The 72089-nt window shown below is 32.2% G+C and overlaps 3 protein-coding genes across 7 annotated transcripts; 1 reads left to right on the forward strand and 2 right to left on the reverse strand.

The window, feature by feature from the left end:
• The first annotated feature begins 617 nt into the window (after window positions 1-617).
• LOC126780239 (sodium/potassium/calcium exchanger 4) lies at window positions 618-22155 on the forward strand. Of its 3 annotated transcripts, none has more exons than XM_050504534.1 (10): window positions 618-820; window positions 17858-18040; window positions 18437-18624; window positions 19155-19341; window positions 19418-19492; window positions 19608-19885; window positions 20559-20721; window positions 20797-20898; window positions 20980-21101; window positions 21416-22155. In XM_050504534.1, the coding sequence occupies exons 1-10, from the start codon at window positions 802-804 to the stop codon at window positions 21641-21643; spliced, it is 1545 nt and encodes a 514-aa protein (XP_050360491.1). In that variant the 5' UTR covers window positions 618-801; the 3' UTR covers window positions 21644-22155. The 3 variants fall into 3 exon arrangements, with proteins under 3 accessions (XP_050360491.1, XP_050360492.1, XP_050360493.1); XM_050504535.1 differs by lacking the exon at window positions 618-820 and adding an exon at window positions 970-1099; XM_050504536.1 differs by lacking the exon at window positions 618-820 and adding an exon at window positions 11794-11861.
• A 2573-nt stretch (window positions 22156-24728) lies between these two features.
• LOC126780233 (sodium-coupled monocarboxylate transporter 1-like) lies at window positions 24729-42773 on the reverse strand. Its single transcript, XM_050504524.1, has 13 exons — window positions 42569-42773; window positions 39446-39605; window positions 37010-37127; window positions 35925-35992; window positions 34243-34397; window positions 33548-33688; window positions 32336-32554; window positions 31592-31719; window positions 30274-30416; window positions 29268-29449; window positions 26158-26278; window positions 25418-25561; window positions 24729-24806 (listed from the first exon to the last, which is right to left on the reverse strand). The coding sequence occupies exons 1-13, from the start codon at window positions 42748-42750 to the stop codon at window positions 24747-24749; spliced, it is 1821 nt and encodes a 606-aa protein (XP_050360481.1). The 5' UTR covers window positions 42751-42773; the 3' UTR covers window positions 24729-24746.
• A 3005-nt stretch (window positions 42774-45778) lies between these two features.
• On the reverse strand, window positions 45779-69901 carry LOC126780230 (voltage-gated potassium channel subunit beta-2). 3 transcript variants are annotated; one of them, XM_050504519.1, is made up of 21 exons: window positions 69818-69901; window positions 69181-69275; window positions 68824-68925; window positions 68585-68716; window positions 67861-67972; window positions 62491-62629; window positions 54231-54389; window positions 52144-52217; window positions 51357-51590; window positions 51187-51280; window positions 50838-50918; window positions 50203-50330; window positions 50039-50118; window positions 49049-49181; window positions 48470-48630; window positions 48152-48248; window positions 47867-47982; window positions 47475-47611; window positions 47159-47321; window positions 47026-47092; window positions 45779-46955 (listed from the first exon to the last, which is right to left on the reverse strand). In XM_050504519.1, the coding sequence occupies exons 2-19, from the start codon at window positions 69187-69189 to the stop codon at window positions 47210-47212; spliced, it is 2100 nt and encodes a 699-aa protein (XP_050360476.1). In that variant the 5' UTR covers window positions 69190-69275; window positions 69818-69901; the 3' UTR covers window positions 45779-46955; window positions 47026-47092; window positions 47159-47209. The 3 variants fall into 3 exon arrangements, with proteins under 3 accessions (XP_050360476.1, XP_050360478.1, XP_050360477.1); XM_050504521.1 differs by lacking the exons at window positions 50838-50918; window positions 54231-54389 and having other exon boundaries at window positions 48470-48609; window positions 50203-50348; XM_050504520.1 differs by lacking the exons at window positions 50838-50918; window positions 54231-54389 and having other exon boundaries at window positions 50203-50348.
• Between the last annotated feature and the right edge of the window lie 2188 nt (window positions 69902-72089).

Here is a 72089-nt window from a genome sequence, read left to right on the forward strand (position 1 = left end):
ACCGTGATACGTTACTACTCAATCTGATGTAATTAAATCTAATTGTGTTGTCGCGTGCCGGTGCAGGGTGGGTGCAAGTGGGGGGAGGTGGACGAACTCTTAACCTGGTAGATTAGTGAAATCGCAGTTGGTGTCCGTTACATATATCATGTTTCTGACGCATGGACCTTATACGCTGTTTTTGTGATTTCGAATAATTTGTTGTCATACACTTCAAAAGTTTGGAACTTAGTATAACTTGCCCAAAGTAACTGCTACGATGAGGTCTGAAAAAACATCCCAAAATTATATATACATATAAAATAATATACCTTTTTATAAACACAAAAATTCAAAATGTCCTTTTTTACTGTGTTTATCAATTGCTTCATAGGGATTTTTGCTCATCTCTTTCAAAAATGAACAACCTTCATTCATTAATTATAATATGTGTTCCTAAATCCCTAAAATTGATTAATTATTAATAGGTGTGCTAAAATAAAAGTTAGCTTATGACAATATATATAACTCATGACATTTAATACTACAAAACGATCTTAATTAATCATGAAATTAAAAAATCGTTGCCAACTTATATACAATATGTGGTAAGGCAGAAGCTGAGTTCGGAGTCACTTCATCACTGCGCCCGTGCGCCGCCCGACGTACGTGTATTGTATAAGAATATATAATTGGATCCCGTATTCTTCTTTTGACGAGCTCTCCGCCCGGTCCATTATGTACCGCCGAGCGCTGGCCGCGGCATTTGGACGCCACTGACGACGCTCTCGGTCGTCTCCGCGCGATCCCTCCGCCACCACGATGAATGCCTCCGAACGAGGTACGTTACATTAAACGAGTAGCCGTCCCCAGCCGGGACTGTGAAGTGCACACCGCGTACCGGCAAGGTTATACATCGAAACAGGTCGGAAGTGCGTCCTATTCTCTGTGAATGGCTAGGTCACACTATTGCGAAGCTAATGGGCAGGGGAGAAGATTATATCAGAGGCCCGAGTGCCTGTTATTCCAAGTGAATGTAGTGACTTGTGGCATCCTAGACGCCAGCTGGGGTCCGTAAGTATGGAAGAGTGAAGACGCGTCATGGCTTTCAATGCGACAGGTATGTGCTGTTGCGATCACGTCCGACATTCCTGCGATTCCAAGAACGCGTTTTAATTTGAAGAATTTCGCAAGCAAAGAAAAAATAGCGTATTTAATTGACCCGAAAATCGTAGTCAGCACATGTAAGTCACAAATTACGGGTGTGGCTATCAGCCTGGACAATGACTATTCGTAAACGTATTAGAACCGATTATGGCGCAACGGTCTAATACAAACATTTTATCGCGTTTTATTATTATGTCCTCATGATTATTTAAGGTTACTTAACATATCAACAAATACACATATACACATAGTATAAAATAAAAAAGTATATAAATATGATATATCTCTCACGCTAATACTTCTTTGATAAAATCGTGGAAAACATTATCTCTAAATTTGAGTATCTAGGTATTTAATAATTGGCTTGATATTCAAATGGTGTTTTTAGCCGGCACACGAATTGTTGCTAGTAAATAAGTATGACATATACAATTTGTCACCTGACTCATTCTTTATATAAACATCTTCATCGGCATATCCTTTCGCATTACTATATTAACTTATACTTTGGCGTTGTATATTTAATAAGTTGATAATTAATTGATAAGTTTAATTTCACTTGGAACCGTATTTTCTATTATATGACTATTAGTAATAAATTGACCGCATATTATGTAATTGTGTTATATTGTAAGTTTATGTATATATTTGTAATAATTATATTACAGATAAAATCAAAACATTCGTCAGGATATTTTTAATTGTCATTTAAGCTAAAACAAACATTTTTTATTATATCAGACATGTGTTGATACATTTTTTGCAGCAACTCATGCATGTATGTTAGTCGAAATTCCATCAAAATATGTAGATCCAGTAGTATATAAATGAAATAACAATAATGTTATAAGTCTTATTTCCTTAGATTCCATTTATTTTATCACATTACGCTTAAAAGCCATTTTATATAACAACAAATAATTTTACAATATTTTTATGAATAATTATATATAATAACATTAAAGGCGAACATTTTAACAAGTCAAATGTTGTTATGAGTCTTTGGTTACAAAGCAATTATCTAGTAATTAATACTACTTGAAAGCTTTCTACTATTGACAATTAAAACAATTTACTTAATTCATGAGTGTGTTTTTTCAAAGCGTTAATATTTTTACAATGTGGCTACATTATATTTTTTACTGAAAAAATTATTTTTTCTATATTAAATATCTATCTATCTAAGCTATCAATTTGGTAACGATTGGTCGAAATTCCCCCTATAATTTTGAATGAATTTTAACTTCTACAAATATATTATAAGTTGAAATAAAATAAAATATTTATCACGACAAAAAGCTTATATAATAATTATTATCTTGTATAATATTGAAAATTTGATTTACTTTTAAGCCTAACGTTTGCTGTGCGCTAAGTATCTTTTAATATGTCTATCTAATGGCGTAAAAAACTTGTAATGATTGTAATATTAAGAAACATTTTATATAATTTAAAATATAAGTAAAAGAAATATATTGAGATGCTACTGTAATTAACTGTCTACAGTCTTGATCGAAAGAGTTCGAAAGGTACATAGCAAAAACTTATGTTTGAAAATAATATTAAAATTGTTTAATTTCATCATGTTACATTTAATAATTTTTAAAGTGTAGCAATTTTCTTGTCCGCGGCTAATTTTACGGTCGTTTGCGTCGGTAAGCGTTCCTAAAGTTAGAAGTAGGGGAGGCACAGGATTAGCGCCTCATCCGGTTAACAATTGACAAATTGTCAGGGCTGGCGATGGTGGAATCATCATTCATCTTTATCTGCCTAAATTTCTATTGTTTCCACCTTTAAAACTCCCTTATCAATCGTAACTTAGTAAAGAGTGAAGATATATAGACTTAAATTAAAGTTGGGCTTCCGTTTTCCTTGAGGTGTTTTTTTAAACAATCTCTTAGTTAAATAATTTTTGCTTGTGACTTATTTTGTACTGTTTCAATTAAATCAACAGAGGCCAGTCCAAATAGGCTTAAAGTTTGCTTTAAATTGCTTTACCTTTGGACTTTTCCAAATCTTATTCATTTTCATGCCTCTCCAAACAGTCGCCATTTTGTATGACAAAACATCAACAAAAAATGTCTTTTACTTCTTAATGTTTCTGCCAAAAAAGTATTATTAAATTAAATTTTAAAGATATTTTTGTACGAATAATATTTTCATATACACAGACAATAAAGACCTTTAGTCGTAGCTAATCAAATCACGGGACTTATCACATCTAGTAGTTGTAATAAATAAACTACCATTAGCTTTGATGTCATGAATTTTTCTGAATCGAATGATTGATAGGATAAGTTCTAGAGAAATTTATCAGTAGATATTTTTAGTATGTTTTAAAGTATAAAAAATGGGAGCAATCAACAATATGATCTTATGTAATGACGTGTAAGCTAATAAATAAGGTGGTAAGACAATTTTTAAGACAATTGAATATCATAGAAATAAATAAACTATGTACCCTCTGTTTACGTAATTGTTCCCTTTTTGCTCCGACGCTATCTATCACATATTGAATAATATAACACCAGCTTTCGACTTTTCTTCGCAATATATTTTTCATAGTGTTTTATTACTAATTTTTTATGTAATTGATGTACCTAAAACGAGATGCATCTGCTCTGACGCCTCATAAATCAGTGCGGGCAAGATGTTGTTCTGAACATACCTTTGATATTTTTTTTCACAAGCACACGACACACGGGATGTGAACAGGGCATATTTATCGGTAACACAATGGAGCTCGGTCCACGACGTGTTTCATTTTTTAATTTTGTATGATCCGATATAAGTATTTTTTTTTAGTCTAAGAATCTCATAAAATTTCATTATACGAAGGCAGTTAATATGTAACTCTTAATAATGAGATCTTGATTTCAGTTTAAAACGTTTGAGTAAAAGTCAGAAATCTTCATCATAAAACACTTGCTGTAACTTTTATATTTTGTAATGCTTCTTCGAGTTTTTCAATCAGACTTAATGACGAAAAATAAAATAAAGTTTCACAACATTCACGTGGACACGCTCCACGTGACTTTTTGTGACCCTTTCTAGAAACGTGCCACACAAAATTAAATGCCAAGTTACTTTTATTTTATTTTTTTATTTAACGAGCCGGTTGGCGTGGTTGGTGGACAATCGCCTTTCACGCCGAAGGTTGTGTGTTCGATTCCCACCCAGGACAGATATTTCTGTGCATGAACATGTCTGTTTGTTCTGAGTCTGGGTGTTATCTATATTAGTATGTATTTACAAAAGAAAAGTAGTATATGTAGTATATCAGTTGTCTGGTTTCCATAGTACAAGCTCTGTACAAGCTTAATTTGGAATCAGATGAATAAAATATAAATAAATAGGAAATAATATTAAAAAAATGTATTAACGAAACGCGTCCTGAGATTTATCTAATTGTTTTACAATTGCTACTTATTGAATTTTTGCTCTGATTATTTATTGAATCACTCTATTATATAATTGTGAAGTAAATTACATTTAATTTACGCGTGAATAAACTGGTAATATATATAATTATATACTTATAATAAAATTGTAACAGGCCGATGTCTGTACATTATAGATATTGAAAAAATAATAATATTAGAGCTATAGAAGCAAAAATAACAGTTTCTCAAAATTTTGTCTGTTTGTCTGTATGTTTGCACCCGCATCACGCACAAACTACTGTATGAAATTGAATGTATATAGACTTAAATTAAAGTTGGGCTAGACTTAAATTAAATTAAATTCACCGATATATTGCTAAAGATCTAACTTAAAATATAGGCTACTTGTTACCGGAAGAAAATATCTCATTCTGATCGTTTTAAATTTAGAATGGTCCAGATCTCGCGTTATTTAATGAATTAAATGCAAAATTAACGGATTTTTAACGAAATTAACGACACGCAGACATGAACAGACAAGTAAGTCGTTCTGTAAAGGTCTTGTTGTTTAAAAATATCAACCAATTAAAAACCATCGAAAGCAGAAGTCGAAAAAAATGTAGCAATAGAAAAGAAGGACAGAACTTAGTTAAACATAAATTATAATTAATAAGAATACAGTACAAAAAGGCGAATTTTTTGTATTAATAACTTAACACAGACATATTGCTTATTATATTTCAGGTTATAATACTAATAGTTGCATTTTTATTTTATATTTCAGTAAAATAGCAAAAAAAATATAATTCGGTTTTACTGTAAGACTGTTTGTTAGTGATGATGTTGCTTCGATGGTATATAATTCCGAAGATTTGCGGTGGATAAAAAAGAATAAAAATGATTTTATTATGTCCTAATAATAAAATATACCGATTATCATCATTTTAGCTCGATGAACGAAATATGGCGTGCATTTCCGTGCTTTGAAGTGGCATTGCGAACCCAAATAAAAAATGTTTTCCTCTGGAAAAGTTCATTAAGAGGGAACACAAGAACTACCAGGACCTTTAATAGAATGCACAAAAATAAACACTGTATACCTATCCATTCCCAGCCCATTTTATTGGTGTTTAATTCTCAATTGTCTCAGCAAAAATCAAAATATAGATCTATATTTCACGCGTACGACGTCGCGGGCAAAAGCTGGTCTTATGTTAAAATCACTTTCATTAATGAGACACATATTATTAGATTTATATAATATATAAATTTTATTGGTTTTAAGTAAAGCCTATATATTAAGCCTATGTAAAATGTGGATACGAATAAATACTGAGTCCGCTCTGCTTCGTAATATTTACATTTTGAAACGTTGCTTGTCATTTATGTCGATTGAAAAGTATTTCTACGAGAACAGCTTGCCAAATTAAATAAAATATATGTAAGGAATTCTGGGAGAAATTCAGGGATATTTTTGCAAATTACTTTATATCACAGATTATACAATTATAATTAATATTAACTTTTAAATCTATACAGTGGTTATTATTGATCAACAATTTAAATTTACGTAATGAATAATTCCATCCCGAGCAAGCCATTGATATACCGCACGCAATCAACTCTCTTCACGTCTCCTCTGCCCGCCTCACACTTCACACCGCAACACTAGCTCCTTTCCTAAACCTGCTCGTCACTTCACTTTACTCGTTACATATATTTTGAATTTAATTCTGAAATATGAATATTTACTAACTACTACTTTTACTAACTTATCGGAGATACGCTGTTAAAAAAGATCCCCTGAATAGTCTGTCGCAAAGAGTGATACAATTATATTTGAGTAAATACTTACAAATTTATCCCATATTTATAGTTTATGAGATAAGTAGGATCAAATGAAAGTCAAAACTGCAAGATAGCGTCAGTGAGCCGGGCATATTTGCCAAGATTCGTTTATATTAAATAAATATTTTGTATTTGATATTTATGGTTGATAGCTATATAACCGTCAAAATGACTAAAACTAGCTTTTTTACAAATTAGATATTTTGTTTGGATTTATGCCTGTTTGTGAAATAATATTCCTAACAAGAGAGCAGAACCTTTTATAATTATTATTTTTATATATCTAACTTTAATAGCGGAGCCTTTACTTATTTCCATTAAAAAAATTATTAACTATATAAGTTTTTATATTTTCAGTCAGTTTTGAAATCGTGATGGCAAAACAATATTTAGCAAGAGTTGTTGATACGAATAAGAATAATAATTATTTCGTTACATAATTTTCTCATATATAACAAAGTTAGCGATTTTCTTTTCTATAGAAAAAACAACATGCGGTTAAGTCATTTGCTCATATTTGTCTTTGATGTTGATTTTTTGATGCTCCAAAAAATGATAAAAATTAAAAGGCGGATAATATTTAGGGCGGTGGATAATCACGCTATGTTTTTAAAACTTTAGTAAAATATACTAAGTATTTTTTATGGTTCATGCTTTATAACATGTTAAATAAAAATAGATTCTTCGAAATTTATTCGTAGCCAGCTTATAAATCGATTAACAAACTTTAATATTATTTACCCAGGGCTAGAATTCAAAAAACGCCATTTTATGCTGGTTTATTCTGTTAAGAAATTCTCAATAGCAGCTAGTACAGTGTTCGCGTTCCCATGGATCAAAAAAATCGTTACCACTCTCATCCTGCACCACTCTCTAGTTGCTTAAGATTAGAGCGTGCCATATTTTAATATCTTTTGCTTAATCTGGTAGACTCTACTAGAATTAAATAAGCTATTATCATGTACAAGCTCTAAACTAATCCAATGGCGATTCAAGTATAGCAAGAGACACGAAATATATCTAAGATAGTTTTTATTGAATTTGAAACTGCTAAATTGGCCAAATGTCGGATTGGGCCAACAAAAAATTATTGGGGTTCTTGGTCGAAAATTCGCAGTAGCATCCCCGGGTCTTTGGAATTGTTTAAATTACTATGTCTCTTCGGTCAGGTCGAAATTTGAGAGTGAGGAAATAGAGAATTCACTTTTGTTTGCTTACACATTTGTGCACCATATGTCCTGTGCAGTCTCCTTAGCTCCATTTGGAATGGCCGCAGTCACCGAAATCGATTAGAGAACGCCATCAACATATTTAACTTCAGAAAAATAATATTTTTTTGTCTTAATCTATTTTAGTTTAATCAAATGTCAAATCCTTATTCTACATTTATACAATGTCCTAAGTGACTGACTGTTAACGCCATTAACTTTAACAATTTTAACTCCTTTTTGAGGTTTATTAGTCTCTAACGTTCTCATAGTATTCAACTTCATCCAATTGACCCTTTCAAATGGTACTATTTTTGGGACTAATAAATATCACCAATTGCTACGTTATTTTACATTACTATATCGCGCTGAAAACGTACTAAAACAATTCTTTAACTTCCCGTAGCGAAGCTCCTACGTGTGTTTATTCGTAGTAGCTGATACAATTGCCGTCTTGACAACAATATTAATTTATACTATTATGTATGTGTTGCGTAACCATTACAATTAATTTATAAAATAACATATATTGATTTTATGAAGGTACTTCACTAACTGTAATTTGCAAGTAAAAATAATTAAAAAACCTTGCCTTGTATATTATACAGCACATATTGAAATAGCCGAGATGGCCCAGTGGTAAGAACGCGTGAATCTTAACCGATGATCGTGGGTTCAAGCCCGGGCAAGCACCACTGACTTTTCATGTGCTTAATTTGTAATTATAATTCATCTCGTGCTTTACGGTGAAGGAAAACATCGTGAGGAAACCTGCATGTGCCTAATTTCATTGAAATTCTGCCACATGTGTATTCCACCAACCCGCACTGGAGCAGCGTGGTGGAATAAGCTCCAAACCTTCTCCTCAAAAAAAAAAAAAAAAGGGAGAGGAGGCCTTAGCCCAGCAGTGGGACATTTACAGGCTGTTACTGTACTGTACTGTACATATTGAAAGTACATCATTACATAGATCACAGTCCTTTCATTCATCTTTTGATACTGTCTTAGTTGTTTGTCGCTTACACATACATACACATACGACAAACAATTTCAAACATAACATATGATTGTATTGAAATCATTATTATACATGTATACTACATTAATATTAATCTATATTAAACCAACCCAGATGAGCACCTGAATTTTCATGTGCTTAATTTGTTTTTATAATTAATCTTGTGCTCGGTGGTGAAGGAAAACAAACATCTTGATAAAATCTGCATATGTCTAATTTCAGAGAAATTTTGCCGTATCCACCAGACCGCGTTGAAGCAGCGTGGTGGAATAAGCTCCAAATCTTCTCCTCAAAAGGAGAGGGGCCTTAGACTAGCAGCGAGACCTTAATAGGCTGTTACTTTTCCTTTTTTTTTATTTTTATGTCTATAATTGCACTAGCTTACTTACGTTTAAAATAGTACAAACACACACACACAGTAACACAAAATATGTATGTCCACCAAATCGCAAAAAAGTGATTTTTGTGTATTAAGATATTAAATTTAATTCAATTTGGCTACGTTCTGTAAATTTGCGAGTCTAAGTCGCAATTTTATGAAAGATTAAGTTGTGCGTCAAGAATTCGATGATAATATCGTTGATTATTGAACGCAATTGTCATTGCAGTAGTTGTTTAGATTAATTTACTTTGATGTCAACCGCCCGTAAGCCGTGACGGCAAACGGTATGACGTTCTCATATACTTTCATGCCAGCCGCCGCTGCTCTACTCACTTTGTGTGCGTCGGCCGATTATTGACTTTTTTGCGATACTTTATTGTAATAGAAAGTTATATTATTTTATTTTATTAACGCAATTCATTCATTATTTTTTACTCCATATATATTTATTAAGCCGAGATGGCCTAGTGGTTAGAACGCGTGAATCTTAACCGATGATCGTGGGTTCAAACCCGGGTAAGCACCACTGAATTTTCATGTGCTTAATTTGTGATTATAATTCATCTCGTGCTTGACGGTGAAGGAAAACATCGTGAGGAAACCTGCATGTGTCTAATTTCATTGAAATTATGTCACATGTGTATTCTACCAACCCGCATTAGAGCAGCGTGGTGGAATAAGTTCTAAACCTTCTCCTCAAAAAGGGAGAGGAGGCCTTAGCCCAGCAGTGGGACATTAACAGGCTGTTACTGATATATATTTATTGGTTTTATCTAACTATAAATAATCATAGTTTCAATAATCATAAATTTCGACATTACATCTACCGGTTTTCTCGTGACGTCCAAATGTTATATTTTCCTTACCTTGTTTTCTTTTTATATAAATAAATAAGTAATATAACTATCCGTAGCTGTTGATTATAAATATTACTAAAACGGTTTCAAACATTCATTGAACTATAGCTATTTTACATTTGTAGTTAACTAGCGGTTTATCGAAAGAAGCTAATATCAAAGAGGTCTTAATGCGGACTTCCTGCCTTCATTCATATGTCAATTTCCTTCGTAATGCATTCGATGATATCTCAACGAGTGGAGGCACGCACTATACCTCAAACGTAGTAAGTCACGTTAAAGCTATTAGGTCTAGTTTACGTCAACAGCAACAGCAACAACAGCATCAACAGCTTAATGTTATTACGCCGTAGCATTGTAACATGGGATAAGTGGTATACGTTCTTGGATGTTTAACGAAACTACCGGTTCACATGTTTAACTTTTACATGAGTATCTCTTTTGCTGTCGATGGTGTGTTTCGTTTTATAATTTTAAAACATTTAATCTTCGCTTAGACAGTAGTGTATTTCTAAAAGGATTAGCTATTTATAGTAGAATTTGTTTAGATGCTAATGAGTTTTATTTACGAGTAAAGTGGATTTTGATTCATTTTATGTGATTATAATATAATCGTTTATAATCTCTTTATGTTGTTAAATTATATTTTAAGTTTATTTTCTTATTGATTTCTCTCATTCTGTCATTATTATGTTGACATTTGAAGGAATGGGCAATATGTTTTACTTATTACTCGTTAAACAACGTTTATAACAAAGGCAGTAATTTTTTATCTTTTTTTTAAAATCGTGTATAAATCATTGACATTTGATTAATGTCATTTTTTGTCTATTAAATTACTTAAATTGAATAGAATATAATACAAGCAATAACGACCCCATACTTATGATATGAATATATACCCAAATAATAGCATACTTTCAAGTTACCGGACTCCTGTTGAACTTATCGGTTTAAAAACCATCATCCCTTACATTGCAAATATGCCACCAATCTCGGTAACTAAGACGTTGTGTTCCTTGTGCTTGAAATTGCATTGGCTCGCTCGTCCTTCCAACCGGGATACTATAATACTACATACTGCCGTTTGGTGGTAGATTACGTGAAGATTAGGTGGTACCTACCCAGTCAGGACGGTGGAGCACGAACCGTATTAAATATATTAACAAAAAAAAGAGTGCATTGCGACGTATGAACCGACCTTTGAACATGCGTAGAGGAATCCGCCCGGAGACGCTGTCGAGGCTACTTGGGCCGATAGAAGCAAGTCAATTCGAATATATATACATATATATATATATATATATATATATATATAATTATATATATATATATATATATATATATATATATATATAATTATTATTTTCCATTTTATGTTTATTATTATGAATAATCAGTAAAATATGCGGACGCAAAGTTCTTTAAGCATTTAGGGGATTTATAAATTGGCCCGAGGTTTATATACATTGCTTTTCTTCGACGATGTTGATATTAATAGTTGTTAATCGTAGTATACATAAAACATTTTTTTATGAATTTAATTTTTAAAACAAAGAAACTACATGAGGAAAAGCTTTCGATAAAGGCTTTGCTGGCCTACTTGAGCATCAAGAATAAAAAAAAAGATATTTAGTTTCTGAAGAATCAATTTAAAGGTGAGTTTCAAGATTAGTGATAAGTAATAACATTAAACATATAAAATAAAGTTGTTTTTCTAAATAGAAAGAGGTGATATTTGATTTCTAGAAGGATCAAATTACTACTTTTCGTTTTTAAAAAAACGGAAAAGGAGCTAGTGGTGTAACAAACTCTGAATGTTCTTCTTTTTATTGGACTCACGTTTTGTATGTATTAAGAAGAGGTTGACGTTATTTAGTAAAATCGGTTAATCCGGTTAGTCAAGTTGACGCAGCGGCCATTTGAGCTAATTTGCCTGTTGACTTTGCTACTTGTCGGACCGTTTTTAGTGAGGAAGTCACTTTGTTTGTTTGCCTTCAGCGATGCGTTCGCTCATACGTACGTACAAAATTCGCTTTTTTTTAAATGAAGTTCAAACTTTCAAACTTTCGTTTATCTGTCTAAATTTGTGTGTGTGAATAAATTTATATTAAGTGATATTTTATTTTAGCGGCAATATATTTTTTTAATATTCCAAATAAACATATATAAATCAGAGCCTTATGCAAAAATAAAATGAATTCATTGCAATATTGTTTTATTGTTTTAAAAGAAAAAAAAACTCGCATTGATGAGAGCTTTTAAGCCGTTTGCATAGAAATTTTGGTGGAATCATACTTTTTTTTTTAAACTGTTGGATCTTTTATTATGCTAAAAACCAAGGTCGTTAATTTTCTGTTTCGTGACATCTTTATTCTTTATGTGACTTTGTTTAGTGTATTCTGTTTTAAAATAATGATTGTAAAAATATTATAATATGTCATATTGGTGAGTATGTATAAATATCACAAGTATTTTGTTGAATGGAATTGAAAGAGGGTTAAATTCCTCTTGAATGTCTCCTCCGACAAAGAAAGAAATCAAAATAATTTAGGATATCAGAAAATATAATAATAAATATTAAACTATGCAATATAAAAAAACTATAAAAAGATAAGTACTGTGCAAAAAAACCAAAACATTCTAAATTTAAATCATTTTAAGATCATCTCGTTTTTAAAAGTTCTAAGTGTCCGCGAAGTGTTCTAAAAGTGTAGAGCCATGTTAATGTGCCAAAACAAAATTGCTGCTGTGTCTTATGTCATAAGCTCTTGATATTACTTGTAATAACGGTGTCGGAAAATAATATATCTCTATGAGTATTATACTCTGTATGAATTTCAAATAAAAATAAGCCACAGTATTACGATTTAAGTAACCAACATACTTATGTGTACAATGGACTTTGTATAAAGAAGGAAAACAAAAAAACGAAGAAAGGTTTTTTATTAAGAACCGTTTTTATAGTAATTTTAACAAATGAACATACGGCACTATGTTATAATTATATTTAAAAAAGCGCTTGCCTTCACATTGACAGAAGTGATTAATTTTAAAATTGATCTCTTTCTATTTGTGATACACATCATATTCAAAGGAGACAAGTTATTATTTCATAGTTATTGATACTATTTCAGAATACAAAGTATCCTTTGATAAAAACTACTCGAACGCATAAGATTTACTTTGTATAATACAATCACAAGGTCTAAGATTTTGCCAATTATATACAGTTTTATCAGTATAATGGTACTCGATTTAATTACTCGCATATAATCAACGATTTTAATCAAATATATTTTTAAAATTATATTTTATATAATATTTAATAATCTCAACGTAATATTATAATGTAATATGAATTTTTACAAGGATTAAAGATTTTACACTTTTCTTGAAATTAATTCCAATAAATAGTTCGTGTTTATATTTGTAACGTTTTTTAAACTAATTTTATGTAGAGGTGAGTTTTTCTTTTATATTTTGATTGCTATGTTTACAGAAAAAACTATGACATTTAGCTTGAACGTTTGATATTATGATAGTTTACAGTTTTTTGATATAAAAATTTGTATAAAATTATTAATTTTTGATGTACATATTTTATAGACAAGGCTTAATCATTTCAATTCCGAGTTTAAACTTTCAAAAATAGGAATGTTTAAAATGTCTTATTTAAGAAAAACGTTAAAATAACGCAACAGAAAATGTGTGTAAAAAGTGAAATGTATATTATTATGGATTATAGTTACTCTATAATAATAGTGCGATCGGAAATCGGCTTGCGGAAATCTTTAAATAAAAAAAGGCTTAGAACAATGGCTCTATATTTGATTATTCTTTGCTTGTGCTGCTTGTGTGAACTATATATTTGTATGAGAGATTTATCTTAATAGTCTTGTGACTTAAGAACTATTTCTTGATTTGGATTACCTATTTAAGGCTATTAAATAATTTTAGAAACAATCAAGCCTTTCTATAAGAAAACGCCTTTGACCAGCAGTGGAACACATATATGTGTTTACCACATGCAAATGTTTGTTTTAGTAATGTATTATGACATCGTTACATTTATGATTGAATTATTCAATTTCATTCAGGCAAGTCCAAGGACAATATCTAGTATTCTAATAAATGTTAACAATAAGAGTCGTTTAAATGATTATTACAGGAGGCAGGTTGCTGAACTATTCTGACCCACAAAAAAGTCAATTGGTGTGCCCTTACTAATATATAATTAAATTTAGCTACGTTCTGTTCTTGAGACTAATTCTCAATTCGATGATATATTAAGGGGTACATCAAAAACTTTATAGTTTATTACTGGTGGTAGGGCTTTGTGCAAGCTCGTCTGGGTAGGTACCACCCACTCATCAGATATTTTACCGCAAAACAGCAATACTTGATATTGTTGTGTTCCGGTTTGAAGGGTGAGTGAGCCAGTGTAATTACAGGCACAAGGGACATAAAATCTTAGTTCCCAAGGTTGGTGGCGCATTGGCTATAAGCGATGGTTGACATTTCTTACAATGCCAATGTCTAAGGGCGTTTGGTGACCACTTACCATCAGGTGGCCGATATGCTCGTCCACCTTCCTATTCTATAAAAAAAAAACCATCAAATTTCTTCGTTTATTTATCGCGAGTGTCGTGGTTTAGTTTAATTTATATTGATGAAAATCAATTCAATTTTGATTAACTTCAATCATATAAATAAACATGAATATACTAATTCGCTTTATTTTAATATTTATTAATTGGTATAAAATACATAGATGTCAAATTTGTTTTTATAGTTCTAAAACACAGGTAAATAGCTCATAAGCGAACGTTGTTAAAGCTCAGGGTCTAGCAGTGCTACTCTGCTATCATTTACGGTTGTACAATACACAGTTTTCAATTTTCTGACAATACAAGTCGTGTTCTGCGTAGAAGAATGAGGCGATGACGAACTATAAAGTTTGATTTTGCAGAATAGTTCGATACCAACTGCTAGTATTACAATTTTGAATGCTATGTTAGAACCGCTAGTAACTTATAAATCAAAATGTTTTCGCAAAGACAAATTATCATAAAATTATCGTATAATCAATTTGCATATAAAGTAAAATAGATTTAAAATAGCGTAAAATACGATAAATTAAAATCATAATTCTTTCTCTTTTAAATATAGTTTTAGCACGTGACAAATTGCGTGATTAAATGAGTTTACGTGACAATGTTTAAGAAACTCACATAGTCGTATTTAAATTTACGACATACATTGTGGTTATTAATTGATTTCTTATTTTATTTCGATCATTCATAGATTTGTAATTGTTTATATCTTATTTTTAATAATCATTCACATAAATCATTATCATCCTCTATTTGCACTATCCGTATTATATGAGATACATTTCTATTTGGCCGTATTTTATTATTAGACCTGCCTGATGCCAATCAACATTGATGGATGCGCTGAGTAAAAATTGGTTCATTTTTTGTATAATATAAAGAGGTGCACGGCAGAGACATATCTGCGCCTGATGATAAGTGGTACTACGGCCCACAGACTTTGGCACCGGCAAAAATAACCATTCTTTACATCACCTATGCGACACCAACCTTGGGAACTAAGATGTCCCTTGTGCCTGTAGTTTCACTGGCTCTCTAACCCTTGCAACCACAATACAACAATACTACGTATTGGGTTCTAGCAATACCCAGGGTTTTAAAAGTGGTGTGGTGGTTCTATTCTCTTCTTCGGGAACCACTCGGCTATTAGAATTTACATACGTCAGAACTTTTTAAACACATATAGTTATTTTCAGGACATTTTCCTCTGTATGCAAAAATAATAATTCATTAAAAATATTCGAATTAAATATTTAAGTTAAATTCGATCATAAATAAAAATTATCAACATATCCTGCACACTAGACTAAAAAATATATTAATAGTATTAAAATCCTTATCAGGTAACTTTCACTTAATACAAAAACAAATAAAAAACGTAACAAAAAACATACTTCGTGTTCACTCGATATCAGATTACTTTGTTGTAAACGAAAGTGTTCTACTCGACATCCACGCGAAAATAATAAATGTAAACTAAAGTTACAACTAATTCGATAATAATAAAGCATATTCACTTGTAAATGAAATGTATTGCGTGCTCTAAGTTAATGAGTTTCGCATTTTCAGTTCCTAGTTTAGATTCTCACTTTTTATGAATATAAAGCAGATATGATAATTGTTAAGACGTAATAGTATGAATACACGCACGATGCCGTGAATATATAGGTGTGACTTGCAATCTTGTGTTTTATATAATTGCTTATTATGTATATGATTTTCTTAAATGGATGATTATCATTATCATAAAAATCCTTTTAAATTCAAAAATGATGTTGTTTATTTATTATTTTATATAAAATTTTAATCACAGCTTTTTTACGTTAGTAGCTAAAATTTAAAACCTTTGAAGACAATTAATAAGAATTTTTTTAGTTTGAAAAAAAAATGGAACCTAATTTCAATGGAACCTACTTAAAATAAACCTTCTCTGACTTTTTTATATTCCTAAATAAAAAAAAATGTAAATCTTATATTTTCGAACTTTCTTTTTTAATCATATTGTATTATAATCTTATTTTATGTATTAAGATATTTTATGTAAATTATTACTAATAGACAGCTTTTTTATTTTGTACAAATTTATATTTTGTACAACGAAAATTTTACTAACACTGATATCTTCGATTATTTACTTATTTAAATAATGAGAGACTATAGTATATATTTCTAAATTAATTTTTGTCAGTCACGTTATGCTCACATGGCATTCACTTTGTTTTGAAACTTCGTCGAGGTGCTATTGACACGTGGGTATAGTGTAACGCGCGCGTAGGTATAACCGAATAATTGCTTATGTAAAACTCAAACAGACATTGCGACTATTAACATATTAAAAAAATCACTTTAACTTTGCTCGCTTTTGTATATGACAATTTGAGGTTGTTTAGGTAGAAAATGTAATAACCCTTTTATATATATATATAAAACAAGGTACTTCATCAAAATGGAATTTTTGTCTTAATGTTACAAATAATGCTTTAAAAAAAGTGCCCGGTCTGACAATTAACTCTGACTACGGGATATTAGGAGGGGGAGGATTATATATTATATAGGCTATGTATCTCTCTAACCAAAAACAAATAGAATATAATAGTTTCTTATAAACCGTATTAGTAAAGTTCAGAAAAAAAAAACAATAAATATAAAAAAATATAAATATCTAACATTTTTATGGTATATTTATATTACATGCAAAAGAAATAATGATCGGATGTGAACCTTAAACCAATTAATAATATTGCTACAAATGTTCAAATAAATAACAATTAATTGGACAATTTTATGAATTGTTGCTTATTAATAAGTAATTTTATTCTGTTGATATGATTTATTTGATTAAAAAAGGCAAAGGAAATGTAATATAATGAAATATAATGTTATCGTTTCATGTTTCACGATATTAAAGTTTTTTTTTCCTATCCTCCAGGGAGTGAATCATTTACCAATTTTTGTATTTATTGAATTTAGTATTGTACAACACAAATATATATATTTTACAAGAGGCACACCAAATTTTGAAATAATTGTAAACCGACCATTTGCACGAAAGGACGTTTGTAGGCGTGCATAAGAAAAATAATTTAAGAGAAAAAATACTTCTACTCACACATACAAAATACAATAGAAAATAGATTATATGTTATATGTATATTATAATAAGCTTATACTTATGGGTGACTTAGTTACAATAATCAATTTCTTACAGTCCCTATGTCTAGTGGTTTTTGTAGCGGTCGGTGATTGAGAATTTATGTCATCGTTTGGATTCCTGATCTAAATAGAAAAGAGCGATTATGGGCGTATTAATAATAGTAGATATTTAAGTGTATTAGTTTTAAATTAAAAAATACTTAAAAACATTGTAATTTATTATATTATCTTTTTTTAAACATATAGACGGGTATCTTCGCAACTGCACGCCGCCGGCCATCGACGATTTTCCGGCGGGTTTCTTCACGGAGATACAGAGGCAGCATGGTGCGATCGTGCTACATGCATTTATCTCCATCTATCTTTTCCTCGCCCTCGCTGTCGTATGCGATAAATTTTTTGTACCAGCCGTTGATAGAATATGCACGGGTAAGTGAACGTTATCACTTTTTTGTTTTAAGTATCTTAGACAGCGGTGCTATTCTGTAAGAATTCATTTTGTATCTCACTCGTATAAGATTGAAAACTGATTTACGTTGGTAGATATTGTCAGTTTAATCCACGAAGATGCGCCACACTATTACTGTGTCATTTGAATTGTAGCGATTAGAAAAAAAGAGTGTGTGTCAATATGGACTGAAGTTTACGCTAAATTGATGCATGTAGCCTTTAAATGTTATAATTGTTATAGACAATGTGACATCTCACTTTCTGATATTTGACGATCGTGGTCTACGCTGGATTTTAAATTTTGTACCACATAGCTCTATCATTATTGATATTTTAAAACTTACTTTTTTTCCAATATTTTACATATTCTTTCAGCTTTAAATATGACAAATGATGTGGCTGGTGCCACTTTTATGGCAGCAGCTACGTCAGCACCGGAGTTGTTTGTGAACGTCATCGGGACTTTTATAACTGAGGGTGATATTGGTGTGGGTACTATTGTTGGCTCAGCCGTCTTCAATATTCTAGCTGTAGCCGCCTGTTGTGGCATCGGCGCAGGAATGGTATGAATAATAGTTATATAGATTTTAGATGAAATAATTTTGTAGTTTGAAAAGCGCTTATCTAATAATTCTAGATTTAGAGTTTAACTTTTTAGGTATTTTTGTCATCATTGATTTGATATTAGAAAGGAGAAAATACAGAATGCTGTAACGATTCATCTCCTGAAGAATATTAATAGATAAAATAAAATCATGAATTAATATACGATAATATACGTTAGGACCATCGTTTATTCAAATGAATTGAGTTTCGAATTCTTCGGACTTCTTTCGGACTTGAGTGAAAGAGGCCTGGTTGATTCAGATATCCCCCTCTCTTATTCGAATATTTTGTTTTACACAAATCGTAACATATAAAAAACAAAGACTTAAGCTTTTTTCCTCACCTTTTAATAGACAATGGTCTATATTTTTGTGCTTTTAATATTAAAGAATTTCGTTATTTATTTTTAGTAAAGTAGTTTTATTAAAAATACGAAACTATCAGGTTTATGGCTTTTTTACGTTTGATATTTATCATTTAATTTTAGGTGGTACCTCTCGATTGGTGGCCGTTAACAAGGGATTGTCTAGCATATGGCATTACAGTCTCCATACTTATTTGTATCATGCATGACGAATACGTGCAATGGTACGAAGCCTTTCTTCTAGTATTGTTGTATGGAGTTTATATTTGCATCATGTATTACGACAAATCTATTCAAAATTTTGCTAAAGGTAATTTTGTGATTTTTTAAAAATTGATTATTATATTATTTGGTAGTAATATATACATATATATATTTTACAACAGGAAGTTGGATATGTGTTTCGAATTTTTTGAAGAAAGATAACGAAAAGCCAGACTCCGTTTTATCAGTCGATAATGGTTTGTACATTATAATATATTTATTAATATAACTCAGAAAATGTTATGTTATTAATTATTTAATGTAATTCTATTTCAAATATAAATTAAATATACTAAAATCCATCTCTACTAGATCATCACCAGCACAATGGGAATGTCAAGAGTGTATCCCTATTTACGGATACAAACGAAAAGAAGCTGTCCGCGGACTCTTCTCTTCAAGTCGAAAAGATTAAAAATGACGATGATAAAAGTTTGAATGGTGAAAACGATCCCAAAGTCAGTGATATGGAAATTGCATGTCAAGAAGAAACGAATCAAGGGAACGTAGAAGAAGGGAATAAAGAAGTAGTGGAGGAATATCGTCATTCTTTATGGAAGTGGCCATCAGGAAGAAGTAAACTTACAAAGGTATAATATATATAATAAAACTATTTGCTAAATAAGTTCAAGATTAATATGCTAATAAATAAAGCGATATTAAAAGTAAAATAATATTTTTTTCTGATATAAAGAGAAAAACTGTGACCAGTCATTTTGTATTCATATAAAATCGAAAAAAGTGAGTGCACACACTTCCAACTTCTAGACGGAGTCTAGAAGGCTGCTACTGAGAATTTTCTGAGAGAAAAACTTAATAACTTTTTTTTGGTCCAACCTGGGAATTGAACCCACGACCTCAGGACCAGGGTCTGTGGCCTTACATCAAGCCACTAGACCAACGAGGCAATTAATAGTAGTAGATTTCCCGATATATTATGTTTGCATTCAGAGCACAATTGTAAATAAACTCATTGAGTGCATACGGGTGCAGATGATGAACAGACATAAAATTATTCATATAATCCTTACTAATAAATAGGAGACGTATTTTTTGTAATTATTCACTGAAAAAAAATTCTAAGCGAATATACATAAAACTTATCTGAGAAAATGCGCGTTTTGAAGATGATTTTAGGATATCGGATTGGATGGATTTATTTTAGGAGATTGATTTTTTACATTCATTTCCAACAATTTTAATGTGAAGTAATTTTATACCGATCTATTAATTTTTATATTATAATTAAGCCACTTATTTCAGACGACATGGATTGTGACATGGCCGATACATCTCGTGTATCTTTTCACGATACCTGACTGTGAGAAACCTCGTTTTAAGAATTGGTTTCCGCTGACATTCATCATGTGCATCGTCTGGATAGGATCACTGTCCTATATCGTTGCTTGGATGATTACCATTATAGGTAGGACATTATAAATTTACCACATTTTATTGAAACTAACATTAATAAATAATAACTGTGTGATACAAACCTTAGGTGATACGTTGATGATACCGGACTCAGTTATGGGGATTACGTTCTTAGCGGCTGGAACGTCAGTCCCAGAAGCTGTTTCCAGTGTGATCGTAGCAAAACAAGGTAAAAAGAGTAAAGTTAATAAAAACGAGAATGATTATTTTTTTTTGGAAGTAGTAAAACCCATTCTTATATCTTTTTCAGGTCACGGATCAATGGGTATAAGCAACTCGATAGGATCAAATACATTCGACATACTTTTATGTTTGGGTCTCCCGTGGTTAATCAAAGCTTCGTTAACTCCAGCTGAACCTGGCAACTATTGGGTTAGACCGTTATTGTATATGAATATTACAAATGCGAATTATATCTTATCAAGCGAATGTATATAGCGAAAATATATTGCCGAGCGATTTGGGCCCGTAGTTTGATTATGAACAATCACTCAAAAACTTCAATTAACATTTCTCTGTTATAAAAATAAAAATGATTAATAAAAACATTTTATTTCTGACACGAAAATAATAATATTCGAGTGATTATCACAATTGGACGATAATTTTCAATTTCAAAGTGTTTGGCTACGCATGTTATATTATAAATAATAATGTTTTTGTTAAAACTTTTGTTCTTTCATTAGGTGAAGATAAATTCAATGGGTCTAGAATATTCGGCGATATCCCTGTTATCTACGCTTCTGCTGCTGTACCTCACTTTCTGGTTCAACAAGTTTAAGCTGGACGCGGCGGTAGGGCGGGCGTGTTTGGCTATGTACGCTATGTTCTTGGTACTAGCCACTCTTATCGAGTTGAATGTATTTTTCCCGGTGAACGTGCGTACTTGCAAGAGAACCGAACTGAAGTCTTAACTACTAAACATATGCAGTGATATGAATGAAACCTCACCAGTGATGTCATTCACGTCAGATTCAAAGGAAGCACCCAGCTTTCTCACTTGATGTTGTTCGCAAACCGTACTAAATTTTATTCTTAGTTTTAAGGTGATATCGATGATCACAAATTTACAAACAAAGATTAATAAAGTTAAGTTTATTATACAAGATATTATTAATATTACCTATTTGATTGAGAACTAAGCGGCATAGTTTTTTTAGATTTCATTTAATTTTTTATTAATTAACATTATTTTATCAGTCTTAAAATATCATTATATTTAACATAATATGAGTTTGGAATTATATGGAATATTATCTGAATTTAATGCCAAATATGTTTTATATATTACATATTATCAGAGAGCAAAGTTAATACTAATACTTTGTATACTTTTTAACTTACCTTTGTAACAGAGGTACATAGTATATTTAAGTTGGAAAATTTGTTTTGTAAATAAATACGTACGATGTAATGTATCAGCAATTAAGAAATATAAAATATACAGATTTTTATTTTCAGTATTATTTCAATTGTAATTAATCCTAAGCTCCACCATATTTAATCCCGAATTGTTGACATTAAAGATTTAATTAAATATGTACAATTAAAAAAGTCACAAGACGGCTAACAACATCCTTTACTAACTTGCCCTCGAATCGAAAAACAGAAACAGCTACTTTTTTATTTTAAGACAGAATTTTACAATTTTCAATTTATTTTTACTATATTACTTTTAATTTTAAGTTTTTTTGTACTAACAGTCTAAGGCAGTAACTCTCAACCTGCGGCCCGCGGGCCACATTCGGCCCACCGGACTTTTGTGGTTAGCCCTCCTGGTGTTACTTTATTTTCAACTATTTTAAATTTCAAAGGTTTTTTTACCCTCTCACCAATCCGCATTGGAGCAGCGTGGTGGAATAAGCTCCAAGCCTTCCTCTCAAAAAGAGGAGAGGAGGCCTTTAGCCCAGCAGTGGGACATTCACAAGCTGTTACGGTGTTTGAAAGGCAGTGTTTGAAACGTCATTCAGTAATTAAAACAATGTTAAAATATACTCGATAAATCCATTCATACTTGCTTATTTTAATTTGTAGTAATCCCGAAACTTAAGAAATCATTGCCTAAATATTTTTTGTTTGCGGCCCGCGACACTATGACTTACACGTGTTTGTGGCCCTTATAAAGAAAAGATTGAGTATCGCTGGTGTAAGGTCTAATGCAGGCATAAATGATTAATTTGAATTACAGACGAATATAGTATAATGTACTGTTTTATATGTATTTATTTCTGTATTATTATTAGGTCCTTATATATGAAATTAGCGTTTTGTCGTACTTATCTCCTCTTTGGTTAAGAATTCCAAATTCAAATTTATAAATTCATTTAGCTGGTACATTTGAGTTTTGAAAACAGTCATTCATTTGTTTTTTCCTCATTAGTTTTTTCTTTGGCGTCGCTTATTACCGCACAATGGAAAACATGAAATATCGGTATATTTACGAGTACGAGTTCTAACGTGGCACCAGTGCTGCAGAAATAGCTCAAAGGATTAATGATGTGCACGACGCTGGTGTCGCAAAAGAAAGCACGGTACGTTTTTGGTTTTAACGTTTTCGTTCTGGAAATAGGTGGTAGGGCTTTGTGCAAGCTCGTCCGGGTAGGTACCACCCACTCATCAGATATTCTACCGCAAAACAGCAATACTTGATATTGTTGTGTTCCGGTTTGAAGGGTGAGTGAGCCAGTGTAATTACAGGCACAAGGGACATAAAATCTTAGTTCCCAAGGTTGGTGGCGCATTGGATATGTAAGCGATGGTTGACATTTCTTACAATGTCAATGTCTAAGAGCGTTGGTGACCACTTACCATCAGGTGGCCCATATGATCGTCCGCCTTCCTATTCTATAAAAAAAAAAAAATTCGACCTTCAGAACCAATACCGTGGACGGCCGGAGACCAAAGTGGAAAATGAAGAATTAAAGGCTATCGTGGAAGCGGAACCATCACAAAGCATTTCAGATATAGCTGCAGGATTCGGGGTAATTGATAAAACTGTATTAATCCACTTGAAGCAAATTGGGAAAGTAAAAAAAACTTGAACGATGGGTACCTCATGAATTGAGGTACCCATCGTACTTGCAAACACGCGTCGACTGCTGTGTTACTTTACTCAACCGACACAATAATGAAGAGATTTTAAATCAATTATCGACATTACTTGTGATGAAAAGTGGATACTGTACGATAATCGGAAGCGCTCGTCGCAATGGCTGAATCCTGGAGACCCAGCAAAATCCTGCCCTAAACGAAAATAGACTCAGAAAAAGTTACTTGTGAGTGTTTGGTGGGTAGATATCTATAGTCAGCAACTGCAAACCATTAAGGAAGAACTAGCTGCTAAATAACCGAGATTGGTCAATCGCTCTAGGCCACTGCTGCTTCACGACATAGCAAGACCACACACTGCACAACAAAAAACCACTAAGTTAGATGAGCTACAATTGGAATGTCTGCGACATCCACCGTACTCCCGAGACCTTGCTCCATCAGATTACAATTTTTGCGGAATTTGGACATTTTCTTACAAGGAAAAAAAATCAACTCCAATGCGGCAGTTCAAACCGCCTTCAAAGAGTTTATAGATTCTCGCCCCCATGGTTTTTGTAGTAAAGTGAATAATGAACTACCTATGAGATGGCAAAAGCGCATAGATAACAACGGTGCATACTTTGATTAATTAAATATATTTTACAAAAAAAAATTACATTCCTGACATTATATTCCTCCCGTACAAAACGTCAATTTCATATGTAAAGACCTAATATCACTTAAAAAGTAACAGCTCGTTAATGTCTTTTCGCTGGGTTGAAGCCTCTTCTCAAAGGATAAGTTTTGGAGTTAGTTCCACCATGCTGCTCCATTGCCGGTAAGTGATATACATGTGGAATTTCATAGCAAACAAATTAATAAGTCAAAACACGATATCATTATGCATATATAATAAACTCTTTAAAAAATATTAAAATATATATATATTATTTAAAAATCATTTATTTAAATAAAAAATTAAAATTATCAACTATAAATATTATTTCTTGGAGAGAGAAGTTCGCCATCAATACTGTTGTCATCCTTCTGAAAATAAAATGTTTTCATTTTAATAACAATACAATCTTATATTGAAAAGAATAAGATCTGTTGAATTAATTCCCAAAACAGATAAATATCTAAGGTCAGCTTAATGTCACATAATGTACATGCATAATATTGACATTGTTCAATGGCTTATTCCATATTTGTATTAACATAAACTTAAGGTTGTATTTTATTTTTAGCTGTAATATGAAGACAAGTATAATAATCGTTACTTTTGTAATGTCACTAAGCATTACACATTTTGCAAGTTACGATATTAAAAATTTCAAATTTCACGTCAGCTAAGACAAAAGAATCAGAAGGAAATGTAATGGTGACAGGATTATTCGTAACTATTTAAATTGTCTAGTTGTTTTTAGTAATTTAATCGTAGACAATGACTTGCTTAAAAACGTATCAACCTGTTAACAGACATTAATGTTCCAACGCCTCCTCTCAAGAGAGAAGATTTGGAGCCAGTTCGACCACGCTTCTCCAATGCGGGTTAGTTGGTACACATGAAGCGGAATTTCATCCGGTACATGGAGGTTTCCTCACAGTGAATTCCTTCACTACCGAGCACGTAATAAATATAAATATATATAATTTACCAAATATGCTGTACGAAGATGCAATAGTTCCATCTCCCTCGCGTGTAAATCGATGTCATGCTGTGTGAGGCGTGGTCTGCGGCAGTGGATACTTTGGGGAGGTAACCAGCGATGGATAACTGGAGTCAGGAGGTCACGATGGATCTGTAATTTTGTGGCTTTTGTTATATATTCTCTATAAGCTTGCATTCTTATACGATATAGATACCGATAAGCAACTGCTCATGTAACTACATTAATAGCTTTGCCGAGCAAGGTTTAAGAACATATCCCACGATTAATAAAATTTTTAAAAAAGAGATTTCAGGAAGACACAAACGCAATGGTCTGGTGAGAATGCAGGAAATGCAATGTTGAATGTGTGAATACATCGATACGTGTGATCTTCGATTAACATACCTATTTGTATTTTATCTCCTCAGACGTCATTGTTAAAATGTCGTTTACATTATACATATATAAATCCAGATATACAATTATTACAAATATTACGGAGACAGTAATAAATAAATGTCTGTACATAAAGTATGTAAATTAATAAAATTTATTTATTATATTATTAATATGTTGTATAAAGAACAATAGTATTCACAAATTATTATTTTTTTTAATTTGTTTATATATATATTTTGACACGATACTAAGAGTCACTCAATTGATAACGAGTATTTATAATTTAAAAAAAAAACTACCAAAATATTCTCTAAATATAGATATCCAAATCTCCAAATATAAGTTACCATTGAAGAATCATTTGGCTGAGTGAAGTATGACACAAGAGCGCCAGTGACGATGCATACTACCATCCCAACAAACGTATAGTACAAGTAGCTTAATCTGTACATGAAGAATGTTCCAGACCTGGGAAAAAACACCTTTAGTTAATAGTGAGTACTAAGAATTAGTAATTAATTATATATCAAAAATCTGCAAACATTTTACATTTAATAATAATAATTAATAAATTTAATATAATTTAAAATAACACGGCTTACTATTATTTCGGTCATACAAAATCGTGAAGTTTGGTTTCGATAATTTCCATACCGGATATATAATATATAAATTTAAATATATACTGATGATGTATTTTCAATATTTGGAAATAAGTAATTTGTAACTTTCAGGACGATTTTTTTCACTAGAGAAGAGAATAAAGTACAGTCATAACCTGTTTGTATGAAATGTATCTTGTATAAGGTTCTCCAGACCGATTTTGGCCACGGCAGCCAATATCAAGAGAGATTAGCCAACTGCGCAGGAGATATTATAGTGCACAAGTGCTCGCAAACACAGGTGCACTCTCTATTCCCTAGCCCTCAAATATAATAATGTATAATTATGGTTTGAAAGGGCGTGTAAAAGTAGCACTTTTCTGTTTATATTTAACTAGCAGTCCCGGCGAAATTCGTACCGCCTAACCGTGGCCTAACAGTCAATGTATGTATATCTTTTAGCTAATTTTAATTATCGTAATAAAATGAATACAAAAAAATTATTAAGTTTTCCAATAGTTCATTAGAATAATATATATAAAGAAAATAAAAATTCAACAAAAGTACAAAAATCAAGTATTTCAATGGCGTGTTGGCAAGACATTTGCTTTAAAGCTATGTATATTGCTGCATGGGTTATACTTGGATTCTCTTCAGTGAAGCTCTTATGATATACGACATTTTTAACTTTGTTATCAAGCGCAAGAACAAATAAAGCAGATGGCTTGCTAACACCTGAACATGCTACGTACAATTAACCATGAGAACAACAAGCATTTTCTAAATTCAGACCACTCCAACACTCAAGGATTGGCCTTGAGATTTGTTAATCGTCATAGTGAATGTAAGACGAATCGGTAATTGAATTAGCTTAAACTCAAAGGGCATATCGGTTGGAACCCTCGAAATCCTCCGAATGAGACCCAGTTCCCCACCTATAAATTTTCGTTTGCGTATCGTCGTTTGATTTACATACATCATCAGTTTTTTCTATCAACAAACGCGTTCCATTGTATATTTTTGGTTGGTTTAGATTTCGAAGCATGATGACTACCGATTCAACTTTTACTTGTAAATTGTGCGGTGGTGAGCCAGGCACATCCAAGGAGTTTAAATATTTACTTGGATAGTTGGTGGCTAGATTTGAATGAATACAGAGTACTGAGTATTTCAAGTACTAATACAAATCTTTATTCTAAGCCGGAATACTTTGTTGATAAGCTCATAAGTATAAGTAGCTGACTACTTTTTTTTTTGCTTGGAGAAATCTTGAGCAGATGGATCATTCAGCAATGAAACTCATGTTGTTGCTGCCAGCTGAAGTTTCTTTACATAGCATCACAGATTTGATGACTTGAGGCAAGTTTTTATTTCATCGGTAGCAGTCGCTCTTGGAATAACTGGCAGTATTTGATGGAAATCGTCAGACAGTAAAATCATTGCGCCTTTAAAACATCTCGAGTCATTGCGCAGAGCCTTAAATGTTCTATCAAGCGCTATTGTGCATTCATTCCACATAATGATTTTAGACGCTACTAAAACTTTGGCCATTGCGGATGATTTTGCAATGTTATGTGTCGATTGTTCAATAGTTTAAAGGTTTAACGGCAATTTTATGTTGAATTAACCATACTTCATCCTTCTAATATTATTGCCGCTATTCCGGAAGAAACAACTGCTACCGAAATGTCGGATTTGACACGATCGTTGGCCAAAATTCATGACATAAGGCGTGTCTTCCCAGTTCCAGTGGGAAAAGAACCACCATTTCCATTATCAATTAATGTATCATAGACATTTTTCTGTTGGGAGTTCATCAGGGGTACATTCGCTTGAACTAATTAGTCTAATTCATGTCGATCATATTAACGTTCACGGACCAATTCTCGATTAAATGCTTCATTTATTCCATGATTAGGCTCTGGCATTCCTAACCTGACAAATTGACGCACATGAGGCACACGTCATGAAAGCATGGTTATGGATCTCCTCATTTGCCTCAAAATCGGGCACGAATTTGATTTAAAATGTCTTCTGACATGTTATCCTTGTATTTGTCCTACAGGTCAGAAAAGATGGGAAGAATGTTGAAATGATAATAGCAAATAATGTGCATATCTGCATAAAACATTTCTTAATTTTCCAGCCGTTCTTTAGTTATAAATGATCTAAGTAACCCGACTTTGTATTATTTAAATAGATTTATAATTATATGAATGTTTTTGTATAGGAGTGTATTATTTAATTTAAAATCAATTTAAAATTAATTATGAATTGATCGTTTTATTTTCTATCAAAAATCAACCACAGACAGGGTGACTGAGTTGAGTTATCTTATTATTTACTTCCTGAAATATATATCCGCATAATAATTAAAACAATAAATATGTTTCCGTCCGTGACTTCGTCTGCGTGTAAGGGCGTCAGTTGTTATGTATTGTAATATTGTTTTCTATACCCCTGACGAAGTCTAGGTATGCATAGTTTATAATGATTAGCTTAGTAGTTGAGCGAAACAAACAACTTTCGGATTTAAAATATTAGTCAGGATATGAAATATATATATTATATAAAATATATTATATAAATATATGTTATGTATATAAAATAAATAACGAATTGTAACGTCCCAAGCATAATAAACGTCTGAAAACGGATTAAACTATTCGAAAAGTATAACATGTTCTAAATTTAAACACTAACGGCCTTACTTATAAACGTTTTTTAGCAGCTGTTTAGTTATACATACTTTTCATTCTTTTTGTCATTATAGATTTTAAATTCGAAAGAAGAAGACACAGTATAGCTTAATTAATCACCCGCTAAACAATGTTTATAATTAGGGTTTTCAGTACCTGTCAAATTCTACAGTAGATTCCGGAGTAAGGGAGGCATGAAACGTGTAATTTGCTGCGCAACCAGACACATCCACTGGTTTTGCTGCTATTACGATCTCTCCCCGCAACATGGCCGCCTGAGTGCCCAAAGATATCCATCCCACCAGAATTGTTGACGTTATGCCACCAACTAATGCGCCCTGTTTAAAATAATCACGACATAAAATGACACATTGACACACATTTACATTAGACAAAATAAATTTATTTTTTCTGTAGTATAATCTAATCATAGCAATTACCCCAAGTAAAGTTTATGTTATAGAAGTTATATGTTAGGTATTGTATTTTGAACAACAAATATAATTCGTGTAGTTCTTGGTGGTAGTTCTTTGTTCAACCCATTCTGGGTACATACCACCCACTGATCAGATATACTACCGCGACAAACATTAATATTTTCTACTATTGTGTACAGACACAAGGGACATAACATCTTAGTTCCATAGGTTGGTAGCGTATTGGCGATGTAATAATTGGTTAATATTTCTTACAGCGCTTATATCTATGTGCAGCGGTTTAAACCTTCAGACCATTTGCCCGTCTGCCTAAATATTTTTTTATAAAAAAAATACATACAAGAGTGCATGAACAAGTTTTTATCGATTGACGAATTCGTTTGTAAAAAACACCAATATTTGCTAACAATTATTGAGCGTCGAAGTGATATAATTATTTAATATGTCACGTAACAATATAAATTGTTTCACTCAAATAGAATGCCTTTCTCTAAATCCGATATTTCAAAGACATTTGATAGTTTCTTGCATCCATAAGAATATGAAATTTGGTCAAATATTAAACAATTTACTAAGGATATGTATGATGTATGGTTTTCTTAAATTTCTTTCGAATCCTTGTAAGTATTATTTAATGTCTATATTTTCAATCAACTGGAAATATGAATTTAATAAACGAAATAAAATTCATCTAAAAAAAAATAGTAAATTACTATTTAACTCACGGTAGCATTGATCCATGGTAAAAATAGTCCCATTGTGAACAATCCCAGCAGGCTACCAGCCGTTATTCCAGCTAGGCTTTTACCAGCCTGGATGAGGGCTCCCATATGTTCGACCAGGAACACGAGGGCGACGCAGATACCACCTTAAAGGCAATGTTTCATTTAAGTTCAAAAAATATTATCATTAAATTAACTAGCATTCTACCACCATTCAACGCGGTCTTGATTTGTATGGTAGATATTTATTTAATTTTGATTTAAATATGCTTATTAATGTTATTAATGCTAACAATTCTTATGTAAATTCCTCTAAAATTTCGTTCAGTTTTTATTTACAAAGACGTATGAGTGTAACATATCTACAATACTATTTCTATCATAGTAATAACGTACCACGAACTGAAATAACTGTCAAATGTACTAAAATTAGATTATCAGATTAGATAGCGTATGGATGCAAATTTCAACTTCAATGATTGACATAACAAATTATTTCATTAATGCTTTAATCTCTCCCACGTGAATAGAATTGCACTTGAATTAAAATGGTTATTTATACATTTGATTAGTCTAACTTGTATTGTAGTGGTCACGGCAGCTGTCTTCAGTGTTGAAGTCGCGAGATTATATTTCTGATTGTAATCGATAATGTGAAAATTGTATACTAATACTAACTAATAGTAATTAACGGCCTTACTTGTAAAAGTTGTTTACTGGCCGATTAGTTAAACGATGTTGTGTCTTTTTCTTTGGAATGTGAATTTAATAATAGAAGACAGAGCGAAATCAGTGTATGACTAAACATTCGCTAAGCTAAGCTTAATTTATAAGTAAGACCGTAAAGGCACCACTATTTGGCAAAGGTATCTCTCCTTAAGTAAAATATTTGTAGCATATTCGACTACCCAACTCCAGCCACATGTTTATCCACAAACTTGGTGGATAAATATGTGGTGTTCCATCCGACATACAGATTTGCTCATAATGTTTTCCTTCGCTACGACTACGAGATAAATGCAAACAAATTAGTTATTATAGGAATATTATATTTTTAATAAAAATTAATAATAACTGCTGTACAAGTCATAGCCACGTGGAATGGTGGAAAAAATGCTACCAGAATTTCCCCTTTGAATCACAGTTGCGATTCTCTGGGAACGAAAAATAGCCAGCTACCCTGTCACTAGTAGAGGCAATAAGTCAAGGTGTAATGTTTTAAATAAAGTTTTTGCAAGATTACTCCAAGGTTTAAATGTTTCAACTTAAATCTGATCAAAATATTATATTTTATCGTCAATCATGATTATCTGTCACCTACCTATAATCACCACAATAACTTTCATGATGAAGCTGGCGGTCCTCTCCGATATGGGCTTGTTATATGCTGGCCTGATCAAATCTTCAAATATTACACCACACATTGAATTCAAACCCGTTGACATTGAACTGTAAATTAATATGAGCAGTGTGATACTATTTTATTGTCATTATAAAATTGTGTGTTTGTCTGCGATAATTTTATTTGATCCTTTGATCCTTGATTCATTATTGTAAATTCAAAATGCTTAGCCTTTATATCTATAATAGTTAATTTATTTCTAAATGTATTAAAGATTACGCAATTATTACATTTCAGTGTACTAATTGATTTAGTAAGAATATAATGATTGAACGGTTTTTAATGAACGAATTGTTTCTCAATGTTTGTATAGTCCATATAATTTATAAAGTTTCATTAGGCGTGTTTTAGTTAAAGTTTAAATCAAATTAGATAAAAAAATCTAACCTAAGTTATTTTTATCAAAACGGTGTAAATGACAAGTAGAAGAATTAATTATTGTATAAGACTGATTTTGATTTTGCTATAAGGAATTTGATAAAATTATTAGTTTAAATATAACAAACAAGCATTTAAACATCCTGATAGAAAATAACGAGCAATCGCTTGAGAAATTACTTATCTTGAAACATTTTATCAGTTTACATGTCATATTATTTTGGAAGTAATGCGACTTTATCAAATATAAATCGAGCTATCAAAGGTGTACGACTAAGACTGTACCTCAAAGCAGCACTAAAGACTCCACTCATGAAAATTCCAGGCAAAGCAGGAATGGAACCAGTTATTGTCATCACGAAGTACGGCAGGAGCTGGTCACTTTTCTTTATAGCTCCGATGCTAAGAGGATCGCAGTTTGCGAATGTAGCGTAGATTACAAGACCAGTGTAACAGCAGAGCGATACGATGACGAATATACCCGCAGCCATTATGAAGATGGTTCTGGATTTTTAAGAATATGTTTGTTTATATTTTTATTAGTAAAAATTAGTTTTCGTCCTTTTCTGTATTCCTGAAAATGTGTATGCATAATTTTATGATGATCGGATAAGTTGAGACGTGAAAGCGTAACAAACAGGCAAACAAGCTCACTGCACATTTATAATACATAATACTTAAGATAATTGTTTCATACCATTTCAGACGAGCTGTATTTTGTAACATCAGCGTATATAATAGAATATCATCTACAGTGACAGCCTGTTAATGTCCCACTGCGGGGCTAAGGCCTCGTCTCCTTTTTGAGGAGAAGGCTTGAAGCTTATTCCACCACGCTGCTCCAATGTGGGTTGGTAGAATACACATGCGGCAGGATTTCAATGAAATTAGACACATGCAGGTTTCCTCACGATGTTTTCTTCACCATCAAGCACGAGATAAATTATAAACACAAATGAAAATTCAGTGGTGCTTGCCCAGGCTTGAACCCACGATCATCGGTTAAGATTCACGCGTTCGAACCGCTAGGCCATCTCGGCATTCTATTATCTATTGTTCTATAATCTAATATTTTAATATTAACGACAACTTAATATATATTTGGTACTGGCATACGTTTTGAAATATTTGTGGCAACAAGTAATACATTTTGTCCGTAACAAAGATTTGCTTTTCATATGTTATGGCAGATGATAGGTCTTCATTCTTCATGTCATGTATTTGACATAATTCTAAATGTCTGTTTCCGATCATGAAAATGGAAAATGGTCATTCGGATTGAGAATAATTATCACACCTCTAAGACGTACAAATACAAATATATATATATATATATATATATATATATATATATATATATATATATATATATAACGAATCGGACAATTATGCAAAATTTACGTACCCAAGGATTTCTTTCAAAACATATAGAATTGTGCATGATCTGCATTCATATTTTTACCTCATTTATATGAAGTTATTCATTGAAAAACTCACATTCTCGCTTTTCTAAGTGACGAGAGGGCAAGGCAACGCTGTATCATAGCTTGGTTGACTGAACACGAAGCCAGCCAACTAAAGTAGTTCCCAAAGACAGTTGACCAAAATGTATGACGTATTGTTGGATCCATATCCATGCTGTAATTATTTTAATGTTTGAATAATTTAGAAGATTTAATTCTAGGCCACTTTAAAAATCTCTGTTTTAATTATTTGCAAAAACACTGTTCTAAGTGTTTGTACGAAAATTGAGATTACGATACTTTTTATATTTTTATTTGATATTATTTTAAAAGTATTGCATCAAAATTTGTACTAGGTAACTTTATTATTGAGATTTATTTTTAAGCTCTTGGACTAGAAGATTTATTTTATTTAAAATAGATAAGTAGACCATCAGATGGTAAGTGGTAACCACCATCCATAAACGTTGGCACTGTAAGTAATAAGAGAAATAAGATATTATGTCTCTTGTGCATGTATTTATTGGCTCATTCAACAGTTAAACCGGAACACAAAAATACTAAGTTTGGCGGTAGAAAATGTTTTGTTTGGTTGGTTCCTATTGAGACAGGCTTTTACAACGCCTTACCATCAAGTAACTTTAATTATTATCTGTATTAAATTGCTAGATCACATATAAATATATTAAAGAGATGTATGGTAGAAAACTAACAAAAATATAAACTCACTTAAAGAAGTCAAGTCGGTCTCCTTCTTGGTTGATTCGTATAACTTCACGAACGCCACCGAGTCGACAAGTTCCATAAATTAGTACAAAAACAACACCGAAGTACATGAAAATAGTTTGCAAAGCATCGGTCCAAACAACTGCTTTTAAACCACCCTGGAAAATTGTTTTTAAATGTATTTATATATTATATTTTTGTCAAAGCAAATGTATCAATATTGATTTCTACAATATCATATCAATCGTAACAACCATCAGAGGAAGAACAATATATAATAATTTAGTTCAAATCACACGAACGCACACTAACACATTAAAAGCGTCTAATTATACTTATTTAAATAAGATTTATATATTAAGCACTTAAACTAATATATATACATACAAAAACAGCTATTAGGCAAATCATAACAGCGTGGAATGACAACAATCCTAGCAGCATTAATATTTCACCGTTGAATTTCAATTTCAATTCTCCAGATGAATAATAAAAAATATATACGTTGTAGTTATAGGAATAATTTGCTCATTACTATATAGAGTTATTTGAAATATCAATAATATTTTTCCTACGAATTAAAATTGGTGTCACAAAAAAAAAATATATGGATATATGGATCTTTAGACCGTTAACATACATGGCTGTCTGAAGTACAAGAGACGGATAGGATTAGAGAATAGATAAAATAATTTTGAATGAACTGAATTTGAAAAAACTAAAGATTACCTGTGTATTTTATACACTAGTGATTATGTTTGTCATATATATGATTAATATTAGTCGTTCCTCGCTGCAATAAATTTGTATTATTCATTAAAAAAAGCAAATCTCATTATAACGGAAACAATGTTTTTAATTGTTTTAGGTAGTAATCCTGATAATATTTTTTTGTTATTTTAACGAATTTTTAAGCCTAATATGTTAGTGGTTAACAAATCATGTACGTAAACTTTAAGTTTTCAAAAGTTTTGATATAATTACCCGCGATTTTTGATGAAATAAATACCATACCATACGGACAAAAATCAAAATTATGCTTGCTATAGTTTTGGTAACAAACTATAGCAAACCAAAACCATGTTAATTTAAAAATGTTATCATTAAATTAATTTTATACTACTGTGCTATTTTAAATCATAACAAAAAAATATTTTTTTTGCATACATTTGTAAATGGAATACATACATACAAAGTGAACCAATACTACCTTCCGATACGTAGTGATATAGTGTTTGATTCCATTATTGTATTGGTCTATACAGTGTGCTATCGGTGCGGAGCACAATAGATACATCTATTTCGAGTGTGATAATGAGTTACTCGACCTAATTCTATTAAGAACCTCGCCTCGTTGGCTTAGTGGATAGATTATAAAACCGATGATCTTCTTCAACTTCTGAGTTAAAGCCCAAGGTTGGGCCCTTAAAAAGTTACTCTTTCAAGAAATCAATAGCAGCCGACTTAAAGTTGCTGGAATTGTAATGCTTTCTTTCCCATGCTTTAAAAAGCGAGTATCGGAATAAGAGTGTTTGAGCATACTTGTACCTATAATATGTCTCGCGCAGGTGCCTGGATCCATTGAGAACGGTCTGAGCCCAAAATCGGTCTGAAGGATATAACCATCACCATCATTAAGAATCCGAGAGGTAGGTTACAGTTTGCAAGGTATGAAATAAACTTACCACAGTCGTGTAGAAGATGCAAACGATGCTAACGATGGGTGTTATCATGTGAAGATTTGTTCCAGTCACTGTAAACATATATATGTTAAAATAATGTTATATGCTATTAATTTATTGCTACTACTCTTATTAAAATAAATTATTTATGTACAATAATATAATGTTACTACAAAGGTTAAGATGGTAAAACTTTCTGAAACAAATACGTAAACCTACGTACTTTTACTTGGCGGTAGGATAATGCAAGTCCCTCTGCGTAGGTACCACTCGCTTGTTAGATATTATACTGCCAAACAGTACTATTCAATATGTTTGTATTCCGATTTGAAGGGCAAGTGAGCAAGTGTAACTACAGAAACAAGGGATGTAACATCTTAGTTCCAAAGGTTGGTGGCGCATTGGCGCATTGGCGATGTACGGAATGGTTAATAATATATATATATATATATATATATATATATATATATATATATATATATATATATATATATATATATATATATATATTTATAAAATTGTGTGGAACTTTATACAGTTGTTAATTTTGTTCTTTTGTGTCATTTCGTTTATTTAATTTTAGTATATTTTCTATGGCTTTTTTAAAGCCGTGTCTTAAACAAAATCTAAAGACTTTAATTGAAAAATAAAATTGTGTGGAACTTTATACAGTTGTTAATTTTGTTCTTTTGTGTCATTTCGTTTATTTAATTTTAGTGTATTTTCTATGGCTTTTTTAAAGCCGTGTCTTAAACAAAATCTAAAGACTTTAATTGAAAATGAGAAAATAATAATTTAGGTTACCTATTTAATATAAAAATTTCTATCTATAATTCTACACTATAACTATGTTTTCTTTCACTTCATAAACGACTTATTTAGAAAGCATTTAAGATTTCCTCCGATCATATGAGCCAAAACAAATCTTTGTATTTATGGGTATGATGCTGTCACTATATTGAAAAACTTTTTAACACTTTCTAGGACAGTGAACGCTTACGTAGACGTCATAACAATCACTTAGATGACTGTTAAAGTACCTGTGGACCAGAGCTTAACTATGTAAATATATTAATAGAATACTATACCTTGACTTAATGCTAAAGCAGGCACATATATCACTATCGGTATATACAATAACATTTTGATGATAAATATTATAGATCCAAGTAAACGAACGTGTTGATTGAAACGTAAGCGTAAATACTGAAAAAAAAAAACGAAATAGAAACATATTATTTATAGAAATGAATTATAAAAATAATACTAGTAAGTACATCAATACAAAATAATAGACCTTTAGAAAATTACACATAGATTTTTTTAGGAATATGTACAAGAGCGGCTTTTCGTTAAAATAGAAAGACAATGATAACGTAGAAAAAATAAATGAAACTTATATATTATATAATATTATATTATATAAGTATAAGTATACTAAGGATATACTTATCAACTAGCATGCTCGTTAATTACTCTATTTTTGATATTTAATAGTATTTCGTTGTTTCGGATGTTTTTAATGATTTTTGATTGATTTGTGAATATTATACGAAGTAATATGTTATGCAAACGTTATTTGAAGCTACATATACTAACGGTTATTGATTTAAATGAGTCAAAGTCATTATTGGTCTTCTCCAACCAGGCAAAGTTCAGACTATAAATGGAAAATCAAACTGTATTCTTATTAATATAAGCTTAAAGTTTGTAGTGCAGGGAAGTGCAATAGAATCCGATCTCTTCAGAGAAAACCGAATGTAATTAATATGGCGTCGATTTTTAGCTCAACTAACTAAGGCAGTAATTTAAAGGTGTGGCGTGGCAGTCTGTTGTTACTGGTCGTAAATATAATCAAGCTCCAATTTAAAAAGCCATTTACCCATCCAGGGTTATACCAACATATTAGTATGTTGGTATAACCCGGGATGAGTTGAAAGGAAAAATATAATTGCATATTATATATATACGAAATAATGTTTTTGACTTTTTACTTTTTTTACTTTTTTAATTTTTTTTACTTAACAACTTAGCGTTGATATTATGATTCAGCTGGGATCGCGTTACGAGACTCCAAAATTGCCTGTCTAAAAATAGCGTAGAGGCACGCACGTAGGCGATTCGTAACAAACCAATGTTCATACAAATTATTTTTTGCTTCTACAGGCTTACAATAACAAACAAATATTTAAATATATATTATATTTTAAATAATCCTTTTTATACATTTTTAAAAAGCGGTTAAGGACCGAGTATTTTAAATGTCCCGTAACAGCCTGTGAATGTCCCACTGCTGGGCTAAAGGCCTCCTCTCCTCTTTTTGAGGAGAAGGTTTGGAGCTTATTCCACCACGCTGCTCCAATGCGGGTTGGTAGAATTCACATGTGGCAGAACTTCAGTGAAATTAGACACATGCAGGTTTCCTCACGATGTTTTCCTTCACCGTAAAGCACGAGATGAATTATAATCACAAATTAAGCACATGAAAATTCAGTGGTGCTTGCCCAGGTTTGAACCCACGATCATCGGTTAAGATTCACGCGTTCTTACCACAGGGCCATCTCGGCTTTTTAAATGTCCATTTCATACTAATTGAGAATTTGTAAATAGGGTAGTAGAATATTAATGAAATGATGATTAATTTTATTATTAATTGTTGGGAAAAGAGTTTTAATTGATACTAACAACGTTACTGGAAAATTTGATTGATGATGATCGGTTGAGTTAAAACCGTTAAGATATGAAAGCGTTTCAAACAAATAAACAAACTCACTTTCGTATTTATAATATTAGCACAAAAAAACATGGATAAATAGTCTGAAGCAGACCAGCTTGAATTAAAAATATTTTCTGCAAATACGATCATCTGATATTACGATGACGAGAAGACACGGGGAGAATACTATGCCATTTCTATTGTGCTCTAGTAATGTAGAAGCAAATAACGTTTGGAATTCTGCAGCTGATGGACTTAGAAAACCAAATTCAATAATTCCATGACTCAAAATTCATAAAAAAAAACAGACTTCGAAGGCTCAAGTAAATATTTGACAATAAAATACGCTACGGAAATATTTAAAATTTTAATAATTATAATAACAATAAAAATAGGTTTAAAAATATTATGTATATGATTACTATAAAAAAAACTTTTTTGTAAATAAAAATACAAATTAAACATCGTTAGTACTACGTTTTTCATATTTACGGTTTCTAATTTTTTATAATATTTCTTTGTACATTTTAACGTTTATGTTTTCATATATTAGTTACTTAATTTATTTGTTAAATGGTAATAAGAACTCCGTAGATATAACTTGGCATACAAAATTAATCATTTTAAGCCTATTTTTTCTTCTTTACCTCCAAACCTTGCTGCTTAAAACATTAATTCTTAGCAGATATTAAACTATTTATCAGAATATGCAAATGTAATCAACACTTATATTAGAACATAATTAAACTTGAATTTATCAAAGATGGAGAGAAATAGTACTTCAAAAACATAAGTACGAGTTGCTTACCTCATAAGAGGATGTAATTTGCAGATTGTAGAACACAGGGAGGTAGACTATAGATATAGTAACTGATACGATCCACTCTGATAGCACTATGGTCCAGAGTTGAGTTCCGTAAGTATACATCTCAGCTGGCAGACCCAGAAGTGAAATTCCAGATATATAGCTGAAATAAAAAGATCACATTATGATAAATTAGACGGCTTTTAGAGCACTTTTCGGAAGCCTTTATTTAATTCAATACATGACGATTCAAAAGTCTCTCTCGACGAGACTACTTGAGTAAATATAATTTTGATTTGATTTATGATTCGTAAGCCATGTAACGTAAAATAGGATCATATCCCCTATATGTGCAGGCCCATCTGGAATGGGGAAATTTAAAAATATTATCGGGTGTAAGGAAAGGTATATCTTTATTACAGTCATAAGATCTAATGGACCACCAGGTATGTAAGTCAGATAAGTGATAAAAAAATAGTTAATCCATATCTGCTTTGTACTTCTTCTTACACTTAATATCATATTGTAAATTAATTATAAAATTGTAAAATTGTATAATGTTTATAACGTTAAACGTATTTATTTTTTTATAATTATTATATATATATGTGTATTATTCTTAGGACTATACTAAACAGCATTTACTTTATAGTCAAAAATCATTATTCAATATAGAAGCGTTACACTTGCTTATTGATTGTCATTATTCTACCACCGGTTCGGAAATAAATACCTCAGACCAGACAGACAAATAGTCTATATTTTTTTAACACTTGTATTAAGTTACAATATCTTTAATTACACATCACAGTCACATACACATCTGACAAGCCTTCCCGACGGCTACATACTATTGGTACGCTTGACCAAAAAACACACCCGATTTTAAATTCTGATCTAGTAAGTAACATGTTATAATATTAGTTTTAATAATAAAAAATTGTAATTGTTGTTTTTAGTTTTTGTTTTTAAATATATTTACCAGTTTTTATCGTTAAAAAAAGTTAAAATTGTAAGTTAATAAAAAAAATTGTCATGGCATTATATGTATCAAGCAACTAGACAGGATTAGCACGTATTAGTTACCTTGTGTGTGTGTGCATATCTGTAATAGATACATATATAAGATAGATGTTATTAAAATATGCTACGAAATTCAAAAGTGTTTAAAATATTTACTTTAGATGTACCCTTTCAAATAAATAAATCAATAATTAATGGAATGCGCTTATTTTGAAGATACCTGTTTAATCATACATAATATTAGTCCGTTTATACACTTTTCTATATATTCTCAAAATACTCTATAATATTAAGTAATTTACCAAAAAGGACTGTAAAATTTAAATCTGTCTTGGTTGTATGCTTATCCTAGAATTATATGAATTGACCGTGTAAGGATATTTTCCAGAAATGTTTCCGATGAAATATAACTCTTATGATATGATTGCCATGTACAGGCAGGTAGTGTGATATGTCACGCGATCAACTCCTTCCTTGATTCAATCATTTTTAAATATGATATACTAGCGCTTTACCCATAGCTTCGCTCGCGTCAACATTCTCAATTGCTAAATAATAATTTCTAAAGCTATTTCTTAAAATGAAGGATTTTCATAGATACTTTTATCCCCTTATTCATGGGTCAAATATTAAAAAATTCTTTCTTAGTACGAAACTTCTGTCTAAAAGTAGGCAAATTTTCATGGTGCTAGCCCAAGTAGTTGGGGTACTTTTTCAAGGTCCAAAGTGTTTAATGTCAAAGTCAAAATCTTTATTCAATAGAAGCATTGCACTCGTTTGTCTGACTTATGGTCTAAAACTGCGGTTCGTAAAGAAATGCTAAAAGCCTGATAACGATTGGCAAAAGAAATTCTACGAGAAATATAGATATTTTCACGCAATTGATATTTTCATATAATTTTAATTCTGCTATTTTTTGAGACGGCCCAGAGTTTATATTTGAATTTATGAAGTGAGTTATCATGGAAATTTCCATTATTTTCATTATATTTTTTTGCAAACAATGGCACGAGTATATTGCACAATTTTCATAACTAAATGTTTATGAACGTTTCCTGGGATTCTCTTCCAATACGTTGTATATATTGCCCCACAACAGAATTATTAACCCTGTCTAGTCGGGTATTACCTAATGCTTGTTTCTACTTGTTTTAAGAAAATTAAATATTGATAAGCGACAGTCTATATTTTTATATATTCAAATTTATTTCTCAAACGAATTTTGAGCTCAGGTTATGAATTGCGTGAATAGTCCTTTCTGAAACACAAATCATCATCGGCTAAGATTCACATCTTCTAACCACTGGACCATTACGTGTCCTGATATATGTATATATATGTAGTAAGTGAAACCGGAATACTTGGTAACAATAATCCTTAATAAGCTATCATTTAATTTAGTCAACAGGTCCCTTACACAATACCCACGCACAGTCATTGCGTTCAAGACTTCCTTATGAATCAGTAATAAGGGTGCGTGGAAATAACTTATTAAGTAAATTCAAAGATGCAAACGAGTCTATAGGAAAAATTTTTCGCCTTTGAAATCTTCACGTCTTATAACGTCTTCTTATACATGCCATTGTTAGGAATACTAGACTTCAACACCGAATGACTCGTAATCAGCTGTTTTTTTTTTTAATTATTCTGTTATGCTATACATTATTGCTATACCTATCAACAAACATACCTACTGTTCAACCGCCCCGTGTCTATTTATGTATATATAAAAACTACTTACGCTGGGTTTCGCTAGGAATATATAAATTTTAAACCATATAGTTATGTGAATTTCAGGTTATACATATACAGAATATTATATTAGAAATTATATTTAAATGAAATTATTTTTCTTCAAAGATAAGGCATATTGTATAATTAAAAAAAATCACATGTTTTAAAAATATAACATTCATAAAACATTGGCTGTTTTATATAAATGTGATTTCTTAAATAGTAATTTAAAAAAATAAACAAAATGACTGACCACTTTCGCATATAATTCGCTAGCTATTTGTTTTATAAATAAATTGTTATTCAAAAATGCAATGTTTTTGTATCCACAACTCTTTGCAACTAAATAATATGATCTAAACCAAATACCTGGAAATCAAGGACATTGATATGGGAAAAATTCCCATCGTTTTTCCGCCCATTAGGTACTCTGATGTAGTGTTCTGTTTCTTCGCAGCAAAGAATGCAAAATAAACTCCGATAAGAGCGGACAGGAGAAGCATTAGTCCGAATACCAGATAATCCAACCAATCAAAGTATTCCAATACCATTTTGAATGCGTCCGCGTTCGTCCAGCGCCACGCGACAATTTAATAAAATATTTTCTCGGTCAATAGTTCCCGAGAGGTACTGGAATCAGTTCTATTGCTATATTTATCCTCCGAAGGATCTCGGACGGGACCATTAGAGGGATGAGGTTCACTAATTGACTATTTACCGGTCTGTTGCGTCTTGCATTCGTGACACGGACTTTAATCTCTCTGCCGGTGATTGTCGTCTACAAAGACCTTGGTGAAATTCATCCATTTATACATACAAAATACATATAGCATTTATATATACAATTTTATACAGACTACATTGCACATTTTTAATAATGCAGGGAGAGTTCGCTTGAAATATTAAATGTATTATTTTCTAGAACAATGTAACTTCAATTCTGTAGTTTTATTATTTATAAAGTTTGATGCTGTGAGGATAGAAAAATGGGCAAATAATTAATGCTATCATTATATAAGTTCATTCTCACAACAATTTGAGTGAGTAAAGTTAATGTATAATATATTTAAATATTAAGAGAGAGTTTATGTTATCTATCATAGAGAGAAGGCGGAGACGTACAGATTCTATTAATACCTGAATGAAACGAACATAGACAAATTTTCATAGACAATATTAAGGACAAAGATAATTAATTTCATATTTTTGTGATTATAGTTTTTTTTAATTTATTTTATGTGCTTTGTGCCTTGGTGATGTAGTAACTAACTTATAATCCTGATCTCCTGTCTTCAGGGTAAACACCGGGTCAGGCAAATAACAATTTTTAATTTTTTCAGTCAAGTAATTCCCAGTAGCGGCCCGAGGTTATTTAAAATACATTGAATACTTATTACAATAAAATAAGTAACATTTCGATATTAAGTTTCAAGAAACATTACTATTTAAGCCAGATTTCACTATGTTAATTCAAGCGGTGGAAAGCATTACATATGATGTAATTTGTTAAAAGTTGCCAATTTTCTCCCGTGACTCGGAAAGCACGTAAAGCTTTCTTTGCTGGTCTTTTGCCTGAACTATCTCTGGTTGTATAGGATTACCATCCCATTAGATTATGAGACTGGGGATATAGTGAGCGCTCACATATTTGACCACTTTAATATCTCCAGCGGAGCGTCATTATTATCATAATTTTATAACTTATTATCTTAGTAGGTAAAAGTAGAAATAAAAGACGTAAAATTTTCTCGTGCTTTTATTGTTAGTGTAACACATCGAGATAAATATTGACACATTATACATATTTCTTTAAAATATCATTAGTAATATTATAAATGTAAATGTTTGTTGTATATTTATTAAGCCCTCATGTCTTCATTACTTAATTGATCTTCATGAAATTGTAGAAAGGACATAGTGTATCTAATTCCTGTCAAGGGGCACTGTTACAGGCGGGTGAAATTGCGGACAGAAACTATGTAGATATATATCATTATTTAAGCAGATGTGTTAAAGAAGTCACGCGTGACGAATTTGCAAAGTTTTAAAATCCATCTACTGATATGATCGTTATGATAATGATTATTAGTTACATACTAACGATTATTTTAATGTTAACATATATTGTAAACGATGCTATTACGGTTAGATGCTAATATAATGTAGTATAACAGCAGTCTTCAACATCTTAGCAATAAACATTGTATAACGAGTGAATTACACACTTTTTTATCACTCTTTGCCGTATATAGTAATTTGACATTTGAAAGAAAAGGACAAAGAATTGTGCAATTATACAACCGCGTTACAATGTTTATTAGTAAGTGGGATAGCTAATTAAGAATTTGCATATTTTAATTAAAATGTATTTTGCCATAGCACAAAGACATGTCATGTCTACAAGATAGACAAAATATATATTATTTATAATACGTCTAATAGACACTGAAAGTTGTTAGATCTACATATACACATATAATGTTAAAATAGTTAAAATTGAACCGCGTACAAAACGGTTTATATTGAAACTTAGTAATGTCATAGTTCTCCTCACCTACAATATCAGAATTCATCTCACAAACAAGTCACGAAATGACCACGTGACAATTATAAGATCGTTCAAATGAAACGAATCCAATTTGAACGAACGAACGATATTTAAATGATCTATTGTTTAAATTTATTAAATCTTATTCTACACATTTATAAAAAGACAATATTTTATAATGGATTAAAATTCATCACACTACTGTACTTTTTCTAAATTAAATAGACATTTAGTACTTATATTTTAAATAATTTAAAATAAATGAAATGATATAATCACGATAAAGCATCTGGGTATGTTCTGTGAATTGTAAAATTGTTAAAACAAGTGCACAAATCTTTCAACTATCAATTAAATTAACAGTGAATGTTGAAAAAACAATGTTGAATTTATTTTCATTGTAATCATTATTTATTTTCTCGGTACTGAAATGCATATCTTTTCAAAAATATACCCAGTCTTATTAATGAAACAAAACATAATTTTAACTTATTTAACGTATATAGATTAAAATAGGATTGAAGTTTTTCTTATGTGCGATTTTTGTTTGTAAAATTAAGAATGTATTCGTATATATTAATAGCTTAACCTAGTATTGATTATTTAAAATACATTGAATACTTATTACAATAACATAAGTAACATTTCGATATTAAGTTTCCAGAAACATTACTATTTAAGCCAGATTTCACTACGTTAATTCAAGCGGTGGAAAGCATTACACATAATGTAATTTGTTAAATGTTTTTAATTAAAAAACTAACTTCCGTATTAGTATTCAAAGGAATCAATTAGATCTGTTTTCTTTATTATAAAAGATCCTCATATAATACCGCTATTATGCCGCATCCACGCTTATTTGTTCTGGCTAAAAATAGATTATAAAAAATTTAATTAAAATATATGGCAAATTAATTTTAATCTTAACGAATTGTTAGAAAATGCATCGTATAAAATTTCATATTACATACAATGTAAAGTAGAAAATATATTGATGATTTTAACAAAAAAAAAATATATATATTCGCAATTACTTGTGTACTTTTTCACTTAACAAGAAACAAAATACTAGTATAATAAATTAATTAGTACATTATCGTAACCTTTACTTATAACTTTATGATTAAGCTTACAAAAATAGTTATTGCTATAATTATATAATTCAAATAAAGCTTAACATAAATATGTTTGCTATTTAATTTGTGTTAATAATGGCATGTGCAAACCGTATCGTGAACGCGGCAGTAACTCCCATTCCTTCATCTAAATTAAAAGACACCTTAAATGCACTGTAACGATAACTACAGATTTACCACGAACTACATAATATCTAAGACATACGTCGTACATTCGGTACATAATTCAAAAATCGTATTAATATTTAAGGATTATCTTTCCCTAAACCAAATCTTGTGTAGATTTCAGTGCTTCTTTACATTAATATTAAGTAAATTATGCGTTGAACAGACCTATAACTAAACGATGAAGTAAATCCTTGTATAATTATCTGATTATGAAAATTAATGAAATCGATTATATCGCGTTAAATACATAATAGAGCATATATATTGATTATAACAATCATTATAACGTCAAAGAAATCTACTTTTAATAATGTTCCGAAATTTGAAACTATCTTAAGGGTAGCCTCAATGTGCTCTGCACGAAAATACTACGTCATGAAGACTACCCAGAACCACCATCAGAAATATCGTATCGACATTCATTTTAAAATATTAGAGTAAATCCAACTTTTCATCACAGTCCCATTAACAGCCAAAATTTTTCGGCGCCAAAAAATTGAAATACGATTTTGCCACATTCATTATGAGTACAAAGACGATAGATATAAGGGAATTATGCCATAGCAAGGTAAACATGAAAGAGTTCACCGACATTATTCTTAACTAACTCCATAACTTACTTCAGCCGTTGTCATATTATTTTATTTAAAGAACCATTATCGTTACAAAATTACATTTTGTGTGTCTTCATTTTACACGTCAGCTGGTGAAGGCAAGTCGAATCGTGACCTACGCCTGTCCCGAGAAACTGACAGTTGCCCTGAAGATGATCGTTGCAAAGAGGCAGAACGGGGCTTCGAATTGTCCGATTTGGATTTTTTGACTTTGCTGCCACCTGACGCTGGCTGTTTCCCTTTCAAAGATGATATAGATACTACCACATCAGTTGACACGCCGTTGTGTTCTGAAAATATCAGTTGATGAGATTCATCACATAATAGTATTCATTCAAAAACACGAAATTAGCAACTCACCAACGCGTCTAATCACTTCTCCAGCATTGTTCAAAAAGTATTTAGGCTTGCCATCTTTAACTGATTCCTATAAATTATACAATTATTATAATACATTCAAGGAAAATATTCTGATTATAAGTGATTAATTTACCTTTGATTTACTAGATTTGGAAGCAGACTCATTGCTTCCGCGCCACCACAGTCACTGAATCTCACAGAAGCCACGTCCCGGCTCTTTAGGGGCGTTGGTGATCTCAACCTCAGCGCATATTTCATCAGGTTTTGGTGTTCCCGCATTAGATGTAGAAGCTCCACTAGTGATACACAAAAGACTATGAGGTTATTTTTCTAAAGACAATGTGACACTTGGCTTAAAAATAAAGAAATTATAAAAAAAATCTGAATTATGTTGAAATATTGCATCAATAAATTATTTGGTCGTATGAAAAATAAAGTTTTTTCCTCACGTTAAATCTATTCGAACCGTGGCACTGTTCTGTTGATTGCGCATCGCGAGCGTCGAGATCATTGGCGGTCTTTGCGGCTTGTTAGACAATAATCGCTCTATCTCTTTCATAACTACTGATGTCAGCTGGGGTACGATCTGATCCAAAAACATTTTAGTTTTAATATTTAATATTATTTAAAAGTGAACAATTTTAATAAAAACTCGTATAATAACTTATTATATTTTAGAGATTAATATTTTATTATAAAACATTGATAAGTATGAATTAAGGCCTATGTTTGAATTACATTATTTAGATTATGTTGTATATACAACTTGATACTTAAGATAAACTTTTTTTAAGATTCTGAATGTTATTCAATTTAGGACATTTGTAAAAAATGCATGTACCTGTAAAGCATGAATACTTTCTTTAAATTCTTCAACACTGGTAGCTCCCAGCAGTAAGCAGTTTATGGACTCATTTTTGAGGCACCAAGCGACAGCTAGTTGACTCATAGTGCAATCTGATGCAGAAAATAATAATTATAACTATGAAAATAATATAATATATTAAGCAATAAAACAAACACTTCCTATTTTTAATGCCTACTTATATATTTTTTATAATTAGTCTGTTTATTTAACATATAATTTAGAGGATTAGTGCGAAAATATTAGAGAAATTGTATGTACTCATTGTAGCAGCAAGATTAGCGAGATCACGCAGTTTATCCCCATATGTGCGTGGTTCCTCTCCAGCCACCTGTTCGTTGCTATTGGAAATCCTCATCTGAGAAAAAAAACTTTTATTAATATAATTAAAACGTTATTTTTTATTTTGATATATATGTGTATTTAAAAATAAAATGAATGGTTCCTCTCCAGACAGCTGTTCCTTGCTATTGAAAATTTTAAGCTGAGAAAAAAAGTTTTATTAATATAACTAAAAAGATTTTTGTTCTTTGAGATTTATACGTGCATTTGAAAAAAGAATGATTTGGATTCACTAACCTCGCTTACATCTGCACCAGCTAAATCATCTTCACACCAGCTGAAGGTGCTGTATTTCCTGTTGAATCGGGACTTTGCAAAAAGTCCAGTTATTTCTTCACGACCTTTGCCGGTTGTCATTGCAGACCACGCTATCATCCCTGGGATCAAACACATGACGCCTATGAACAAGTAGAATAGAAAACCGCGATAGGTCACACGCCTATTTCGTCTGCCAAAATAATGTTGGCTTTTTAAAATAGTAATTTAATAATTTCCTGTCTGAGTAATTGCTACGTAAACCAAAATGTAGCTTGTAAAATTTTTTAATTCTACATTATTCATAATTTTATTTGTTAATTTTGAATAATATTTAAAATATTTTTATTATATACAAATAATTACATAATCTACATAACATTTATACATAAATATGATAATATATTGATCTGCGTAAATCAAAAATGTAATGCTTAAAGCGTAAAACTATTACTACAAATACATATATGAATGGCAGAAATGAGTTGATTTGGCAGACAGTTAAGCGTGTGACTAAGCATCTAGAATAACATTAAGTATCACGGTTTTTCTTATACTCACCAACACCTATCTTATGGTAAAGTTCAGGCATGAATATCTCAGCTTTTTCTCTGCAGAACATATGATACTCGGTTTGTTCAACAATAGGTGTGATACAGTTGAACTGTCGACAGTTAGTGTATGCGTCCATTATCTGAATTATGAATATAAATACAATCATTATTAACAACCTTTATTGGTAAAAAATGTAAAAACTGTTATCAAAAATGAAATAATGTCCAATACTAATGTAGGTAAGATTGGACGACCTGGAAACTATATTGAACTCAACGCAAAAAGAAACGTCAAAAACGATTCATAATCAAAAAATGTATAAGCCAATATACAAATATATGTATATTTGTATTTACATAAATAAACTTAGATAAGTTCAGTTTCAATTTCAAATTCAGCAGATGCTGAATTCTATTAAATGGCGCGTCTTAACGGTAACAGATATGGCGACTGTGTCCTGCTACGTTGCAATATTTTCTAATAACTATAACATAATTGCTAACATACCTAAACACTACGATATTGTTTGTAGGAAAAATACCAAGCAATTACAACCTTTACACAAATTTATACAGAAACATACATAATACATATAAGTACTAGTTTCCTAGCCGCGGCTTCTATTTGCAAAAATCATGATGATCAGGTGAGAGATTAAGACTTGAAAGCATAACAAATAAACAAACAAATAAAACAGCCTAACTCACATTTATAATATTATTTAGGATTCATCTGCATATATACTTAATGTACATTAATTTGTCATATAATATTAGTATGTACGAGGAGAGAACAAAATTGTTTATAATTTCGTTTTCAGTAGAAATTAAAGTTTGTTGCATAATTTAGAAATTGTTACCATTGTAAAATAAAAATTTACATTTATTTTTTTAATTAATTTTTAACTACAATATATTATATAATAACGGTTTTAATAAATATTACTGTTGAAATAATTAAGCCATATAAGAAATCAAAATCAATAAAATCACTTACCTCAGACGGCAACCAACGGGCTGTCCCCCAATACATAACCCATCCTTGATTGATGACAAAGTTCATTGCTCGGACCAACTCTGTGTGGCAACAATTATAAATATAACAAAAGAACTAAACATCTCAATCTGAAAACCGACGACTGTTTTAAGTTATGGACTTACCTTCCATGGGACAAACCGGATCAGTTTTGTGTAAGAGTACAACATCTATGTAATCGACTTGAAGTCTTTGCAGTGACGCCCTTACACTTTCAATTATATGTTTTCTAGACAAACCCCTTTCATCTGACCTGTTAGCATGAAGAAACCTAATAAATAGAGATTTAGTATTAGGATATAGCCAAAAGCCAAAAGCATAAGTTAAAAAGTATTCAGTTTTCGTTAAAGGAATTCCAGAAGCTAAAAGCAAGAAATTGAAATAATGGCTGTAGCAAAATGTCTTAAGTAAGTATAAACGATTTACTGGACAGCTGTCTCAGAAAAAAATGTCTCTTCTATACGATAACAGTTATTTATTGACATATTTCGTTTTCTGTAGATTTCATAATATGATAACCTTTCATTTAACACTTGTCGTGTAAAGCTTAAAGCCCAGCTACACACTCCGATATTACTTCGAGCTTACTTATGCAAACCAGTTTGCCCAGTTAAGCGCGTGCCTATAGACGTTTGATAATTTGCCCGAGTAAATCTTAAAGTGCGGTTTGTGAAAACATTGCTTTGCTCAAGATTTGGACATCACAGTTTGTGGTTTGCGTGGTTTTAATGCCACACTGAATAAAATAGCATATGCTTACTTATACTGGTGTTCCGTTTTTTTGCAGCAACTTGACTGCGCAAACCGTACTGCGCAGGTAAGTCGGTGCGTGTAGTTGGATCTTCATAATTAGTTTAAGTAAAATTAGTAAAATTTTAGAGACATTTTTTATCGATTCAATGTTTTTTTAAAAGTAAATCATTACATGTTACGGTAAATACTGTTACTACGTTACAAAAATATATTTATTTATATTAAGAACAGCTGAGACTTGGACTTTACTCAAATTATCTATTGAAATAGGATTAGTTAATCACAAAAAGTTAGAACATAACAATTTATTAAATGATAACCACATCAGGTATCAGCTATGGGTAAGGTTTACTTACTTCGTACTCCAATATATTTTTGTAGTGATGATGACGCTTGTGCGCCTTACATTTCTCTTCTTCAGTATCTTGCCAAGTTCAACTTCACCTCTGGCTGTAATTACCCAAGCAATTATTTCAATCAAATGCTATAGTTAATAATTCGACCAGATCTTAAAAATATATCTTACCACAATGCGCTTCTGAAAGGTCAAATAAGTTGATGCCATTTTCTAAAGCGGTCATGATGATGTCCTCTGCAGCATCTTCACTCAACGTCGTCCATAGTCCTAAGCCAATATTCGGTACCCTAAGACCCGACTTTCCTAAGTTCTTGTAACGAAGGCCAGGCGTTACTGATGAGGGCATACTTGAATGGTTGCCCATGTAGGCTGACATATGCTTTGACGAAGTCATTTCGCCAGCTGCAGATAAAATTCGAATAGAATCTATGAGTTTTTTTGTTTCCTCATCGCTCCTCTGGTAAAAGGTGTGTCTATACTTTCGAAAAAGTAGTACAAAATATACTTACGCAAATGAATACGCCGTTAATTTTATGTAAGTTCTTCCCAACATTTAATCTCTAAACTAATATTTACACAAAGAATAAAATATTTATGAATACCCTATTTAATATACTATTGGGTAAATTTTCGAAAAACAAAAACCAGACACCGTCATTTAGGAAGTAGAACAAGTTATCGCTTTTAACCACGGTACATATAACGACGTCTTCCTTGATACACAATGGGGTTTGACTTTAAATATGGTTGGTAAAGTTCGTCTTCCGAATTATATACATTTCTACCTTATACTTCTAACGATGTGATTATTATAATTGAATATTAAATTCATCAGTCCAAAATCCTTATATTACGTATTTTTTTTGTTTTTCTATTTTTTATAACATTTCAAAATTAATAATAGGTAATTAAAGTAATATTTATTGTTATTAATAAAAACAAATTGATCACTAACCTTGATCCGACATTTGCTGGGAATTAGCGCTGAATTCGTCCATACAATCAAGCGAGGCGATTGGAGCTCGACATCTGGGTAAAATATACATTTGGCTTAGACTTAGGTACCAAATATATTTAACAATGTTTAAATTTATATAGCGTAAAATTTTAATAGAAAAAAGTAAGTATATCTATTTTACATATACTTATGAATTTGTTTTTATTAGGACCTGGGATTTGAACCCAGGAACTTCGTGTCTCCGGCCTTACTAGCAACTAGACCAACGAGGCAGTCCATACTTCCAGGTTTGACTGTCCAGGTCGGGCTAGTAAAAAGATATTGGGTTTTTTTGTCGAAAATTCTCAGTTCGGGTTGCCGAAGTCTGAAAGTTGGATTTGTGTACACTCTCGTGCCTTGGAAAGCATTGCCGGACATTCGGATTGCCATCCTATTGGATTATGAGCGTCGCAGAATAGAGAATGCACCCGTGTTTGCGCACACACTTGTGCACTATAATATGTACTGCGCAGTTATATCGCTAATCTCTCTTGAGATTGGCCGCCGTAGCCGAAATCGGTCCGGAGGACATTATACTTATGAATAAGTACTTGACTATTTATTTTAAATATTATTCAACAAAAGTTTTAATTTTGATATTTTTTCATATTTTTATCAACACTTATTTCAGTGTTGTAAGTATTTTTTTTTTGTTATTAATGTTTAAGAAATTATAACCTTAACATTACGAATCACTCATAGTTCCTTACCTACCTTCTTGCTATTTTTACAAGAAAAAAGAAACATAAAATTTAGTATTTTAGACTATTTGTGATAACGTAGCTATCTTTTATCTAATGTCTAATTATATAAAAATCTATTTATGTCTACAGCTCTATTTATTTATTTAGTTACGATCTCTAATCTACACTGGCTATGGTATCTATACTGGCTAAAACACCTGCAAAATGTGTCGCGGATATTATTAGGCTTTTTACATTTACAGCTGATTTTATGTGTTAGCTATTCAGTTTACTTTTCCTAATTGTAACATTTATCATATCATATACAAGAATAACCTCGTTAATTACGGTCATTAATCGTTAAATAATAAGCAATATACTAAGATCGATACTGCGTAAAGTAAAGGAATTCTTTAAATAATATATTTGTAATAATGAATGTTAGAATAAGAAATGCAATTTCATGAAGATGTTTGTTTATTTTTGTTATACCTACATAATATTTAAGCTATCGGACGACTGCTCTTTTCTAATTTCTAGTCTAAGTTTAAATCTACAATTTATAGTTTTTAAACCTACATTTTAATAAAGTTTAAACGACTATGAAGCAATAGTGTGAATATAGAAAGAAGATTGTGAATAGTAGCAAGGAAAGGGGCATCAGATTTATGGGGCAGTGTGACAAGGCATAGTGTATCATTGGGGTACCATACCTTGGATATCGTCCTTCTCGCAGTCAGCATGATGTAAGCCAAGCTTCGTACTAAATGTTCGGCGGTATCTTAAGCTGTTTTTATGTAACGCCATGGTCGGAACGCATCGAATCCGCGTATCTGATATATTCAATTCTCGATCATGCAGTCATTTTGATGGTCAGTAAAAATATTTTGTCGCTTAGCATTTTACAAGCTTTGAGCTTGATTAAGTATATTTTTAGCTATTTTGACATTCGCCAGCGATCAGACCGCGGCATTACTTGTTAAAAATACTTAACAATTTTGCTATAGATACGTCGCCATTGTGGTGTCTATTCGCATGCGTCGGTCGCTGTGCGCGATGCAGCGGAGTGCTCAGCTGTACTCGCCGCTGGGAGAAGACATAGTGGGATGGCGCATCTTGACTGTAGTCTAATGATTTTAATTATTAAATGTCAAGTTCATGTATGGGATGTTATACCGTATTGGATATCGTGCAATTGCGCTGAGACTTCGCGGTGCGCTGTACGGTCGATTTAAATCAATTATTTGTGTGAGCTGTGAGCTCTTTATATAAATAAATGATGTTTATCGATCGCGCAACATGCCCCAATTTGATATTACGTCTTCTCCCCGGACGGTGTGGCGTTCTTAACTTTACAGTTACCGGTATATGGTGGGCATGGGATTTGAGTCAACGCTGACGGAGTCGGGTGGGCCCAGCGGCGTATGTGGCGTGCAGCGGCTGACCGTTGACTCGCTGCGCGACATGATGTCGTCCTTGCTGCCCTCCCTGCCTTGCATCTCGTGCCGCCTCATTCCGCTCCTACGCTTAGCAACAGCATCTTAACTCCCTACAAACATCTTATCTGTAATGAAACGTACACACCCACGGCCGAAGGATAGGATATTGCGGGTTAAGTTATAACACTGAAGGACAGAGATAAGCATGCATGCCCTAAACACTAACATCTAGTCCGCCATATTGGGTGGTCCACACCGAAAAAACATCTAAGCACTGAACTATCGCGGTAGTTTAGACGTAAATCTGTCGATAGTGTGTCGGTGAGTGGAGCACTCACCGGATCGCCAGATAAGCTTAATTACTTAACATCGGTAGCGTTGCCGTCGAGGTTCTAACTGCTAAATCTGCTTACTGTGTCGCAGTGTAGGGTTGGAACAAAGGGATGCGCGCGACGCGAGCCCGCGCATGCGCCTCGAGCTCTACCGATCTGACCTATTTCTAGATTTAGCCTCTAGATGCTACGTTCATTACATGAAGTACTTGTATAATTAATTCCCAAAACTTAATACCAGAACTCTAATTTATTACAGATAAATAGACTCATCAAAACAACACTTAAATGTTGCTATTAAAATTCAAGACAAACGAATTATATCTCAGAATAATTTGTTGCTATGTGATCTAGATATGAATATGAAATATATAAATGAAATCATACAAAAAATCTTAAAAGAATTAATTACACATACCTACATCAAATTTTTGAAAATCAAATTTTACACTACATTTTGTCGCTGACAATTTGATTTTCGTTGATATATACATACTTCCTCTCTATTTTGATGGCAATCAGAATTGGTAACCTAGGTAAAATGCAGTCTGTATGCAGCTGCGCCCGGTACAACATCGCGATCGCGTTGATCCTGAGGGATTCATTATACTGTCTTTTTGAAATTTTAGTATTTTGTTTAATAATTACAATAAAAAGTAACGTAAAGTTTTTAATGTGTATTTTTTTTTATTTTAGGTTTTTTTAAATAAAAGGAAGTTTCTTATTCACATATTAGTGATGTTTTTCTTAAAACGATATCACAATTAAGATCGCGCGACTTAAGAAGAGCAACTTGTTGAATGCCGTGTTTCTTTTGACTAAATTGGAAGTTGTTTCGGAATTTACTCAGTCGATAACAGTCATTTTTGTGAAATTTAATGCGTCGTACGTTGTATGAGAGGAGAATAAATAGGTGCGTATAAAATTAATTTAAAATTATTTAATTTTTGTTTACATAAAATAAAAGTTTCTTTCGTTTATTTAGTGCTTATATTTTTTATACTACGTTAGTTTTAAGGCTTGCTTGTGTATTTGAGTGTTTATATTCCCATACTTATTGCGCACTTACTATTTAGAAAAGATAAAAAGAAAATTTTATTATTCTTAAAATCCAAGAAAGTGCATATTTGAAATTATTGTGGTTCTTGATTTTAAATTAAAAAATTATAATGAACATAAAATATTTCAATTTAATAAAAATAATTCTCTTTATTTTAATTAATCTTAGGTTTTAACTGCTTAATTTTTAAATGGAGAAGAATAAGAATAATGGATAAGAATATTTTAGTGCCTTGTGATAGTTTTGTGTTCAATAAATTGTTTTTATTTATAATAGAAAAGCTATAGTATACAATAATTTTTTTATGAATTTACAATTTAAAACTTAACAAAATATAACAAACTATGTACAATAAAATGTAATATTAAGGGTAATTATAAAATTACATATACTTTTGTAGTAATGGTAGAACTTTGTCAGGGTCCGTCGGGATATTTATCAGTAGTTTTACCGCCAATGAAACTCTATAGCGTTGTGTTCCGGTTTTATTGGTGAGTGTGCCCAGTGTAATTACAAACAAAAAGGACGTATAATCTTACTTAGTAAACAGTGTATTCCAATGTTAAATTAGTATGACGATAATTTATCATCAGGTGGATAAATAAGCCACCTGTAAAATACTACTAGAAGATATAGTGTAATTCTGTAATTAAACTAATTATAACCTTACTATATTGTATTGAGTTAACTAATTAGTTGTATATGTTGTTATTAATGTATAAAATGCCTTTGGTCTAGTGGCTTGATGTATGGCCGCAGACCCGGATGTCCTGGGTTCATTTACCAGGTCGGGCTAATAAAAAGTTATTGGGTTTGTCTGTCAGAAAATTCTCAGTAGCAGCCCGGAGTCTTGAAGTTGGAAGTGTATACACTCTCGTGCCTCGGAAAGCACGTAAAGTCGTTGGTCCTGCGCCTGAACTCTTTACGGTCGTGTCGAATTGCCGTCCCATCGGATTATGAGAGTTAGGGAATAGAGAGTGCACCTGTGTTTGCACACACACTTGTGCACTATAATATCTCCTGCGTAGTTGGCTAATCTCTCTTGAGATTGGCCTCTTGAGAGTGGCCGAAAACGGTCTGGAGGACATTATTATTATTATTATTGTATAGACACATTAATGATACTGTATCTTCTTATATTAATATAAGGTATAAAATAAAGAAATCAGTTTTGTATTGCATCTATTTTTTAGCACTGTACCAAAACGATTAACTACAATATAAAATTTATTACAATATATCGATGTACATAATATTCGTTCCAAATATGGAAGCTATATTTACAAACCTTTTTTTCCTTTTCTTGTCAATATTTTAACCACCCGTGTAGAATTATTTTCTTCAAGTTTGAAATTTGAATAGCGCGATAAATATGTACATATGTATCAATGAAGAAACTAATATATCAAAGGTTATTAAGATTTCAAAATGGCATAAACGATATCATGGATTTTATAATAATTGTCTTTATGACCGTACTTTACAGACTATTTTCCTCTAAATTCGCTTTAGGTCTTTCTAAGTACCTATGTCAGAAGTATCAGTGAAGACGTGACTGGGTCTGGTTGACATTGAAGGTTATACACATAATTGATTACTAGGAGTGAACTGTTACAAATTGATTCGAATATTTGATGTATATTTGAAACTGAATCACATTTTCCACGTCTTCCTTATATTATATTATCATTGATAATTGACTTTTTAATCGAACGTTGCCCGCAGCTTTGCTCGCGCTTAAATATAAGTAAAGAATAAGTGATTGTTTGGAAGTCTGTGATTTTAAAGTAATAATAATAATAATAATATCCTGAGACATTATTCACACACGGCCATCTGATCCCAAATTAAGCAGAGCTTGTGCTATGGAAACCAGACAACTGATATACTTTGGCTGGTTTGAAGGATGATGGAAGGAAAGGATGCGGGTCTGTTGGTAGACCCTCACATCCATATCCGCCAGAATATCCAAGGGCGGAAAGCGCGCTAGGACAGTTGCCGCCTCGTAGGATATCGTGCGATATCCCCGCACTATGCGGATGGCCACTCTCCGCTGCGAACTTTGGATCTTAGTCTTTGCCTCCTCCTCAAAAAGCTTGCCAGCCTCATCGAGTAGGCATATAGGACGGTACGCAGAGAGAGATTCTGCAGCCCTGCCATTCTTCTTCAAGAGAATCAAATTCGCCTCCTTCCAGACCTTGGGGAACGTGGTAGTACGGAAGCAGCTGTCAAACAGCCGCCTCAGCCGACTCACTCGACCCAATGAAGCCGAAGCTAACACCAGTGCCCGCCCCGGAATCCCATCGGGGCCGGGTGCGGTCCGCAAGCGATCAATCGTGCGGTTTAGCTCCTGCTCAGTCACTCCCAAGTATCTACCAACTACGCAAACCAGTTCGTCTAAAAAGCATGAAATGTCATTCTGATTACTAAAAAGTATATTAAGGGTTTTATTTTTTACTTAATATATTTTATAGTGACTTAAATGGATTGAAAAAAAATATTTTATGCATGTCTTCCGATCTACGATTCTATTGCTTTAATACCCATCTATCTAAGCCGTTGGATATATGTAGTTAACTATAAATGAGCAAGCGTGCGAATATATTTTTGAATCTATCAAACTCAGACTAAACAAAACTATTCAACTCACTGAAAACTTTATTTATAATAAATAATCGAAGCACCTCTTTGTGAACGGTTGGTTTCTTCAGATTTTCTACCACTAAATAGCGATACTTAGTATTGTAGCGTTTCGGTTTGAACGATGAGTGAGCCAGTGTAACTGCAGGCACAAGGGACATAGCATCTTCATTCCCATTGTTGGTGGCGCATAGGCGATGTAAGTTATGTTTAATATTTCTTAAATCGCCAATGTCTATTGGCAGCATTCTCATTAATGGTATTCTTGGAATGAAAACTACTTCTCCTCGACCACATCTTCAAACAAATCTGTACAAATTGAGGGTCATGTTGAGGTGAAACTTCGAGACTACCAATGAAGCGGTACACCTAACAATAATGGAATACAGTTAATTTATACAAACTTCACTGCCATAGTAAAGTTTGCATATAAAATAAGTATGATTTGCACCTCCCCAGGAGATTGATATTAAGACAATGTGTATTTTGCATTTCCCTGTTTGCACCCAGAAGTATATATATGATGTTTTTTGGCGAATATGTACGTGAAAACGTTCTAACTCTTTAAAACAAAAATAAAATAATTGCCATCTGTTGGGTGTTATTTCTACAAACTTTGAAATACATGTTTATCAATTCAATCAAGAAACGCAAATAGTAAATTTCAAGCAGAGCAGACAATTTTTTGTTCATTTTTATACTAATGTTTCCACCCCATTTCTCCCGTTTAGGGTTGAATTTCTAAAGACAACTAAATACGCATGCATTTATTTTTTCTCAGAAGCTCTAATATTAATTATAATTCTTCTTACATCAAAAATGACGGAGTACCCATTAAAACTTTCAACCTCTATTTTACTCCCGGGGTAGATTTTCAAAAATTCTAACCAGAAGTTTGTATATGAAATTTCATTCCTGTTTTTTTTTAAAATGACGGGTTTCTTTACAATATTTCATCCCTTATTATAACCCTGTAGGGGTGGAGTTTCTAGAAATCCTTCATTAGTGGGTAGTCTTTCTTACCTCTGTGGCTTAGGTTCTTCTTTGATAAATCAGTAATAAAAAGTCATTATTTGTATATACTTAACAACAAAAATAAGTATGTTTTTTATAATTTTATAATACCTCAGTTATTTCAATTTGTAAATTAAAAACTTATACCTTGGGTTACATTATATAATATATAGCCTATTTTACTCGCTGATAATGAAGAATTCGTTAAAAATGAAAAAAAATTAAAGAAGGCTTCGAAATTGATTTTCAAAAAAACAAAATTTTACCTCTTTATAATATTAGTATATATAGAAAGATTGTAAGCTAACCGTATAAATATGAACAAAAATGAAACTTTAAAGATAAATTGTATACCTAGCTATTAAATAGTTAATTAAATAGTTATGTATGTATAATTATATTATAGCTACTTAAATAAGAAAAAAAAATCAAACGTTAAAAAATAAAACGTAAGACTTATATATTAGTAGTACTTGTATACCTAGTATTTAGATAAAAACGACTTTGTAAGTAATGCTTTATTTTAGAACAAATTTGATCGCCATAAAAAAGTTATAATGAGTCAACCTTAAAAGATTGACATATGTTATCACGGACTATTTTTTAGAAATTTTTAAGAGGAACAATTTCGTCATCCTTGATTGTTGCGTAACTTCAACCGTTAACGTAGCGCACGAAGCTCTCAAAAGGACGTTTACATTTACCCGTTTTTGCAACATTTATCATTGATGCTTTGCCCTTATTGGCTGTAGCGTGATATAATTTATCTTAAAGCTTTCTTCGATAAATGGGCTATTCAACACAAAAGGATTTTTTCAATTCGAACCAGTAGTTCTTGAGATTAGCTGGATCAACCAAACAATCTCTTCCGCTTTAAATATTGATCTATCTCATATATAAATACAAAATTTAAAAAATACTACAATTATATAAATCTAGAACGATAAGGAATGAATGAATGAGTGCATTAATTAATTATAGTGTACATTTCCACTTTTAATTTGATTTACAAATAAGCTGTTGATAGCTATAAATATGTTATTATTGGATATTTGTTAGCCTTAATTTATATCTAATATAATATATAACATGATTGACAAATAATTGCTAATTCATAAATGCAGCGTCACTTGCGACATAACATATTTGAACAAAAGCTGAACATTATTCACAATAATGAATTAAAACAAAGAGTCTGCTAATTAATTACAACCTGAATACTATAATCATAAAAGGTATTCAATTGGTTCTATGAAATGAATTACATTTCATAATGCCCATTTGCAATTAATAAAATATATTTAAACGAGTGCTGTTGTGGTACTATTATTAAATAGCTCTACGCCCCGCTCGACGCGAGTAGCACTAAAATGGATAGAAAATAAAGAAAAGTTTTAGAAGAACTACTTAAATCTGAGTTTTTTTTATATGTTTCATTTAATAAGAACTTATCATAGACGATCACAGCAGGCACGACTGCTTCTGTCTTTTTCGACAAATAGCATCAGATCATTAGATACATTGGAGAAAATATTCATAAATTGTACAACTATACCATCGTCACCAATCAATATCTCTATTGGTGTAAACGGAATAAAAAAATTCTAAATTATTTTCTGCTCGGTTAAGGCCTCCTCTCCTTTTTTTAGGAGAAGGTTTGGAGCTTATTCCATCACGCTGCTCTAATGTGGGTTGATGGAATACACACGTGTGCTTAATTTGAAGCACATGAAAATTCAGTGGTGCTTGCCCGGGTTTGAACCCACGATCATCGGTTAAGATTCACGTGTTCTTACCGCTGGGCCATCTCGGCTTCACATTAAATTTATTTCGTTTTATTTTATCATATTAACCACATTAAATTTATTTCGTTTTATTTACATAACGTGTTTGCTTAGTTTATACACGAACAATAATCATGTGAATATTATTACGGGAATTTTATTTACATACACGTTTTCACCTCGCGGATTTTTTAAGGAGTTTATAAAAGTACAGAAGAGCTGGATGGAGCCAAATCAAACAGACCAATTCAGAATACTGTGTCCATTAGTAACGCTAGTTAAGTAATGTATCATCAACATACACTAATGCTTATTAGTAGCATGTGGCATAATTTTATAATAATAGTAGTTTACTTCCTCGGATGTGCTTTATTCGAATAAAAATAACAACCGCTTGAACCTTCAGTATATTAAAATGTATATAAATATGTGGCATCTCTATAGGATTGTTATTTGTAAAGATATTCTTGACCCCTGACCAGGATGTTAAGTCGAACTCGTTTCCGTCTATTTATTAGGTTTCTATCAATCTAGGATAAATACATAAAAATGTGGTTTTCTCCATTGCAAAGCGCACTTCCTAATTATGTTAGAGCCGACGGCAACGTAGCGTCGACAGGAGAGAAATTTTTCTTTAAACAACGTTGTGTAACATTTTAGCTTTGATTCGCACTACAGGAGAGCCGAGATGGCCTAGTGGTTAAAACGCGTGAATCTTAACCGATGATCGTAGCAAAGGAGAAGAGGCCTTAGCCCATCAGTAGGACATTCACAGGCTGTTAGTTTACTTTCCCACTACTGGCAGATTTTTCAATAACCGATTCCATTTGGATGTTAGGCAAATTGATATTTCTTGATTTTATACCAGACATAATCTGATATATATGTTCTTAATATAGGAATTAAGGTTATATTGTTTTTCAAAAAAGTTATAGATCATATTATATTTATAAATAGTATTTGGCGACCGACCGAAAGACACACATATAAAAACGTAAATAGAAAAAGTTATCTATATACAATATTTAAGCCAAATCGTATATATATATATATATATATATATATATATATATATATATATATATATATATATATCATTCTTGTAGCTCTAATAATTAGTTATAAAAAAGGTTTTGTTTTTTTTTCAAATATTTTTTTTTCAGAAAAGTCGCCTATGAAGATAAACTTAAAAAGCAAAACCTTATCTAAATACAAAATTTGAACAAAATCGTTAAAAACGTTTCCGAGATACACGAAATATATAATATATGTGTATATAAGAATTGCTCCTTTAATATTATAAAATATATAGCTTTATTGAAATGAGTAAAATAGAAAATCAGATATTCTTACCCTGGACAGGAAGGTGCTTTGACGAGGTCACCTCTGATTGATGGACTGACATCATTAGCTGATGCTCTCCAATTCCTTTCTTCTTCTCCACTGATACAGCACGGTGTTTCGCAGCAGCCGTCGCTATCAATTGATTCATCTAAACGATCAATCAGTATGGGTAGCATTTTACATGGTTAGGGCTTTCTGCAACTCGTTATAGATAGGTAGGTACCGACGACTCATTTTCTAACGACAAACAGCAATACTTAGTATTATTGTGTACTGGTTTGACATAACATGTTAGTTCCCAAGGTCGATGACGATATAAAAGATGATTAATATCACCACCTACAGTGCCAATATCTATGTGCGGTGGTGACTACTTACCATCAGGTGGCCATTTGCCACTCTGCCTGCCTACTTTATATAAATATATATATGTCATAGTATTAGAAATTTATACAAGAGTTGTTAATTTTGTCCTTTTGTATCACTTTGTTTATTTATTTTTAATGGCCAAGCTTATATATATACAGAGAATATTGTTTAAAAAAAAGAATTTATTATTTTAAAACAAAAACTTCCTCTGCGATTTTTTGTTCAAGGCCTTTTTAAATTTTCTTTTCTATGGCTTCTTGATGTCATTATTAATATTTAATTTACATGACATGAATATGTATCATAATAACGCAGATTATATTAAAGCCGTGTGTTATAGAAAGTAGTAATTAGGTTTTGTTATATTTTTGAAATTTGTTAATTGCTTTCTGCTGCGGTAAAATCGCTTAATTAAATTATTAACCGTTTGATTATTAGTATTTTATAAATATAAATATTTTAGTTGATTAATGAAAGACGATAAAAACTATTTAATTGATTACGTCCGATAAGAAGCTTTTTTAAAATAAATAATTTAATTCAAAGGGCCATGTAACTTATGCCAACCAATTATTAGTTCTCGATACAGGGTTTTTATTTTTAAAATATTTAAGGCGTACTCTGAACTTCGGTAGAATACAATATAATAAATATTAGAATTTAAGTATTCCTAAGCATAAATTGATCCCTTTGATGACGTAAGATATTTTGTATTTTTAAAACGTGTCAATAATAAAGCTCTCTTATAAGAATCGTGCTCGCTATCTTGGCAGACAACTTGAGGTTTCAAGTTGTCTACAGGAAACAATACCCCTAGTTTATTGAATATTTCGTACTATATTAACACTGTGGGCTTAAATAAAGAAATAGAGAAAGGACAACTCAAATCAAATAAAAAAATAGCTAATGCGTGGTATGGGGGCAAAAATGCGAGCAGCATTACCATGTTATACAGCTATTCCGATTCTTGAAAAATAAACCAACTCTACTGGCACTTGCGAAAACAATAAGAGTATTTCGTCTTAAAATTTAATATAATTTATATTCTATTATTTATAATGTTTAAAACTATTTTCGATTCAGTACAGTACAGTACAATTACAGCCTGTGAATGTTCCACTGCTGGGCTAAAGCCTCTTCTCCCTTATGAGGAGAAGGTTTTCGATTCGATGATGTCAAATTGAAACGAAATTTCTAACCAGATTTACAAAGTTTTTAAAAAGTGCATTAAGACGATTCCTTTAGTCGTAAGGAATTAAAGGATGATTGATAGTGTGAGAAGTCCGCACCTAGACAAACTTTTTGCGACTTCCCGCGACTCGTTCTAAGTCGTCGGTCCACCTTGTAGGGGGCCTGCCCACGCTATGTCTTCCGGTTCGTGGTCGCCACTCGAGAACCTTTCTGCCCCAGCGGCCGTCGGTTCTGCGAGCAATGTGCCCCGCCCACTGCCACTGCAATTTAGCAATTCTTCGGGCTATGTCGGTTACTTTGGTTCGCCTGCGGATTTCATCATTTCTGATTCTATCTCGCAGAGAAACTCCGAGCATAGCTCTCTCCATTGCCCTTTGAGTGACCTCGAGCCTTCTTATGAGGTCCATTGTGAGCGACCACGTCTCTGATCCATAAGTCATCACTGGCAACACACACTGGTCGAAGACTTTCGACTTGAGACACTGCGGTATTTGGGATGAGAAGATATCGTGTAGCTTCCCGAACGCTGCCCCGCCGAGTTGAATTCGACGATTTACCTCTTTCTCGAAGTTGGACCTACCTATGTATGATGGTCTGACCTAGATAGACATAGTTGTCTACAACTTCGAGTGCAGAATTTCCAACCTTGACTGGAGTGGGTGCAACATGGATGTTCGACATGATTTTCGTCTTGTCCATGTTCATTTTTAGACCCACTTGTTGGAAAACCCTGCTGAGGTCATCGAGCATAGTGCCGAGGTCTTCCAAGGTCTCAGCCATAATTACAATGTCATCGGCAAATCGAAGATGAGTGATGTACTCGCCGTTGATGCCAAGTCCGTTGTAGTTAAGAAGCTTAAAAACATCTTCCAATGCAGCGGTAAACAGTTTCGGAGATATCACGTCTCCCTGTCTTACACCTCTCTGCAGTTGGATAGGTTTTGAGTTCTGATCCTGGAGTCGGATCGACATGGTGGCGTTCTCGTACAAGCACTTTAACACCCTGATATACCGATAATCAATTTGGCACCTTTGAAGAGAATTCAGCACGGCCCAGGTTTCGATTGAATCAAAGGCTTTCTCATAGTCCACAAACGCTAAGCAAAGTGGCTCGTTATACTCCTCAGTCTTCTGTATAACTTGCCGCAGCGTATGTATGTGGTCTATGGTGCTAAAGCCTTTCCGGAATCCGGCTTGTTCGGGTGGCTGGAAGTCGTCAAGCCTTTGCTCGAGACGATTCGTAATGACTCTCGAAAACAACTTGTGAACATGACTCAGCAGTGAGATGGGCCTGTAATTCTTCAGAAGGGTTTTATCACCCTTCTTAAAGAAAAGTACCACCACACTTCTGTGCCATGCCTTTGGCGTTTGACCTTTGGCTATGACGGAGTTAAAAAGCCTCTGAAGAGCCCTGAGGATCGGTGTACCACCCGCTTGTTGTTGTTGTTGTTGTTTTTGAATTGTCCGAGAGCCATTCTAATCTCGAAAAGACTGACGTCCTGAAAATCTTCAGTGTAGTGTCGGGTTAGTCTTGCTCTGGGATCTGCAGCATGACTACTGACAGGTGATTGAGCTGTCGTGTACAGCTGGCCGTAGAACTTCTCAACCTCTTCCAACAGCTCAGATCTTGACGTGACTATTCTGCCATCCTCAGTTTTCAGCCTTGTCAGTTGACTCTGATCAACAGACAGATCTCTGGCGAACACTTTAGAGCCTTTGTTCCGCTCGATGGCCTCTATAATGCGCATTGTATTCAATTGGCGAGTGTCGCGAGTTAGAGACTTTGAAATCTGTCTGTTGATCAGCCGATAGCTGGCAGCATCAGCTGGGGACGTCAGAATCATTTTCCGTCCTTCCTCCATAAGCAGTAGGGTAGAGGTAGAGATCTTTTTGGTTCCTTTTGTACGGCTGGTCTTGAAGGTCTTAGACCCAGCCGTACGGACAGTTTCCACAAGCCTGTCGTTGTATGTGTCCACTTCCTCGCAGTCTCCTAGGCAATCGAATCGGTTTTGGAATTCGAGCTGAAAGGCTTCGGGATTTCGGATTTGAAGAGGTGATGGTCGGAACGTAGCCTTCATCAGTCGGGACCTCTGGAGTTTAACATTGATATTTAACGAGCCTATTACGAGTCTGTGATCGCTCCCAGTTTTGACTGCATTGATCACGGAGACGTCATTAAATATTTGTCTTCTCGTCGACAAGATGAAGTCTATCTCATTCTTGGTTTTCCCATCAAGGTTCACCCAGGTCCATTTACGCTGACCTGGCTTCTTGAAAAAGGAGTTCATCATAAAGAGTCCCTCGTTATCCATAAAGTCGGCCAACATCTGGCCCCGAGGGTTGCGGTCTCCAATTCCATGTGGTCCCACCTTTAACTCATCACCAAATCGTTTGCCCAGCTTCGCGTTAAAGTCCCCCATTACAACAGTGAAATGAGACTTATTAGTATGTATGGCTTTAGATAAATCATACATGACCTCATCGTCGGAGTGTGACGAAGTCGGCGCGTATACCTGTATGACCTTCAAAGAATACTGCTTGGTGATTCTGAGTATAAGGTACGCCACCCTAGTCGACACGCTCTCGATTTTCACAACGTTGTTAACGAGGGACTTGTGGACTATGAACCCGACACCACCTTGAGACAGTTGATCGCCCTCTCGGAAATAGAGAAGGTTACCGGATTTCAGGATCATCGTATCCTCCCCATGTCTTCAGACTTAGGATAATCCGACGATATCCCAGTGTAACCTGCTCAGTTCTTCCTCCAGTTCGATGATCTTCTCGTCGGTCCGCAGTGTACGCATGTTATATGTTGCCAGGACCAGAGGTCGTCGGTGTTGGTAACACGAAATCTGCCGGGGATTCTTAGCACCCCCTGTTACCACAGCTGTTACCAAGGCTAGGAATAGCAGGGCTGCCGAGGACTAGGGGCCGTGGTTTATTTGCGCGAATCATGAGGGGTTTGGCTAAAATTCTCAAACACCTAAAAAAATCTTTCGGGTCACTAAATAAAGTTTCCGATATCATTTTACATCATCATCATCATTACATCGGGATACACGGTTTGTTTTTTTTATAATTAACTAGCGAAACGCCCAGACTTCGTTTGGGTTGAACAATTATCTAAGTTACTACTAACTTAGATAATTTTTATATTACATAGGTTTACCTAATTTATTTTAAAACAAACTCAACACAGGAAGCGTCACCAAAAAGTCACCAGAATACACGAAGGTGACCTTCATAATACTGTCTGAAGTTCTTAGGTCTCTTAGATTTCTGTCTACAGTTTTTATGTGTGAGCGATGGTTCATCGTACAATCGTGCCGCATTATGCAATAAGATTCTTGAAAAAGTTGATCTTTTTCGTTTTATTATATTACAATAGGTAGATTGGTACACGTGACGATAAGTGGTCACCACCGGACATAGTAATTGGCTACAGTGCCAATAATAAATATAAGAATTATGGTTTTAAAGGATGTTGGCAGTAAACCAGTAATTGTGACTTAACTATAATAGTTAGACAAATAGCTTCCTGGACTTTTTTGTGAATAATGATGAGTACTATAAACATGTAGTGCATTATTTTACGAATCAGGGATAGTTTTCGCGGTGCAGGTGAAATAATTACGTTTAATTTCATCATTTTAATCCATTCACTTTTAAATTACCAAGCTTTAACCATATACCAATAACTCAATCTAAATTAAAAACTTGACAACAAAGTACTATTATTAATAATTACCAGCATTGTTTAAACATATAAAAAATTTATATACTTAGACATGAAGACATTATGGAAATAGAGATTACCTCTACATGATCCCAATCGTGAAAGGTTTATGAAAATCCCTTCATTGTCGCTTATACTTTGGCTAGATTGAGGTTTCGTCAGCTGGGCACTGCAGGCTTTTTTCATGACATTCTGTATGGATAATTTGTATATTTTATCACATTGAAATTCAAGAATTATATTCATTGTTGTTAAATATAATAACAATGTTAATATCTTTATATTAACAACTCTTTAGTTGTTAGAAAATATGGTAAGGTGCTTCTAATTCTTTTTTTTTAAATATGTAGCAATACTAAGGAAGCTAAATCATAGCTTCTGAGTATCATTCGGATATAATGGACTATAAGATTTATATCAAATTAAATAAATTTCATACAAATTCCTCGAATACCTCCGTCTTCGATTTGACTTCAATAAAACTATTCTTGTCAAATAGCCTGCCATGGCGTAACTTAACCCCCCCCCCCTTCGGATGACAGAGTGGGTCACATGTATTGACCCACCACACTACTATACGATATATATCCCTTATCTGTTATAGGTTACTTTATGATTATATGAAAGTTATTTCGAAATTATAAGTGTTTATTTTTTTAAATAACCCACACTGAATCTATATGAAAGCCAAAACATATTTCTACGTTATACGTCGCTACATATTCATTATCATCAAATTTTATGGGTTTCTATGGGGCATACGCCATTACATTACAAAGATATATCATGCAGTAAGCGTCATACTCTATAATGTTTTGTGTCCGGGATTGAAGGCCGGCTGTGGCGCCACCTCGCGGCTTGCCTTTGTAAGTCGCATAATCTGTGATGCGACCATGAAGTGCTTATCCCCCGCAACTCTTCGACCGCTTCGGCTATCTGCTGGGACACGTTCTCATTAATAAAATTTAAAAGATAAATTAAAATATCTGAATAATAATTTATATCTAACTTTTGTAATGTATAATTATTAATATTTAATTTACCTCACGCTTTTGTTCCTCTTCTGCTTCTATTGCCCGCTGATGTAGAAGTTTTATATCCAACTTCCTGACTTCCTCTGCTTCTCTTGCTTGGCATTCTTTTTCCTAAATTATTAAAATATAGTCTTATTTATATATACAAGGCAAAAACGTTTTAAATATAATTAACAACTGCATGACTGCGGAATTTTAATAAATGTTTTTTGCAGCAAAAATGACAATTAGTCGAGAGGGAAAAAAATGAATCAAAGCTTTCCTGTTATTATCACATGTTCGCTTTGTAAGTTCAGTCAACTATGACGTCAGAACATTTCGCAACACCTCCATATACTATGTGATAAAGTGTCAATTTTTTTTTACCTTTTGCATTTGTTTTTCATGTTCAATTTTTTGCTGTTCCAGTTCCTCCTCTGGGATGGGCGGCGTTTCATCCCCACCGGAGGTATGTTTCGCACCTGAAACGCAATAAGATCTTCTTCTACGACGTGAAAGTTTTACGAATAGGCACCAATAATAACGATAATTATGCGTTCCTTAAGAGTAAGCAACCAAATTTATCCGTCATTTCTCATTTCTGTCTGTTGTTCATTGTCAGTTGTTTGCAACACAGGCTTGATCATATTAATTCATTGCATGCTGGCTATAGATACACATCTTGAATTGGGCGTAATAATTATTTAACTTAAAATTTAAATAAGAAAACAACTAAACAACAATACTTTTGTAAGATTCAACAAAATATACGGGTATAATAATAATATTATAGTAGTTCCCGAAAGTCTAGTGAATAAATGGATATTTTAATAAAATTTTGATAATAAAAGAAATATATAAATAAAAAAACAACCCTCTCCGTTCTTTCTTTTTATCACCCAATTGAAATAATCGAATGAATACAAAAGAAAATGAAGGTTTTGTTGAAGCTGGTAAAACTTCGGTAAAAAATGGTATATATAGTATTAGTAATGATAAGTAAAATTATCACGCGAATATTTACCAGTTGGTGGGTGATAAGAAATCCAAAATTGATGAGCCAGTTTTACTAAATTCAGAAAATTAGGTGAAACAAGCCGCGACGGTGAACGAGGCTAAACCCAACTGAATGCGTAAACCGTGAGAATTTATTCATAGATGTTTATTTTGATGGTAACGCATACAGTGAAGTTTCGTTAGACTGATTGGCTAACGTCCAAAATTTCTTTATCCCTAAATTTCAATTGATAAAAAGATTGATTTAACAATTTATAAAGAATAAGAAATATATGAAGTAAAGTCTATGAAAGCGATATCTTCCGATTCACTTACATTCATTATATTTCTTTTCGAAAGTCATTAGAAATCGTATAACATTATTATTTCCAACATTTATCTAAATAACTGATACATTCGACATGCTAAGACATTTAGATAAAGGAAAATTACAACACGATATGTGTGGGTTAAAAAATTCAGCTGCTATTGATTTTGTCACGCCTGATTGTTATATCAATCTCATTTACAATTTGAATATAAAATATCACGAAAAGGCTTATTGACGAATTTCCGTTTTGATGTGTAATTATACCTACTTGCAGCATGCCACCCTCCTAAATGCAGATCGATGATATTTAAGCTTGATTATGTGATATTATATTCCAGTAATATCGTGGTCCTTTCATTATGTGACTGTCATGTATATGTACCTACTTTTATCTCTTGATCATTATTTATGTGTGTTCTAATATCATTATTGTGATGTTCTGAGTGTTTAAGTTAAGACTTTTTATTTATTATGAAAAAGATTATCGTCTTTATAATGATGAACCTGTAAAACCTTACACATGTTGGTAACCGAAAACATGTTGAAAAAAACGAAAAACGAATACAATAATAAAATGCAGAAAAAAATTATAATACACATAACCACACGTATAAAGAACAGGCATAATGTATAATGTAAATTAAAATTTTGTTTGTCGACTCCATCACAGACATTTAATAAAACTATTAATCATGTGTTACAACGTTAATATACCACCTACCCTGAGAACAGAGGTGTTACAATTCAATTCAATTCCATTTATTTATTTAAATTATACATTAAAATTATTTTAACTTAATTACAAGAAATTATATTACATTATAATTCTTCATTTAAAAAATATTTATGAAATTAAACAATAGTTCCCTTGTACCTGTAATTGAGTCACTCACAATTCACACTGGTAATTTTTTGTATTATTTGTAGGTGTGCTACGGATTTAAACCTAACACCAGTAATAATACACGATGCAATTGTGTAAGATTCTGATGTAGAGAGTATATAAGCCGCTTTTACTAACGTTTCCTTTGCTTCGTTATCGAAATGCATTTATTTCGATACTTAGGCTTATAACATGTATATACCTTTATTTCGTGTTGGGCGTCATTTTATTTGATAAATACGAGTACATAACGTTGACTTGATGTATCATATTTATAAACATAATTAAATGGGCACGCTTTATTAATACTATAAGATAGTAAATACAAAAAGTCGATTTTATTTGAAATTAGGCATGCCGAAAACTAAAGATCCCAACGGTAAATTCGTAAATTTATAAATCTTATTATATAATAGAATAACAATCCTTTTATTAGAATTGCTTTCACGAAACTACTAATTAGATCTCATAGTTGGATTCTGTGTTTGAAGGCGGTCTCTGTCGCTGTTTGAAATAACGAGTACCTATGTATTTATGTCTGTATGTTCATAAGTATTACTTTCGTACGCATATCTTGATAACAAAATATGATATCGAATCCAATCCATTTTTATATATTTATTACATTGTTTAAGACGCATTTTTATGAGGTCACCACAATAATACAAATAAGTAAATATTAAAAAATAAATTTAACAATCGATTGCTGTACAACGACCTCGTTGGTGGTGTCTTGGATTTAAGCATTCTTTTCTCGCAAATCAGATTATATAATTATCATTTTCATCGGTGAGCACAATGAGACAGAGTTATATACAAAATAATTAAAATTAATCTTCTGAAAATCTTCTGAATAATAAAATAATTTTAATAATCATCTAAAAATAGTTCTAACTATTTTAAAGAATAGTATTAAGTTTGCTAAATCTAAATAGATAAATAAAATCAATCAGATGGTCCAAGAAGCGCGGTCAATCGTAGTTAGTAGGACCGGTACATTAGTTCTAATTTATTATTGTGAATATGACGTACATAAGCTTATAAGTTTCCTGTGCTAGTTAAAAATAACAATGATAAATTTAATAA

This window comes from Nymphalis io, chromosome Z (genome assembly GCF_905147045.1).
Source record: "Nymphalis io chromosome Z, ilAglIoxx1.1, whole genome shotgun sequence".
Classification (NCBI taxonomy): domain Eukaryota; kingdom Metazoa; phylum Arthropoda; class Insecta; order Lepidoptera; family Nymphalidae; genus Nymphalis; species Nymphalis io.

Bases quoted from the DNA above. Each gene is read 5' to 3' on its own strand.
- LOC126780233 (XM_050504524.1), bottom strand. From the start codon at position 42,750: ATGGTATTGGAATACTTTGATTGGTTGGATTATCTGGTATTCGGACTA. The intron at 29,450-30,273 runs GTGAGTTAAATA...TATTTTAAACAG, and splicing joins TACCATGGATCAATGCTACC to GGCGCATTAGTTGGTGGCAT. The intron at 24,807-25,417 runs GTAAATTATATA...TTTTATTTTCAG, and splicing joins ATCTTCGTACAGCATATTTG to AAGGATGACAACAGTATTGA.
- LOC126780239 (XM_050504534.1), top strand. The intron at 20,722-20,796 runs GTAGGACATTAT...TACAAACCTTAG, and splicing joins TTGGATGATTACCATTATAG to GTGATACGTTGATGATACCG. The intron at 20,899-20,979 runs GTAAAAAGAGTA...TATCTTTTTCAG, and splicing joins TGTGATCGTAGCAAAACAAG to GTCACGGATCAATGGGTATA.
- LOC126780230 (XM_050504519.1), bottom strand. The intron at 67,973-68,584 runs GTATGACGCTTA...TTATCCATACAG, and splicing joins CGGACACAAAACATTATAGA to AATGTCATGAAAAAAGCCTG. The intron at 50,119-50,202 runs GTAAGTCCATAA...GTTGCCACACAG, and splicing joins TCCGGTTTGTCCCATGGAAG to AGTTGGTCCGAGCAATGAAC.